This window comes from Schistocerca gregaria, chromosome 3 (assembly GCF_023897955.1).
Source record: "Schistocerca gregaria isolate iqSchGreg1 chromosome 3, iqSchGreg1.2, whole genome shotgun sequence".
NCBI classification, from domain to species: Eukaryota; Metazoa; Arthropoda; class Insecta; order Orthoptera; family Acrididae; genus Schistocerca; species Schistocerca gregaria.
Window position 1 is genome coordinate 245,699,410 of NC_064922.1, and position 72,089 is coordinate 245,771,498.

Genomic DNA, 72,089 nt, shown 5'->3' on the forward strand with positions numbered 1-72,089 from the left:
TCAAATGCCTAAGCTTACTGTATGACACTTGCAAAACGGCGGAAGCAAATTTGTAAATCTAATATACAACGACGAACAGGGGATTTTTCTTTCTCATATATGTAACGACGAACAGTGTCTTTCTGAATATCGTCCAAACTCGTCACTTGTTTCTTCTCTGTTCGCTCTTTTCTGCATCCTTGTTCTATCCGTCTCATCAAAATTTATACTGTATATTCTTTCCTTATCGTTACACCAGAGATTTTGCTGACTTTCAGAGCTGTTGCAGTCCTATTTACAAACACGAAATAAGGGCTCACTTTTGACTTTTTCTGAATGTAGTGCCCCAGCGAACATACGAATTCGCGGGCTTGGCCGTACAGCACTTACGCTTCTTCCGTTTGACTTCGTATATTGAGCTTGTATCAACCGTTGCATTGGATACGGATTCAGAAGAAATAGAAATGAGTAAAGGCTAAACACCAAACACAAAACTAACTGCGAACTAGACATCTAGCTCGACGAAATAAGGCGACAGCATCAATTATACATAAAAAACATTGTTAAGTTTCACACAAGCCCGCGTTAGCTTTGCTGCGTGGCAACGTGGCTCGTGCTACCTCTCATGGCTGGCTTTCTGCGGTTGCTAGGCAACCAAATTACGCTGCTGAGCTGTCAGTATCTATGACTCGTGTTCGAGACTATATCTGGTTAATTGGCTACGGCACGTGAGTATGTAGCGCATCTGCCTCTGGTCATGCCCTGTCTCGCATCGTTCGGTCGCCAAAATAACACGGCTGTCTCTGGCTATAGCCTATCTGCCGAAAGTACAGCTCTGGTCGATAAATCGAGTCTGGCGCATCTGCTTCGCACAGCTATCACTGCTAATACCGTAACGCGATGTTGTATTCGTCACTATGGCAACGCCTTAGTTTTCCCGTAGTTCTATATACAACACTTAATAACGCGCAACAGCAGTGAACACATGGTGTGTCGTGGGGCGATCACTCTGTTTTAAATAATTGAAAAGCCACGAGCGCTTCAATTTTCCCCCCTGTTCCTGTGCCCTTCGGTTTGCTTCTGACCTGGCATTCCTTAATTCTGTGTGCCTATGCCGGTTTTCTAGTTGATTCGTACCTTGCTCATAGTGAATGTATAGATGGTGAGATACTTTATAGCAAGTTAATACGTTCTTTTTTAGCTCTTGCAATATCTAAGATCATAGTGCCTAGACACGTAAAGCCCATCATGCAGGTTTCAATCGCTCGTCACACTGTACCTATGTCGTGTTATGAACAGCTTTCTGTGTGCATATTCCAGACGTCCTTATATGAATAAAGGTAAATTATAATATGTAGTTTTGTAAGGCGCTAATGGATAATGTCTGTGCCTGAGATGGTTTTACTTTGTAATTGACGTACTCTATAGTGATTATAGTATGTTGAGGAAATGTATGCGCAAATATGGGCTTTGCATGGGTATGTGACAATCAGTTATAGTAAAGTGCTTTAGTAGTAATGAGTGGTTATACCTTGGGACTGTGTGTGCGTTACTTGGACACCGCTATCTGGTGGCCAGTTGTGAACCGCTAGAATCACAGCAGGTAAGCCAGCGCGGAATGAGGTAGTGATGATGGCGACCGGTGTTAGTCGCGCAATGGTGGTTTCATCTGGTAACTTGAGTTTTATATTTTATGGAAAGAACGACCATGAGAGCAGTTTTTTTTATTTTTTATTCGTTGTGACAATTATTTTTATCAGATGGTCTGCCTCATGCGCCATGATGCTCATATCGTTTTATAAATGTTAATCCACGTTTCAGGTATGTGGTTCTGTAATAATTGTAACGTATATAGTTACACCTTCAGTGTTGAAACCGCCGGCCGATGGGGCGAAGCGGCTCTAGGCGCTTCAGTCTGGAACCGCGCGACCACTACGGTCGCAGGTTTGAATCCTGACTCGGGCATGGATGTGTGTGATGTCCTTAGGTTGGTTAGGTTTAAGTAGTTCTAAGTTATAGGGGACTGATGACCTCAGAAGTTAAGTACCATAGTCCTCAGATCCATTTGAACCATTTTTTTCTCGTCCTACGACCACAATCGCGCCAGAAACCTTTGCACACCAATCACCAGAGTACAAATCTCACATCTCCCCACCGCACTTTTATACCTTGTATACGCGATACTATGTGTACATTGCTATCCCATGACTTTTGTCACGGCAGTGTATGTACAGGGTGTTTCAAAAATGACCGGTATATTTGAAACGGCAATAAAAACTAAACGAGCAGCGATAGAAATACACCGTTTGTTGCAATATGCTTGGGACAACAGTACATTTTCAGGCGGACAAACTTTCGAAATTACAGTAGTTACAATTTTCAACAACAGATGGCGCTGCAAGTGATGTGAAAGATATAGAAGACAACGCAGTCTGTGGGTGCGCCATTCTGTACGTCGTGTTTCTGCTGTAAGCGTGTGCTGTTCACAACGTGCAAGTGTGCTGTGGACAACATGGTTTATTCCTTAGAACAGAGGATTTTTCTGATGTTGGAATTCCACCGCCTAGAACACAGTGTTGTTGCAACAAGACGAAGTTTTCAACGGAGGTTTAATGTAACCAAAGGACCGAAAAGCGATACAATAAAGGATCTGTTTGAAAAATTTCATCGTCCCTGCATCCTCAAAAAGTACTGGTCTGGGCCGCCATTTCTTCCAAAGGAATCATTGGCCCATTTTTCAGATCGGAAACGATTACTGCATCACGCTATCTGGACATTCTTCGTGAATTTGTGGCGGTACAAACTGCCTTAGACGGCACTGCGAACACCTCGTGGTTTATGCAAGATGGTGCCCGGCCACATCGCACGGCCGACGTCTTTAATTTCCTGAATGAATATTTCGATGATCGTGTGATTGCTTTGGGCTATCCGAAACATACAGGAGGCGGCGTGGATTGGCCTCCCTATTCGCAAGACATGAACCCCTGTGACTTCTTTCTGTGGGGACACTTGAAAGACCAGGTGTACCGCCAGAATCCAGAAACAATTGAACAGCTGAAGCAGTACGTCTCATCTGCATCTGAAGCCATTCCGCCAGACATGTTGTCAAAGGTTTCGGTTAATTTCATTCAGAGACTACGCCATATTATTGCTACGCATGGTGGATATGTGGAAAATATCGTACTATAGAGTTTCCCAGACCGCAGCGCCATCTGTTGTTGACAATTGTACCTACTGTAATTTCGAAAGTTTGTCTGCCTGAAAATGTACTGTTGTCCCAAGCATATTGCAACAAACGGTGTATTTCTATCGCTGCTCGTTTAGTTTGTATTGCCGTTTCAAATATACCGGTCATTTTTGAAACACCCTGTGCAAGGTTGGCCGGTGAGCTGAAGTGCAGTACTTACAAAGACAGCGAGTGTTTACGACGTGTTAGATGTGTTACGTTTTACTGCCACCCTGCGCAGGGGGTACCATAAAACAGTCTCCCTGAGGAATCAATGCACTGACAGATTCCTTTTAGGTTTCCCTGCTCTTTACTGCTTCACGCACTGAAACAATTCGCAGTAATATATCTGCTCGCTAAAAACGTACAAGGAGGACGTTTTGAATGAAACAATCATTGTAGGTGTGAATACAGGCTCTCCCGGCGTTTACTGCTGATGAAAACTTCTCGGGCTTCCATCCGGGTAGCTGCGTCGAAAATCTTCGTCAGAAGAAGCCCGAGAAGATTTGATCAACCATTGTAGGGTTTGGCAGCCATACAAATTAATACAAAATTTAATAATCACTGATGGATACCTGTCTGAAATTCTGTACTACAATACCTAGTCAGCACTTTAATAACTTCTTTTGTTTTCTAAAGAGGTGGCAACATACATAATTTTGAAATGAATGGTTTATGAAAATCGTCTCACACTGAGCAGAAGGACTGAAATTGGAAAGAAGAAACAAGGAGGCTGAGGGTGTAGCCTGGTGTCCACAGTGAAAGTCCCACACGTCATCTTCATAGATTTCTCAAAATAACGATAGCGGAATTCAGCTTAAGAAATTTAATGAAACCACAAAAACTTAAATTTAGAAACCAGACAGGAACTGGAGCATTGTCCTTTCCAAATGCGAGTCCAGTCCTTTAACCTCTGTGCCAGATAGTTTTCCCTGCCGGCCATTGTGACCGAGCGGTTCTAGGGGCTTCAGTCGGGATCTGCGCTGAAGCTACAGTCGCAGGTTCGAATCCTGCCTTGGGCATTGATGTGTCTGATGTCTTTAGGTTAGTTAGGTTTAAGTAGTTCTAAGTCTAGGGGACTGATGACCTCAGATGGTAAGTCCCATAGTGCTTAGAGCTAGTTGAACCAGTTGAACTTAATTTTCACTTGGTAAAGCGAACGGTGTAGTACTCTGAAGCATTGGTCAACTGCAAGACGTACGTCATTGGCTTGCTGAATGTGAATATTTCATCTACTGGCATACCACTTTCTTCTACAATCACTTTATTACAGGCTACCTTTAAGAAGTATCCATTTTAGTGTCGTAAACCAAAGAATGATTACATTGACACTCAGTGAACGGACGTTTTCATAACTGAATTACTAGGCGTGACAACTAAAATGTAATAGATAAAAGATATTAGATGTGCTAGCAGAAAGGAATTTGATTATAATTTGAATGTGGTAGCGACCAGGAGTTTTAGAAAAGTGCAGGCTCATAACGGAATCGAATAGTCTTCATTCAGCTGAAGTGAGTGGGAGATAAGACAAGCATGAATCTTCACATAGCTTGACGGATATCGCTGAAGATGGCAAATAATAGACGTGTGCTCGGTACGTACAGGCATGGGGCGATCACTTGAGTGTGCCCATATGCTCATAGCTGACTTCTAAATATAAGAAGGGTAAAAGAACTCCGTCCGAACAGGTCTTGGAAGGCCCAACGGTACCGACCGGCCGCCGTGTCATCCTCCCGGCCCAGTGGTGTCACTGGATGCGGATATGGAGGGGCATGTGGTCAGCACACCGCTCTCCCGGCCGTTGATATTTTTCGTGACCGGAGCCTCTACTTCTCCGTCAAGTCACAAGGGCTGAGTGCACCCCGCTTGCCAACAGCCCACGGCAGACCGGATGTTCACCCATCCAAATGCTAGCCCAGCCCGACAGTGCTTAACTGCAATGATCTGACGGGAACCGATGAGGGTAAAAGAACGGACCCGCAAAATTATAGAGCAATCTCATTAACATCGGAAGGCTGCAGAATTCTTGAACGTATTCTGAGTTCGAATATCATAAATTTCCTTGAGATCGAAATGCCTCTGTTCACGTATAAGCACCGTTGTAGATGCATCGCTCGTGCGAAACTCAGCCTGACATTTTCTTACCTGATACACTGCGAACTATGGATGAAGAGCAACAGGCAGATTCCATATTTGAAGATTCCCGAAAGGCACTACGTGGTGCCACTGTAGTCTAATAACAAAGGTAAGAGCATATGGAGTAGGTTCCCAGATATGTGAGTCACTCGAAGACTTCTGAAGTAAACCCAGTATGTTGTCCTCGACGGCGAGCGTCTCGTCAAAACTGCCCCAGAGAAGTGCGATAGCACCGGTGTTACATTTTGTATATAGAATTGCTCTGACGGATAGGGTGGGCGGCAATCTGCGGTTGTTTGCTGATTATGCTGTAGTGAATGAAGATAGTGACTGTTCCGAAAGAACAGGTACCAATGATGATCATGCAGCTTCTCTAGATAGAAATGATAATTAATCTAAACCCTCAGATACCAACAGGTGTTGTTGAATACCTCAATAGGGACAGGTGAAAATGTGTACCCCGACTGGGACTCGAACCCGGGACTCCTGCTTACATGGCAGACGCTCTATCCATCTGAGCCACCGAGGACACAGAGGATAGTGGTATTTATCCCTTGCACGCTTCCCGTGGAACCGGAATTCACAACTGTCCACAATCTACATTCGTAATGTTCCTAATGGATATCTGTCCATTACTCATTACTCGCGCCAACTGAGGTGACGATTCCCTTAAGAGTTCTGGCAAAGTGTGCGCATTCGCACAGAAGAAGGTCAATGGCCGGGTAGCCATTTTTAGCTGTCCCCATTGAGGTATATCAACAATACATGTTGGCAGCTGAGGGTTTCGATTAATTAGCCTTTCTTTCTAGAGAAGCTGCATGGTCGTCATTATTATCTTTTCATTTTCAGTCGAGCGCGTGGACCTGCCGTTGTTTCAACAAACTCTGACAATAAGAAATTTTACTTGCTCGCTAAAGCAATAGTCGTTTACTGCAAGACACGTTACTTTCGTGTAATTAAATGCGAAATAATAACTTGACACCATTCAGATGCTGTTTCGGACACTCGGAACAGTTTCCAAAAGTGTTAGCCCTTCGAAAGTATTAAATGAAACACTAAATGAAGGTTTTTAGCGAATGTACGAGGCTTGTGTGTCAGGCCATCCAGTAGCGACCTCTTAGTTACGAGCACACCAACAGTGAAACTGGCATCCATGTCTCCGGACATGCTTACCCCCCTTGAGGCACACCAGACATATTAATTTGGAAGTGAATCAAAGTATACTACATCTAACAGAGGTAACTGACTCATTAGGTACTGCTCTACGTTACCTTCCTTGATGTGTTATTAAAAGAATAAATTCTTATGAAGAAATGAAAGCCGGCCGCGGTGGTCCTAGGCGCGCAGTCCGGAACCGTTGGACTGCTACGGTCGCAGGTTCGAATCCTGCCTCGGGCATAGATGTGTGTGATGTCCTTAGGTTAGTTAGGTTTAAGTAGTTCTAAGTTCTAGGAGACTGCTGACCACAGCAGTTGAGTCCCATAGTGCTCAGAGCCATTTTTTGAAGAAATGAAATAAATTCTGACATCGCCGCAATTGGGCTCTTAAAGGAAATTCAACGGTGACAAGTGAGATTTTATGCGGACTGGGGCTCTAACCCGAATTTCTCTCTTTACACGAGAGGTCGAATTAAATGCTTGGGCTATCCGAGCAACTTGCTGCACACCGCTTATGTTGCGCCCTCTCTGTACACTCTCACTGCTCGCAACCTCGCGCAGATTGCCGCGAGAGTTCTGGAGCAACAGTTTATCAGCCTGGAAATGATCTTAAATGCTGTCAAGGCATATATGTTTATACATCTGTGGTGCATGTTCTTCCGGATATCCCCGAAAGAACTAACACCGCACATATACATTGAGGCGACAGAAGCCTTGGGATGGCGATATGCACATGTAGAGATGACGCTAGTATGCCGTACACAAGGTATAACAGGGAAGCACATTGGCGGACATGTCATTTGACTCAAGTAATTCATGTGAATAGGTTTCCTACCTAATTACAGCCACGCGACGCGAAATGATTGTTGGAGGTAGACGCATGGGACATTCCATTTCGGAGATCGTTAGAGAATTCAAGATTTTGAGATCCGTCAATAGCGTGTCGAGAATACCACATTCCAGGCATCATCTTTTACGACGGACAACGAAATGACCGACGGACTTCTCTTAACGACCGGGAGCAGCGGCGTTCGTATCGAGCTGTCAGTTCTAACACAGAAGAGACACTGCGTAAAATAAGCAAAGAAATCAATGTGGGTGTACGGCGAATGTATCCGTTAGGACAGTGCGGCGAAATTTGGCATTACTGGGCTAGGGCAGCAGACTACCGACGCGAATAACTTTGCTGACATCTCTACACATTCCGTAGCGGCTCTCCTGGGCTTTCGGTTGGGTGCTAGACGACTGAAAAACGATATCCTAGTGAGACAAGTCTCGATGTAAGTTGGTAAGAGCTGATGCTATGGTTAGAGTGTGGCGCAGACCCAACGAGGCCATGGAGCCAGTTGTCAACAAGTCACTGTGCAAGCTAGTGGTGGTGGCTTCATAATGCTGTAGGCTGCATTTTTTTTTATTTTATTTTATTTTTTTTCCTCTACTGGACACTGTTTGCTGCCATTCATGGTCTTCATGTTAGCAAACAACGATGGAATCTTTATGACTGATAATGAGCCATTTTAAAGGGGAACAATTGTTCGCAATTGGTTTAAAGAACGTTTTCGACAATACCATCGAATGATTTGGCCACCCACACCGTCCGGAATAAATCCCATCGAATAATTTTGGGATTTAATCGACAGATAAGTTCGTGCACAAAACCTGCACTGGTACCACTTTGCAATTACGGCCGTCTGTAGAGGCACCATTTAAGCCGGGCTAGAGGATATCCGACACTATAATAGAAGATATCCCATAACTTTTGTCAATTCAGTGTATAAGTAGTTCCTAACCTCATGGGTTAAGGAACTATAGGGATGGTTCAGATGGCTCTGAGCGCTATGTGACCTACCATCTGAGGTCATCAGTCCCCTAGACTTAGAACTACTTAAACTTAACTAACCTAAGGACAACACACGTCCATGGCCGAGGCAGGATTCGAACCTGCGACCGCAGCAGCAGCGCGGTTCCGGACTCAAGCGCCTAGAACCGCTCCGCCACAACGTTCGGCGAACCATAGGGACTATTTTACGATGCTCGCGATATATGGAGGTTTGGCATAGCAGACCAGTATGGGATTCGTTTTAGACGTAGCCGTTCCGCGTACTTTACAAGCTCTTGGAAAGTCTGCGAAAATTGTTCTGGAAAATTCCATTTACTCCCTGATTTTCCCACGCAAATGACCCACCTATATAGCTTCTGGCCACGTTAGCTATCGAGCCTTGTAACCGGTGGCGACGTGTGTCCTTCTATACATGGTGACCTAGCGTCCGCCTGTTTAACTTCACTTCATGTGCTCCCTCTTAATGAGTACTGTAATTTCAGCCATCACTGAGTTATGAAATAATTAATTAAATGGGCTTACCTTAGAGGTGGCATAATTTCTTCCATTTAAATGTGAAGCCATTTACATTGCTGTTATTGCCAGAAATTGTTATTGGACCTTACATCAATTAGAAAGGAGGAGAAGTAGACATTTATACAATGCGTAGTTGCTCCGTTACAACACCTTTTGTATCAGTGCGCCGGCTGCGGTGGCCGAGTGTTTCTAGGCGCTTCAGTCCGGAACCGCGCTGCTGCTACGGTCGCAGGTTCTAACAGTGCTCAGAGCCATTGGAAACCTTTTAGTATCAGCGACAGCGGCTTAGGTATGCTTCGGGCGTCAGTCTCGATCATGTTCAGAGTGTCGTGGAAGATGTTGTAAACTGACCCATGACTGATTTTAACTTCCGCCACAACCGACCGATTAAGCTATGCCGTTCTCCAAGCACGATTCCACCCCTCTTGTTATTCCCAGTTCTTCACAGACAGATGGTCAGCCACTTCGTTGTTTGTCATTCTGGTTTACCTTACCACACTGGAAGTATCTGCGCCACCTACTCACTTCACTCCACCACGTGGTGGGTCATTGTTGCCACACACAGTAACCAACTCTACATGGACTGTCTTTCCCCTTAAAGGGCAGCAAAGCAATTATCTCACGATACTTGAGCTGATCAGTATTCTGTGTACTTCGGCAGTACGGCGCGGAAATTCCATATTGTACCAGTACACGTAGGTCATCCTTTAAGCAAATAGAAATTTAGTACGTAATTCCACTTTTTGTAGGTGATAATTGAAACTATAGCTACCTCTCGGATTCTGTCCTTCGATGTAAGTAACGCAACACTATATTTCTGGAGGAGCTTTCTTTTGTTCAGGATTCCAAGACACTATGCTGTTCCTAACTCTCTTGGCAACAAAATCCTAGCATTCAACATAATCTTCGTTCAATGCGACGGCCATACGCCACGTTAATGGGAGGGCCTGCATACCCGTAAGGTACCACTTTAATGGTAGACATCGGAACCAACGTCTTGCTGCATCAATAACCTCCCGAACAACCACGTACTGCTTCCCATGAGTGCATTCTTCATTGGGACATACACATGCAAGTCGGGAGGTGCGAGATCCGGGCTGTAGGGTGACTGAGCAAAAACACTTCGGGTGCGCAGACGTGGGTGAGGATCTGCGTTGTCATGAAAAAGTAGAAGTTCATTTGGATTTTTGTGGCGCTGAAGTCGTTTCTTCAATTTTCTTAGGGTAGCGTAATACACTTAAGAGTTGATCGTTGCACCATGAGAGAGGACATCTAATATAATAACCCGTTCAAAATCCCAGAAGACCATCGCGATGACTTTACCGGCTGAGAATCCGACTTTGAATCTTTCCTTCGGGAGAGATGTGGCTTGACGCATCTCTATGATGATGATGATGATGATGTATAGTTTTGTGGATGCTCAATTGCGCGGTCATCAGCGCCCATAAGAAGTCCCTATTTTTACACAGTCCAATTTCTTTACTCAGTCCAATTTAGCCACATTCAAGAATGATGGTGATGAAATGATGACAGCACAGGAACCCAGTCCCCGGGCAGAAGAAATCCCCAACCTGTGTGGGAATAGAGCCCGCCTGTCTATGGATTGCACTTTTGTTTCCGGTTCGAACTGATGAACCCATGTTTCATCTCCTGTGACGATCTTAAACAAAAAATTGTTACGATCAGCCTCGCAACGTTCAAGAAATTTCGTACAGATGTCCTCAGTTGTTCCTAATGATAAATCGTAAGGTGACGAGGAAACCAAGGAGCACACACTTGAGTACCCCAACTGTTGGACGATTGTGTCAGCACTACCAGCAGAGACGTTCAACAGAGATGTTAAGTTATGCAGCGAAGTTGTTTGTTTGTGACCCGTCGATCACATCGAAATAGTGTCCACAGGTTCCAACGTCGCAGGAGTCACAGCTGTGCGCGGATGGCCGGCGCACAGGAGACCGGACAGGTTTGCGCGTACTTATGATGATGGCAGACGCTTCGCCCAACGACTCACCATGCTTTTGTTCACTGCCAAGTTAAAAAATGGTTCTGAGCACTATGGGACTTACCAGCTGAGGTCATCAGTCCCCTAGAACTTAGAACTACATAAACCTAACTAACCTAAGGACATCACACACATCCATGCCCGAGGCAGGATTCGAAACTGCGACCGTAGCGGTCGCGCAGTTCCAGACTGAAGCGCCTAGAACCGCTCGGCCACTGCCAAGTCTCCGTAGACATTCTGCAAGCGCCTTTGAATATCTGTGACGCTCTGGTTTTCCGCTTGACAGCTCTCTGCTTGGAACCCACCTCCATCACAGACACCATTTTTAGGTGTCTCCACCTGTCAGAGATTCGTGAAACTGTAAGGGCTGAACCAGGTATATTCCACGATGTTTCACAACAAATTCCGCATTTTTTCAAGCAAAATCGGCCGAGAAGAAATGTGTAGCATTAGTTATTGGTCGCCCCTAGTAAAAGGGAGATATGTCACGGGTCCGTTACAGCAGCAGGCAGCCACCTGAAGCGCTCTCGAGTTGCCGGAGCCGAAAAATTCGCTGGCCTCTCCTGGCAGTCGGCGGGTCGCATCAGTGTCGGTGCGCTGGGCTGAGAAATACGAGCGCCCAGAATAAACACGGGGCGGCAGGTGGCTGGGACGCGGGGCGCAGGGCGTGGCGAGGCCCTCAAAGGGCGGCACGGCGGGCCGCGGGACGCGTTAGCGGCCGAGGCACAAAGTGCCCGCTGCCACACGCCCGCTATTTCTGACGGCCGCCACGCGCTCGACACGCTACAACGGCGCCGCGGGCTCACAACTCCTCGAGTGCCGTCGCCCGTCACTTCACTCGTACTACATTAACGTGTGGCACGCCGAAACTACACTGAAACTCTGGGCTAGCCGTAGCCACAATAGGCTATTAGCGCAATACCCCGTCGCCGCTGCCCTGGGAAGCGTGTCCTATACTTCATGTCCTATCTCATTTCTGACAAGGGAACCTCCCCATCGCACCTCCCTCGGATTTAGTTATAAGTTGGCACAGTGGATAGGCCTTGAAAAACTGAACACAGATCAATCGAGAAAACAGGAAGAAGTTGTGTGGAACTATGAAAAAAATAAGCAAATTATACAAACTGAGTAGTCCATGTGCACGATAGGCAACATCTAAGAGACTGCCTGCTCAGAAGCGCCGTGGTCCCGTGGTTAGCGTGAGCAACTGCGGAACAAGGGTTCCTTGGATCAAGTCTTCCCTCGAGTGAAAAGTTTCCTTTTTTTATTTTCGCAAAGTTATGATCTGTCCGTTCGTTCATTGACGTCTCTGTTCACTGTAATAAGTTTAGTGTCTGTGTTTCGCGACCGCACCGCAAAACCGTGCGATTAGTAGACGAAAGGACGTGCATCGCCAATGGGAACCGAAAACATTTGATGGCAAGGTCATGGGTCAACCGATTCCTCCACAGGAAAACACGTCTGATATATTCTATACGACACTGGTGACGGCATGTGCGTCACATGACAGGAATATGTTATCGACCCACCTGACTTGTACCCTTGGCGAATGGGCAAAAAGATTCTTCTACCTTGCCCGATTTAGGTTTTCTTGTGGATGTGATAATCACGCCCAAATAGTGATGAAAACATAAGAGTTTGTCACATAAACTGCAACAAATGAATGCAACAGTTTCACAGTCGCACAGTTTTCCCTGTGCTCTATCAAAACATAAGTTTTCAACTTTTTCAAATTTTTCCGTGTGTAGACCGTCAAATCCTGCATAAGTCCAAGCAAATCTGAACATGTCCTGGAATTTTGGAGAGCGAAGTTGATTTGTGTGAGTGCCTGAGCTTTGATAATTATCTGAAAATAAAAAATTAAACTTTTCGCTCCAGAGAAGACCTGAACCAAGCTGCACACGGTAATCACGGAACCACGGCGCTCTTGGGTTCATACTCACCTTGATGTTGCCTATCTTCCACTTTTTGCTTATTTTTTCATAGTTCCACACAACTTCATCCTGTTTTCTCGATTGCTCTGTGTTCAGTTTTTTAAGGCCTATCCACTGTACCAACTTCTACATCTACATGACTACTCTGCAATTTACATTTAAGTGCTTGGCAGAGGGTTCATCGAACCACAATCATACTATCTCTCTACTATTCCACTCCCTAACAGCGCGTGGGTAAAACGAACACCTAAACCTTTCTGTTCGAGCTCTGATTTCTCTTATTTTATTTTGATGATCATTCCTACCTATGTAGGTTGGACTCAACAAAATATTTTCGCATTCGGAAGAGAAAGTTGGTGACTGAAATTTCGTAAAAAGATCTCGCCGCGACGAAAATCTGCCACATTCTCTCCCCTATTACGTGATAATACAAAACGAGGTGCCCTTTTTTGCACCCTTTCGATGTCCTCCGTCAATCCCACGTGGTAAGGATCCCACACCGTGCAGCAATATTCTAACAGAGGGCGAACGAGTGTAGTGTAAGCTGTCTCTTTAGTGAACTTGTTGCATCTTCTAAGTGTCCTGCCAATGAAACGCAACCTTTGGCTCGCCTTCCCCACAATATTATCTACGTGGTCTTTCCAACTGAAGTTGTTCGTAATTTTAACACCCAGGTACTTAGTCGAATTGACAGCCTTGAGAATTGTACTATTTATCGAGTAATCGAATTCCAACGGATTTCTTTTGGAACTCATGTGGATCACCTCACACTTTTCGTTATTTAGCGTCAACAGCCACCTGCCACACCATACAGCAATCTTTTCTAAATCGCTTTGCAACTGATACTGGTTTTCGGATGACCTTACTAGACGGTAAATTACAGCATCATCTGCGAACAACCTAAGAGAACTGCTCAGATTGTCACCCAGGTCATTTATATAGATCAGGAACAGCAGAGGTCCCAGGACGCTTCCCTGGGGAACACCTGATATCACTTCAGTTTTACAACTAAATTTGAGGGGGGCGATTGGGAGGTTCCCTTGTGAGAATCCTAATGTACCAATGTCTGAACAGGACCAGCTAATTAATAAACGATAGCTGCACGATTGTGCACGGTACCGAAGAAATATGAGCAAGTACAGGTAACGCTGGTGTCGCTTTGAGCCGTGTGCGGCTCGCGTCCATGCTGTTTGTTCTTTGGCATTTTGTAACATCGAGTGCCGTCTTGTTTCTTCCTTACTTACTCGCCTAACGAAGTTGCTGGCTTGCCTCCTTGGGTGGCACCAACAGCACTTATCGATACTAGTACTGTCGTACTATCCTTGGTGTGACCGCTAGTATTTCAGGGTTACGGTGGTGTGTGTGGTAGTCAGTCGGTTGGGACGGAGCAACGAGGAAGTCTCCTTGGCGCAAGGCCAGGCAGAGACCGCTGGTGGTGTGCACCTGCTGTTGGATCGTGAGCCGCTAGCGACAAAGTTCGTTGCTCACCGAACCTGAACGCTGAAGTTCAGTGATTAGCTAACCTGTTGTGAAGCCTCAACTATTGTGACATCTCTTCGTTCATTTGCGGGTTGTTGCTCTCTGGGCCGCTCAGGCTAGCAGAAACGTGTGATGTTTGGGGTCTGCGAAATCTTGCAGCCGTCTTCTTATATTGTGATTAAATATTAAATTGACAGTGAAGTGCACCAGCGGTGTTTTCTGCCCTGTGGCCGTTAATGCCCCAGTTACCTGCCCTGGTCGTTAGTTTACTTTTCCGGCAGTGTGTCTCTCCTCATCGTGTTGATGCTGTCTGGCATGGCGTGTAGCTCTACAGCCTTTTATGTTGTTTGGTGCGTATTTGCTCAGAGTGGTTGTTGTTCCTTGGCTGTTGTTAAACGCCAGTTCCTGAAGACGTAGTGCTGTTCGTATCCCCGTCCTTGGCCGATATTTTGCATCGTTGTGCCGTTGGTTGGACGGAAGGGAATTGGTTAAATTGTTGGTCGGTCCTTGGGCCGTCCCTAGCTTGGGTTGCATCAGATTGTTTAACTTCACCTCCTGGCTGCCTGTCTCACCTCACCTTACGTTTGAGCTACATTCCAGACCGACACTTGGAGCGCTTCTGAGCACCACTTGTTCTGTTTGTTGTTGATTGGGATTATCATTTTAGTCTGAAACATTGTGCGAGGCCTACGGCCGTGTATTAATTAAGTTCCTTTTAAATTTTATGTAAAGGCCCTCAGCCGTGTTAATTTGAAAGCTTGAAGATTAATTTTTTTAAAAAAAAGAATTTTTTTCCTTTACAATTGGTTCTATCTGAAATTGTTTGTAATCCAGGCCCTAAGCAGTTAGTTGTTCGATGTGTTATGTGTGGCCTTCAGCAGAGGATTTACGTGAACTCCTTTTAATAAGGCCTTCAGTGGTGTGTATTCATTAAGTAAAATTTTTATAAGAAGGAAGGGGTTTATTATAAACTGTTTATCTGACTTGTTGTTTAGGCCTTCAGCCGTTGTTTCAAATTTATCTGTGGCATTCAGCCGTGCAATAAGTTAATATTTCTTTAATCAGGCTTTCGGCGGTTCTGTTGTAAGTTTAAAAAGAAATTTCTTGGTTGGAAGAATTGTTTATTAATGTCTTTTAATTATGGTTGTCCTTCATACGTGTAGTGTAGGGCTTCAGCCGTTAATTGTCTTCAACTGCATGTTTTTTCTTTAAAGGAGAAAAGAATTTTTACCTTCTATTTTTAATTGCTTTTGATTTATAAGCTAGGCCTTCAGCTGTTCTTGTTTTTGGTGTGGTTTTGTGCCTTCAGCCCAGAAAGCATCTCAAGTTCTTTAAGTATGCCTTCAGCCGTATTGTTTATTTGTGATCTTTTAAAGCAATGTGTAAATGAGTGGTTCTTAGAAAAATGAAGTTGTGTATTTGTGCAACTCACAGTAACTGTTTACGAACGCATCCAAAATCATAACCTTATCCTGTGCGCTCTCTGAGTGCCTATCAACCTGGATTCACGCTTACACGAAGTATTAAACGGCAGCGTATTGGTGGAGCTTCTATTTGCACTCAGCTGATCCGTGTGAAAAGATGTTCGACGTGTTTGTAGTCGCAGAATGGGAATTAACAGACTTTGAACACTGGCTGGTAGTTGGAGCTAGACACACGGGACATTCCATCTCGGAATTCGACATTCCGAGATCCACAGTATCCAGAGTGTGCCGATAATACCAGATTTCGGGCATTACCCTTTACCAAGGACAATGCAGTGGCCGACGGCCTTCACGTAAACATTTGGAGAGTGGTAAGTGCTAACAAACAAGCAACGTAGCGTGAAATAACCGCAGAAATCAGTATGGGACCTACGACTAACGTATCCGTTTGGACACTGCGGCGAAATTTGGCATTAAGGGGAAGTTTACTATCTTTTGGTTCAACAAATCGATCTCTTTTAAATTGCATTTTTGGATTCATAAAAGTGCTTAGAATCCACCCCTGATACGGTTTTCCGAATACGGAACGGAAATGTTTGTTATTCGCGGTTGAACAAAAGAAACAACTGCCTGAAATCAGCCTTTTTGACGCACCATTTTTTTTCTTTCCGAGGACGAGTTATTTTATCGGTGCTTGGGACGAAACACCCAATATTCAGATGAAAGTTTGAACGCGTGTATTTGGAAGTTAGCCCCCAAACATTCGCATTCTGGTGCGAAGACTGTGGAGATTGCGACTTTCCTGGCAGTGAGCGGCTTCAACGAAGGGTATTCAGCAATTCCACGACAGCGATGGACATCAGCCTGGGACTCTATTCGACGCAGTTCGCCAAGCAGTCGGACGACCACCGGATTCAAGCGACCGAAAACCGCTGATCACCGGTCGTACGAGCGGCTCTGCAGCAGCGCAGGATGGCCCAGATCGATCAGAACGCCCTCTATGAGGAAGAGGAAGGACTATTTTATGGACCCGGAATAGCATATTGAACCCAAGTTGCCTAATATTGCATTTATATGTAGTCAAAACTTCAAACGCGTTTTACTCGAAATGACGTTTTTTTTTTTTTATCAAGCTGTATAGTTACTTCAAATCTACTGAATCTATTGGCATGATTCTTTGATTCCGATGAAGCTAACTCAATTTTGTAGGAGCTGTACCACTTTTATTCCGATTCATCAACTATAAATATTTTTAGTTGGCCGACGAAGTCGAAAAATCGATGAAAAAACCCTATTTTCTTCAAATGGCCGCCATTTTGTTTCCTATGGTACAAATAACTTAAGCGAGGTACAACTCCTAAAGAATCTTATATATTTCGATAACGTCAACTCAATTTTGATTTCAGACGAGCCGGCTGACCTGTATCAAACCGCGCGTGGAGGTCTAAATAAAAATTTTGTTTCGTTCCGATGGCACTTCCGCCTTTGCTCTTCAACATTACCAGTCGAAAACAATCCAGTTTGAGGAGGAAATATCAGTAAATATTTTGACCAAATTTTACATTGATATCTATAACACATCTCGAGAAAACAATTCTCAAAGAACAGGTTTTTTTCGTGCCAAAGATAGGGGACCTCCCATTAATCGTCTGTGGCAACAGACGACCGACGCGAGTGCCTTTGCTTCCAGTACGACATCGCTTGCACCACCGCTTGCAGTTGAAGTGTAGAAGACTGGAAAACCATTTTCTGGTCAGATGAGTCCCGATGTCAGTTGGTAAAAGCTGCTAGTAGGATTCGAGTGTGGTGCAGACCCGATGAAACCATGGACCCAGGTTGACAACAGAGTCACGAGGAAACCTAACGCCCACGTCCACTCGTACACTGAACAAGGAAGTAAGTAAGCTGTCTAACGTGAGGCGATGTGTCCAAAGACGTACGCAAGATTGGACCTGCTGGCTGAGATTTTTTTCTTTATTGTTATTTTAATCACCTTATACAAGGCGGGCTGTCAGCAGCATATTACGCTGCTCTTCAGCCGTGAGTGGTACGATAATATGACATTAGGTGGCACAGATAAAACAATAAAAATGGCATAGACACGAAAAACAATAAACATGAAGCCGTTCACGCTGGACGAGAAAAAACACTAACACTTGTTGACACGGACGACCGCGACGGCACACGTGAACAGTGGTGGCGTGACGGCGAAAGAACACTAAACACAAAACGAAGGCACGCATACGAGACACTGATGGCGATGATCGCCGGCGCGCGAATGTCCACTGAGCGTGTGCGAGTCCGTGGACCTGCCAAGAGAGGAGGAGGAGGGGGGTGAGGGAGAGGGGAGAGCAGAGATTCCATGGGCAGGGGGGAGGGGGGAAGGAAGGAAGGAGGAGGGGAAGCCCGGGGGAAGAGGGATGGAGGAAGGGGATGGGGGGAAAAGGAGAGAGAAGGGAGAGAGGGTGCCTAAAGGAAAAGACACAGTGAGGGGGGGGATCAAAGGTGATAAGAGGGGTAGATGGAGGGGAGGAGGACATCATCAGGGAGGGGGAGCTAGCGGAAGCCACCTTGGGAGAGCGTAAGGAGTGTGGAGACATGGAGACCGGGTGGGACGTGGGAATACAGGCACGGCAGTGGGTGGGGGTGGTAGAGGATGGGCGACACAAGCTGGTGAGGAGGATCGAGTTGATGGGTGGTGTACAGGATGCATATCCTTTCAAGGAAAAGGAGGAGGTGGGGGAACGGAATGAGGTCGTACAGGATGCGGGTGGGGGAGGAGAGACGGATGCGATAGGCGAGGTGGAGAGCATGGCGTTCAAGGATTTGAAGGGATTTATAAAAGGTAGTGGGTGCGTAGATCCAGGCCGGATGGGCGTAACAAAGGATAGGGCGGATGAGGGATTTATAGGTGTGGAGTATGGTGGAGGGGTCCTGACCCCACGTACGGCCGGAAGGGAGCTTGAGGAGATGTAGTCGGAAGCGTGCCTTCGCTTGGATTGTCCGGAGGTGGGGGGTCAAGGAGAGGCGACCGTGGAGGGTGACGCCAAGGTACTTAAGGGTGGGGATGAGGGCGATAGGACGGCCATACATGGTGAGATAGAAATCAAGCAGGCGGAAGGAAGGGGTGGTTTTGCCTACAATGATCGCCTGGGTTTTGGAGGGATTGACCTTGAGCAACCAGTGGTTCCACCAAGCGGTGAACCAGTCAAGCTGGCTGAGCGAGAGGCAGGCGCTTAAATACTCTATCGAGGGCACCGCAATTGGCCGCTGGAACCACGTGTTCCACTGTGGCTCTCTCACACTAAATGGAGGCCAAGAGGCACCCGCCGCCACAACTTACGACGCGATGGTGCAGAGACGTCCGTCAAGGATTCAAATTCCACGGTACCAGATGTTCTGTATTAAAAGAGTGCGAATAGTTTCGCATGCCAGAATGCTAGTTTTCTTGTTTTTTTCTTTTTGGTGAAGAGGGCAAAGTGAGGATTGACGCACCTAGATCCCCACCATTTCGTCAGAGTATTTTAAAGAGGATCGCATCCACCTTTTTTGCCTCGAAGGGAGCACTTTTCCACTAGTCGTAATTTTTGCCTAAAACTGAAATGACTGAAAGTATACACTGATAGAAGTAAAAACTTACCAGTAAACATGAGTCTTCCAATGAGCCGTCTGCGAGACCATGGTAAATCTGTCGCTAGAAACCGCCCCTGCCTTTAGTATAAAACAGCCGGACGCCGTGGCCGAGCTGTTTTACGCGATTCAGTTCGTAATCGCCCAAGTTCGAATCCTGCCTCGGGCATGGATGTGTGTGATGTCCTTAGGTTAGTTAGGTTTAAGTAGTTCTACATCTAGGGGACTGATGTTAAGTCCCGTAGTTCTTAGAGCCATTTGAACCATTTTTTAGTATAAAACATAGTCCGTGTTAGTATTTTAAATGAAAACATTTAGGTTAAGGCTGAATCTAAATGCGCTCAAATTTTATCTATGCCCTTGCTTGACTTGAAATAAAATACTCCTTCAGCTGGTAAAATGTAACAACTTACTGTACAGCCGTGTCTGTTAAAGATATTCGCTGTGCCTATCTCATATTTACGTGGAATACTGTAATCATCTATGCAGTGGTTTAAGAATCCTTCCTGGAACCCCAGGACCATCTCATAAATCTTAACAAGATCGCGAAATTCGCTGCTCCAGTTCTTCAGTTGTGACAGCGGGAGTGTTGTACATATTTTTAGATAATCCCATACAGAAGGATTCAGAGGATTCAGATCTTCAGCGATCATGGAACGTACAGCCATCTTAGCAACAAAATGTGCCAGTATCCGATCATCTGTGTACCATATTCCGCAACTACAGGCTTTGGTGAAATTTGAGCCCAAGTGTATGATACTCGTTTGCGACCTATGTTTACAGGAACGATTCCGCTGCAATTACCGTATACGTTCATCGGTGTCATGTTGCACTATTATTGCACCCTAAAACATGAGGGAAGTCGAATCGGTGACTATTACCTTGCGTAGTCGATGAATAAGAAGCTAAGAAGAATGTGTCGCCATATAGTGGGGTGAGCAATGTTTTTAACAAGCTGACAGGTTCAGATCGTGTGCCATACAGAGATTCTGCTAACATCCGCGAGTGACGAAGGGTTCGAGTACATCTCTCAGATTTATTGGGATGTCTAAAAGATTTTTTATTTCCACAAACGTATTGTGTTTTCACTGTCAATGACTGCAACAAAAACCTGTTATATTTAGAACCTAAAAAGAGATTGATTAAGATCAATTGTAGGAGGGCTTTCGTGCTGTTAGAGCACTGAAACTATAAATCTCGTGAATCTTATGCAGATAGCTTAGTAGAAATAAAGTGCCCAGTGGATCTTCAGAAAATTTTGGGATTCCTGCAACCGGCCATCGCAAACTCTCTGCTTACTTTTTTGCGTCGGCGCTGATTCCCATAATAGCCGACACAACAGAAAACGGCTTTCATCTTGTGGTTTATTGTTGTTACACATAGTTGCACACCAAATTACAATGTTTTATTTTATATTTTTCGTAATTTCTGAAATATTTAAGGTAAAAATGTTTATTTGAGGTCTTAACTACTAAAAGAAAAAGTGTTTTGTAACGTATATTGAAAATTTGGTTAATCGAATTTAAAAAGAAGAAAGAGTTTTCTGCGACCTTCATAACGACACTTTCAGGAATTTTTCGTCTCTATGTATGGAACAAGTGATCAGCCAAGTCTTATTGACTCAAGTTTCGGTGCTGGGATGCAACATTTCTTCTAGTTGGTATGTTCTCAACCTATCCAGAGGTGTCAGAACTTTCCACATGAGAAAACTTTATCAGCTCATTAGATAAGTACAATATAAAATTTACTAACAACAACCTGTTAACTTTTGGTACTCCTTCCTTTGTACAAGACCTTTAGTACGTAATCCAACAATTAATAATAGCTAAATCAGTACAATGGTTAAGCAATTTAACTGGACAATTTTTTTGTTCTGGTATTGAAGTTGCATTCTTTTTTCTCGAGCAGTTGACCGCCACTTACAAGTACCTTCTGGCTCATTTGCAACACAATTGAATAACAGAAAGAGAGAGCGAAATCACAATCTTCCAGCAAGCGAAGTTCAAAAATGGTTCAAATGGCTCTGAGCACTATGGGACTTGACATCTGTGGTCATCCGTCCGCTAGAACTTAGAACTACTTAAACCTGACTAACCTAAGGACATCACACACATCCATGCCCGAGGCAGGATTCGAACCTCCGACCGTAGCAGTCGCGCGGCTCCGCACTGAGCGCCTAGAACCACGAGACCACCGCGGCCGGCGCAAGCGTTGATAACTGAAAAAAGTTACTTTAATTAAGGACTTAGTTTATAACAAAGAGTTTCATGTAGCTGAAGCATTGTACAATCGTAAGATTTTCCTCGTTCAAAATAAGAAGGTTCTATTTACGCCATATAGGAAATAAAGAGAAAGCTTTTAGGATGGAACCTGATGGATGAGAATGTGTACTTCGAATTTCGAAGCCGGCCGCGGTGGCCGAGCGGTTCTAGGCTCTTCAGTCCGGAACCGTGCGACTGCTGCGGTCGCAGGTTCGAATCCTGCCTCGGGCATGGATGTGTGTGATGTCCTTAGGTTTGTTAAGTTTAAGTAATTCTAAGTTCTAGGGGACTGATGACCTCAGATGTTAAATCACATAGTGCTCAGAGCCATTTGGACCATACGAATTTCGACGTGTACTGTAGGCAACATAAAAAATAAATCTCCCATAAACATATGCAAATAAAAATATGACTCTCTTCCCGTACTGAAAGCAACAAGTAAACTAAAAGTAAGGTGCAGAATAAGGTATTATTTCGAAATACCTTCAGAGTGCTAGCTGTGGTCAGCCGTTCTGCTGGGTCGTATCTTCAAAACATGGTGGGTGGCAGTGCAAAAGGAGTATGATGCTATCTAGGACCAGAAAATGAAATTACGCAACCCACACGAACGTCGCATACAGGACTTGAATTGGTAAAAAACCAACTATTAATTCTACGAAGTGAAAACTCGAAGTATATATACATGTACACATGGAATGAAGAGGTTAATGAGTAAATCGCTAATACTGTCAGGAATTGTCCTGATTGTCAACTGAGTTTTTATAGGTGAGAAGTAAGACAGTGTTACAATCCCTCATGCCGTGTTAACCTGCCCAGCAGTCTTCCAGTAGTCGCCTAAGCAGCGGTGAGTCTGAGCAGGTGGAAGCCTTTTACGCAAGAGCCTACAGCTGCAGTCAATCAATCAGGCGGGCGCGCTGTACGAATAAACACGAGCCTCCAAGGGCCGCGAGCGGAGAGTCGGTAAGTTGGGATCTGACCGCCGTCTGCAGCGGCCACCGGTCTGCCACTCGCCTTATCCGACTTTGTAGCTCCGTGTCTCGGAAGGTTCTCGCGTGTCCGCGGTCTACATCGAGCCAGGGCGAAGAGTCTAGCTCTGCCTGCAAGCTGGGCGTCAAACAGCACACGGTAAGTGCGTACACGGTCAGTGAACTCCCCCCATTACCAGGTTTTTCAGCCATCCACCTGTTACAGTCTAAGGTCAAAAGGCACTGCTCTCTTATTGTTCTATAGCTAGCCAAGCCAACATTCCTCAGTTGTCAGAGAAACGCGTAAAGAATACTGTTTAATCTATCAATAGACTACTACAGTAGTGCCCAAAGATAGTAAACGGTCATAAACAATGGCCCCAGTTATGAATGTAGCAGCTGATTATGAACAGTGAAGATGACTGTAAGGCTTACTAATGAGGCAGAAGGAGTAAAGTGTCTTTTACACACTTTCTTCTAGTACAGAATCTTGATATGTGTACTAGATGGGGATGGTCATGCTTATTTATCAACTTGAAAAAATGAAGTTACGTAATTAATTTTTTGTTGCTTGTAGGCACATGCCTTTAGCCCTGTTACAGGCGAGAGCTTCATCGTGTGCCAGAACTACAGACACTTATCTGCAAACAAAAAATCCAATGGCTCTGAGCACTATGGGACTTAACATCTAAGGTCATCAGTCCCCTAGAACTTAGAACTACTTAAACCTAACTAACCTAAGGACATCACAGACACCCATTCCCGAGGCAGGATTCGAATCTGCGACAGTAGTGGTCACGCGATTCCAGACTGAAGCGCCTAGAACCGCTCGCCCACACCGGCTGGCACCTGCAAATACACGAAATTTATTACATAACGTAATTGTTTGTCGAGGTGGTAAAAAAACCTTATTGCCAAATTAGGTATTCGGTGAGTATGCAGACTGTAGATAATTGTAAGAGCACTTAATATACGTACAGAAAGATGGAAGAGAAAGTATCCGCCACATTCTTGTCTCTTATCCACCTCTGCGCTCTTGTGAAATTGTTTGACAAGGTTTCTGCTAAGACAATAAATTCCTCGATACACTTTACGCGGGTCTAAAGGGTGTATAAAAACCACAAACGGCTCTTACTATGATCTGAAGAATGGAAAATTCTCAAATTTGATACTCCACACTGCTGAAACAACGTATTTCCAGAATAATTTCTCTGTCTTTATCTCGTTCTACTGGGACTGTTGTTTTCATGAATTGGCAAATTTATTATTAGCTTTGTGGCCGCATCATCTTCCTGTCGTCATTGTCTTCAGGCAATGAGATAAGTCGTTTTCGTCACCTTTGAATTACATAAGCTTTGTTCGCTGCCTCATCCTATAGACTATCGACCAGCCTATCATTTGCCTAAACGACCTTAGAAAACCGCCTGAAAAGTGCATGAAAACAGGCCAGTGTATTAGACGGTCTTTAACCCCACGTTAGATTCGACGCGGATTTAGCTCGTCTTGACCTTGTAATTTATCGCACCACACGTTAAGTTACGCTAATAAAGCAAGTCAGTTTAAAGAATTCCACCTGAAAAATGACAGGTTTGCTGTCCTGAAAATCACACCACAACCTGTCCGTGCATTATAGTGCAAGTGGTACATAACTTGATATATTTTCTTTATTTTGGTATGACCTTCCTTTGGTTTACATTTTTAAAAGTTATATCCTGCAAGTTCAGCTAAGACTGACGTATGTGACTGTTAGTGCCTTTTTATATGTCTTGTAAGGGACTATCAAAACGTTTCCGCTCTAAGACCACACTAACCCGTTGCCTACATGTCGTAGGTTACATACCCACGTCGGAGGCGCTCTGGGTTGCATATACAGCACAACGTACTCAAACGGAAAATTTTTGATCAGCCCTTACGTATACACTATCTACTGGTAGCTTTCGCCGTGGGCGCATGCAGTGACACTAACAAGCAGTGCGTCATTGCCATCTATGCTTGAGCAGCAGTTCAACCGAAACGTTGCAGGCACACTCCACCAGTGCCTGCAAGAGGCTGCTCTGCTCCGGGACATAGCATGGATGTCCGAAAACGTAATGCAGAATTCACCACTAGATGTCGAAAGAGGTGGACCTGTCATTATAAAAGGAGTGGAAAGTATTGTCAGCGGAGAACCACTAGCAGCAGAAAGGTTTGGTGGCTTCGAACGTGGACTAGTCGTTTATGTTACCTGAGTAAAAAATTCATCAGGGACGTTCCAACCATTCTAAAGCTGTCTAGGTCAACTACTGGTGATGTGGTTGTGAAGGGGGTATGCAAAAAGAAGTCACCGCTAAAAAAAGACCACGCATATTTCATGTACTGACGTGCAGGGACCCGCAGCTAGTGGTCAAGTGCTTAGCGCTGCTGCTTCTGGATCAGAGGTCCCGGCCTCCATTCCTCGAAAGGTTGGCGATTTTCTCCTCCCAGGGACTGGATGTTAGTGATGTCCTCATCATTTCTTCATTCACGAACTGCTGAGACTAGAAAGGGCAAAGATTGGGAATTTCTACGGGGGCTGATAAGCACGCCGTTGAGTGCCCCACAAACCAAAAGCATCGTCATCATCGGAAGAACAGGAGACGTCGAGCATCGCATGAAATCAGTGGAAGGGCTCACTCATGAGTTCCAGAGTGCTACCAGCAGTCAAACTAGCACAATTACTGTGGCTACACAGTTAAAAGAGTGTGCTACAATGGTCGAGCAAGTCCTGGTAACCACACGGTTCTCTAGTCGATGCTACGGGGCACCTCAGGCGGTGTACAGACTGACGCCATTGGAAGGTAGATGGCTATAAATGAGCGATTTGGAGTGATGAATCTCGGTATGCCCTGTGGGAACCCGATAGATTGGTCTGAGTTTGTAGAATGCCTGGAGCACGTTACCGGCCATCATGTGCAGTGCCAACAATGAAGTACAAAGGAGGGGTGTTTTTCGTGCTATCGCATGCTTATCGAATCGCCATACTTCAAGAAAAATAAAAATAGACTTTGCCGTCGTTGCATCAGAACTTAATGGAAGCACTTTAGCAAGAGGTTAAGAGGTTAAGTATCAATACAAGTTTATATTAGTCGAAAGTCTGGTGTCTCTGGAAGGAATCTTGACACTTTTGCCAGGCACTGGAAATACCGAATATGATGACATCTAAAGAAGGACGAAGTACTGTTCAGCCATCGTTCAATTATCTAATGCCGTACCTCTTACTCTAGTCTGAGCATTCTACTAATTAAAATACACTAATGGCAATTAAAATTGCTACACCAAGAAGAAATGCAAATGATAAACGAGTACTTATTGGACGAATATATTATACTAGAACTGACATGTGATTGCATTTATAGACAATTTGGGTGCATAGATCCTGAGAAAACAGTACCCAGAACAACCACCTCTGGTCATAATAACGGCCTTGATACGTCTGGGCACTGAGTCAAACAGAGCTTGGATGGAGTGTACAGGAGTAGCTGGCCATGCAGCTTCAACACGATACCACAGTTCATCAAGAGTAGTGACTGGCGTATTGTGACGAGCCAGTTGGCCCGCCACAATTGACCAGACGATTGCCGTTGGTGAGAGATCTGGAGAATGTGCTGGCCAGGACAGCGGTCGAACATTTTCTGTGTCCAGAAAGGCCCGTACAGGATCTGCAACATGCGGTCGTGCATTATCCTGCTGAAATGTAGAGTCTCACAGGGATCGAATGAAGGATAGAGCCACGGGTCATAACACATCTGAAATGTAACGTCCACTGTTCAAAGTGCCGTCAATGCTAACAAGATGTGACCGAGACGTGTAACCAATGGCACCCCATACCTTCACGCCGGGTGATACGCCATTATGGCGATGACAAATACACGCTTCCAATATGCTTTCACCGCGATGTCGCCAAACACGGATGGGACCATCATGATACTGTAAACAGAACCTGGATTCATCCGAAAAATGACGTTTTGGCATTGGTGCACCCAGGTTCGTCGTTGAGTACACCTTCGCAGGTGCTCCTGTCTATGATGCAGCGGCAAGGGTAACCCATGGTCTCAGAGCTGGTAGTCCATGCTGCTGCAAACGTCCTCGAACTGTTCGTGCAGTTGGTTGTCGTCTTGCAAACGTCCCCATCTGTTGACTCAGGGATCGAGACGTGGCTGCACAATCCGTTACAGCCATGTGGATAAGATGCCTGTCATCTCGATTGCTAATGATACGAGGACCTTGGGATCCAGCACGGCGTTCCGTATTACCCTCCGAATCCCACCGACTTCATATTCTGGTAACAGTCATTGGATCTCGACCAACGCGAGCACCAATGTCGCGATACGATAAACCGCAATCGCGATAGGCTACAATGCGACTTTCGTCAATGTCGGAAACGTGATGGTACGCATTTCTCCTCCTTACACGAGGCATCACAACAACGCTCCACCAGGCAAGGCCAGTCAACTGATGTTTGTGTATGAGAAATCGGTTGGAAACTTTCCTCATGTCAGCACGTTGTATGTGTCCCCACCTGCTCCAAACTTGTATGAATGCTCTGAAAACCTAATCATTTGCATATCACAGCATCTTCTTCCCGTCGGTTAAATTTCGCGTCTGTAACATGTGATTGTGGTGTAGCAATTTTAATGGCCAGTAGTGTACACTGCTGGAATAGAAATGAGAAATTCGACATCGATTTTGATTTGATGACGGAATATTCCACGTGCGGGATAGCAGATGTACTGATATGAAACTTCCTGGCAGATTAAAACTGTGTGCCCGACCGAGACTCGAACTCGGGACCTTTGCCTTTCGCGGGCAAGTGCTCTACCGTCTGAGCTTCCGAAGCACGACTCACGCCCGGTACTCACAGCTTTACTTCTACCAGTATCTCGTCTCCTACCTTCCAGACTTTACAAAAGCTCTCCTGCGAACCATGCAGAACTATCTCTCCTGAAAGAAAGGATATTGCGGAGACATGGCTTAGCCACAGCCTGGGGGACGTTTCTAGAATGAGATTTTCACTCTGCAGCGGAGTGTGCGCTGATATGAAACTTCCTAGCAGATTAAAACTGTGTGCCCGACCGAGACTCGAACTCGGGACCTTTGCCTTTCGCGGGCAAGTGCTATACCATCTGTTTTTTTATTGCCTGTTTTCTTTGTTTTCTTATTTTGAATTAAAGAGTGTTCAGTTATGAGTAGGTGGAGACAAGGCGGGCAGGGGTCGAAACCCGAGGCCTGGCCGCAAAGCCTCCCCCGCCCCGCCCCTGAATCACTTCCTCAAACAAGCTTTGTTATTTATTTTTGTTTTATTTGTTATTTTTTATTATGTTTTTTTTCTTCACCAGGAACAGGGTAAATGAACAAAAGATCTTTATTGGTACAAACTTAAATACAACAAAAATGCCATCCTTCCGGCGAAAATAACACAAGACATGATACTCGTACAAGGTGAGCAAGTTTTTTTATGAATAAGGTGTAGGGGAAAAAAACTTATAATACTGATGGAAGCTAAGAGGTGTAAAGCAATATACAGTGGAGTGAGGGAAAAACCAGTGTTTTCTGGTGTAGTGCATAAAAGAAAGGAGGCGCGTGTCCATGCGCCTACTCCACTGTGGGTTACAATGTAGAAAGCAGCGCGAGAGGTCTCAGATGTCAGCAGGGGGGGGCGGGAGTGCTGTCGGCGTGTGGCACCATCCAACTGAGCGGGGGTGACGTAAAGATCGCGTGTAGGTAATTAGCGAAGAAGGCGCGGTAGCTGTTCGACTTCACTGTGGGCGGTTTGTAAGTACTGCCAGAAATCAAGGCGTGATTTGTCGCCATTATTATACATGTGGGTGATGGTCCATCCCTTGACCCATACAATCGCATGATTTTTGGTGGCGAGGAAATAACTATTCTCAGGATGGATAAAAGTCCATGGGTCAATCGAGTCCGGCGGAACACGGAGGTAACAGGCAACGAACTGTCGGGCAAGTTTCCAGACGTCACTGGTGGCAGCACAAGTCAGTTGATGGACATCGTCATCCTTGAGGTGGCAAATGGAGCAGAGTGGAGAGTCCTTTAGTCCGATGGCGTGGAGACGATGATTTGTGGCGAATTTTTCATTTGCGACTTGGTACCATGTTGCCCGGACGTTGGAGGAAGAAAAGGCTGATGGATGTGACGCCAAACCGTGGGCCACCGCGTGGACGGATGTCGCAGTTCGATATTGTTGCTGGATATGGAACGAAGGAGTGGGGTGTAAAAATCTGTAGGTCGAGGAGAACACGTGGTCGGTAAGTGTGTGTGAGCATAATTGAAGTCGACGATGAAATCAGAAATTTGCCTCAAATGGTGCTTGATGTGTCCGACTGGTACTGGTGGTGTTATGGGTTATGGTCGCGGGCACAAGAATTTCCAGCAAGCTCCGCGTAGGGGAGGTGCCCCCGTGCCACTGCTTGTGCATGGTGGACATGTACAAAGACGCCGCGCGGAGTCGCACATTGACAAGACCGAAGCCCCCCGCTCGCGGGGGAAGGGTGAGCGCGTCGTAGCGGACCTTAAAGAGCCTACCGGCCGTAAGGAAGTATCCGAAGGCAGCCTGGAGGCTGCGTCCAATAGTTGATGGCAGCGGGAGGAACCGTGCAATGTGGACCATTCTGGACGCCACATGTTGATTGAGGTATTGGACACGTTGTAAAGAATCGAGTCGTCGGAGAAGATTTTGTCGCACGGTCGTGCGGATAGTTTGGAGAGCACGCCGAAAATTGATGGCAGCGGAGCGGCGCACGGTGGAGGTGAAAATGATACCAAGGTATCGTAGTTTTTGTACACACGGGAGAGGTGCTAAGTCGTCGCGTGAGAGGCCGAGTCCAATGGGCATCGCCGCGGATTTAGCCACATTCATGTTACTGCCCGCTGCAATGCCGTACGTTGATATCAAATCAAGTACCGTGTGTGTTTCACTCCGTGAGCGGATCAAGAGATGGCGGTCGTCCGCATACGCACGACATCGAAAACTGTGCTGTCGCAAAGTGAGACCAGAAAGGTGGCTCGTCAGACTCCCGATGAGTGGCTCCCGGCTGATGGCATAGAGTAGGGTCGAAAGTGGGCAGCCTTGACGTACGGAACGTCGGATCGCCACTGATCCCGCCACACGGCCATTAACCTGAATCAGCGATTCGGTGGTGCCGTACAGGCGCCGGATTACGTCGATAAAGACTGGTGGAAAACCCATGCGATTCATCACGGAGAACAGAAAAGGATGCCGCACTTTGTCGAATGCGCTGTCGAAATCAATGGCAACCACTGCGGCGCGGAGTCTGCACGCCGCTGCCAGTGCAATTAAATCGCGACATTCTCCGGTGGCCGTTTGTATATTAACTGAGCCGACAGGAGTTGTCTGTTCCTGGGATAGAATGCTAGGCAGGACCTTGCGGCATCGCGTTGCCAGGAGGCGTGTAAAAATTTTACAGTCTGCGTTAAGCAGAGTCAGGGGACGGTAATGTGCTGTCGTCACACCTGGTGTCGGTTTGTGGATGGGTATAATAATTCCAGTGACGAAGGACGGCGGTACGGCGTTCCCCATCGTCAGCAGTTCATGAAACATCGTTGTCCATCGTGACGCCATTAGTGTGAAGAAAGCGCGACAAAATTCTATCGGCAATCCGTCGACACCAGGTGACTTATTCAGAGCACCGTTTTTGATTGCATCGTGGATTTCGTCACGCGTAATGGGCTCCATCAGCTCATCCCCTTCGTCGCTGGTGAGGGTGCGATTTACGTGTGGTAACACAGACTCCTCAGCGTGATTGTTGGTAGTCTCCTCCTGGTACATTGTGCGGTAGTGGTCGACAAAGGCACTGACGATTTCGGCCTGGCAAGTGGCGTGCTGGCCGCGACAGGTTGTGATCTCGAGTTGTTGTCGACGATGATTCCTATCGGAGGCGATATGATGCATGGTCGGATGTTCCTGTTCCGCCGAATCTTGATATCGGGTTCGCACCATAGGCCCCTGCAGTCGATGGCGTGTCAAAGTTACAATTTGCGCCTTAATCATGCTGCGTTCCCTCTGGGTGTCGGGTGTGGGAGGTTATGCGTCCAGGTCGCGGAGAACGGCGTAGAAATAGTCGGTAGTGTGTCGGCGCCACATAGCAACTTCCTTTCCATACTGAATCAAAGTACGTCGAATGACAGGTTCGGCACGTTCCAGCCACCAGGTCAAGGTCGTGCAGTATTGAGGTAAGCGACGTTCACAGGTGGGCCATGTCTCGGTAACACATTGAAGACATTCGGGTCATGAAGATGGGAGGTGTTTAGCTTCCACGGTGCACGACTGCGCCAGACCACTTGCTTGGGGAAGAGAATGTTGCAGATGTAGGCACAGTGGCCCGAAAAGGCTAAGGGCCAAAGTTCTGCACCTTGGACTGCAGGTGTGAGTTCCCGAGAGACGTAAATTCTGTCCAGGCGGCTCGCGGAGTGACTCGTCTGGAAAGTATGTCCAGGGGCGTCGCCGTGCTGAACTTCCCAAGTGTCGCGGAGCAACAGATCTCGGACGACAAGACGCAGTTCTTGACAAGTGTTATAGTGGGGCACTTGATCTTTAGGGTGCAAGACACAATTAAAATCACCCCCAAGCAAGTAATGGTCGCAGCGCCCAAGAAACAAAGGAGCGATTTCTTCTGAATGGAAGAGGGCCCTGTCGCGTCTGCGGGTGGAGCCTGACGGAGCGTAAATGTTGACGATACGCGTCCCTATGACGGTGACGGCCATGCCTCTGGCAGATGGAAGGTATGTGATATCGGTCACTGGAATGCCTTCTCTGGCGTAGATGGCTACGCCTCGTCCCAGGTGGTCACCAGGAGAAGGATAAGTGTTATACCCCGCAACGTCTGGAAGTGTGGCCAAGTGTACTTCCTGTAGTATCGACGCCCGACGCCCATAACATCTCTCGCAGCAGTTGAAGTTTCACGGGTGAGCTAATGGTGTTAGTGTTGATCGTCGCTATTCGGTAGGTTTGGAGCCGTCCCCCGCCGTGGAGGGGAACTCCACCGGCGGAGGATGAAGAGGGGCGAGGCAACGGCGAGTCGTGCCATGCGCCACCTGACGGCGTTATCAGCGGCGTAACGATGCTTCCGTCTGGGGTAACTCTGTCCCCAGCGTGTGGTCCGGGTCCTCATCGACGTCCTCACTCCAGACCATTGAGGGCGCTGTCGTTGTGATGGTCGTAGGCTCCACTTCGGTAGGGGCGGAGGACGTCTCGGCGGCAGTCGCATCGGTGGAGTCCCTTGGTTCAGGAGCACATGAGCGAGCCAGTAGAGTTGGCATCGAAACATCCACAGTCGGCGTCATGTTGTCGTCATTCGTATCGTCATGTAGGTTCTCCGAGGCCTCGTCGGGTCGGACGGCCTCTGGAGCATCAGGGGGAGATGATCCGTCTCGTTCCGAGACCGTACGGCGCCTCCTCTTGCGCCTCTTAGGTGAACGTTGTTTGCGGGTTCGACCTCCGTGTCGGAAGATGGAAGGGAGTTGCGTCGCTCTGAGAAGAAGGCCGTCGCGGGAACGTCAAATGAAAGGGCGTCCATAAGTTCAGGCGGGTGGGTGTAGCGCTGTTGGTAGTAGCGCCGTAGTAGCGTCTGGCTTTGAGCGCGACGTGTCGGCCCCGGCGGTATCCATAGCAGCTGGAAGGGTCACCGGTACGTGGTCCGATGAGCGGCGGCCGGTGGGAGGAGAAGAGAGCGCCGATTGGTAGGTGATCGGTAAAATCGTCGTCGGAGCCGGAGGTGCCACGCTAGCGTCTGGCAATTGGGTGATCCGTCGCTGAAGATACTCAGATCTGAGGTGGCTTTCTTTTCCGCACCCGGAACAGGTCTTGGGTTGGCTGTCGTATATGACAACCGCGCGGCACCCGCTAATTTGCAGGTAAGATGGCATGTGGCGATGGAGATCGATGGTGATCTGCCGTACACCGTTAAGAACGGGGTACGTTTGGAACTGCGCCCAATTTTCGGCAGTGTGGCCATGTACAGTGCCATAGGGGCGGAAAGCCGCGATAACGTCTTCCGCCGGTAGCTCGAACGGGAGTTCGAAAACTTGTATGGTGCGCATTCCTAAGCCGGCATGGTCGACAGTGACCGCTCCGACATTGCCGTCGGCGTGGCAAAAGCGTAATCCATGGTTGGTGTCACGAAGTATTCTTTCACATACAACGTCATTAACGACTTTCACGTACACAATACTGCTTAATATGGACAAATGGATGCCCAAGATGTCGGAAGCTGGGATCTTAGCAACGTCACGTAGGAAGCGTTCCACTTCCAAGGCCTTTGGTCGTGCGTATTCGTTGCAGAAGTTGAATCGTGAAGTTGATTTTCGAAAACGTTTGGCCATGGCTCTAGTGCACGTAAGCGACACGTATGTGACGGCCGCTGAAATGTAAACAACAGCGAGCGCGCGCGCTCCGCAGGCAGAAACAACAACACGTCCGCTCTGCACGGCGGCGAAAGCTGGACTGTCCATCTGAGCTACCGAAGCACGGCTCACACCCGGTACTCACAGCTTTACTTTTGCCAGTATGTCTCCTACCTTCCGAACTTTACAGAAGCTCTCCTGCGAACCATGCAGAACTAGCACTCCTGAAAGAAAGGGTACTGCGGAGATATGGCTTAGCCACAGCCTGGGGGATGTTTCCAGAATGAGCTTTTCACTCTGCAGCGGAGTATGCGCTGATATGAAACTTCCTGGCAGATTAAAACTGTGCGCCCGTCCGAGACTCGAACTCGGGACCTGGCCTTTCGCGGGCAAGTGCTCTACCATATGATCTAAGCCATATCCTTTCTTTCAGGAGTGCTAGTTCTGCATGGTTCGCAGGAGAGTTTCTGTAAGGTTTGGAAGGTAGGAGACGAGATACTGGCAGAAGTAAAGCTGTGAGTACCGGGAGTGAGTCGAGCTTCGGTAGCTCAGATGGTAGAGCACTTGCCCGCGAAAGGCAAAGGTCCCGAGTTCGAGTCTCGGTCGGGCATACAGTTTTAATCTGCCAGGAAGTTTCCTATCAGCGCACACTCCGCTGCAGAGTGAAAATCGCATTCTGGAGATGTACTGATGATGGTTTCGACGTTGTCGGCGAACAGATAGCATAGTGGCATTGCTACCAGAGCGCCATCTGTGTCTACCCTTTAATACGGAATGCTCACAGCCAAAATGCTCGGTATCATACGGTGCTCGAGGCTCACTTCGTTCTCGTAGATCGTCTACGTGTTTAGCACTTCGCCAGTCGAAATGCCCTTACGTGGAAGAGGAGGCAGGCTCGCTGCCACGCTTGCATACTTGTTGTAAGCCATCGGGGACGGTCGCAGCCGCTGACAGCAATCGGGGAAACGCACTTTGCCCCAGTGCTTCAAGTGTCAGCGCATGGGCCATGTTGTGGTGGCTTGCTTGAACCCGTTTGCGTGTTTTAAGTGCGCCCTGGCACACGACACGTGCAACTGTACCAAGCCCAGAGGCGTAGCTGCCCAACACGTGAATTGTGGCGGTGCTCACGCCGCTAATTCCCGCAGCTGCAGATACCTCACAGGATTCCGCAGGCAGAGGCCCACCTCACGCCTGTGTAGGTCCCTGACGCTGGGAGGGTCGTCGCGCCTCCGCCCTCACGCGGGGACGGCGACGCGTTGGGCGCCTTCCACGCTACTTTCGCGGCCGAGAGGGGCGCCATGCAGGCGGAGCTCATTGCTCGATCCTGTCGTGCGTCTGTGCTACGTCGACGTCCAGAACCTCGTCCACGAGTGTGAGAATGTCCACGTGGCCACTGCTACCAGCATCGTTGCACATCTCCGAAAGGAACATCCCGCCAGTCGGAATGCCACAGTCTGATCCCCCTTCAAACACGCTCAGATGGCTGTAGGAAGCACGAATGCAACTACGTGGCATGGTTGCCTGCTCGCTTCACACGTTTGCACCACACTGAGCCTTCCGGCTGGCTGGCAGGCACATGTCGTCGAGGCGCCCACGGCGACGCTTCCTCTTTCTGAGGCGGTGTCTCCGCACATTCTGCTTGACGCACTGCCCCTCCCCGACGAGAGCAGCCTTCAACCAGTATTGCGTCTTTCCGCGACGGGTCCTACCCCCTTGCAGATAATCCGTATCATTTTACCCCTCCCGGCCAGACTAAGCCCCTTCCTCCACGCGAGCCGTATGATCCAGTCAGGCATCATCTGATCTTGCGCTCCTTAGTGTCGAGGAAGGACCTGAAGCTCATTAATAGTCGCCCTGTCTTCACGCCCTGTGACTGGGAACACATTTTTGCTGTCTCATCCAGGTGCGTGTCAGCAGGGGAGTCCCGTTCGGGTCCGTGCGAACTAGAGATGGGTCGTTCGCGAACTAACGGTCCAAAGGAGCGGTTCACCAAGATGAATGGAACGAGTGGCGATCAAATTCTAAGGAACAGTCTTTCATATTTCACTTCGGTCGCGGTTCCCGGGAACAGGAAACGGTCGGTCCCGTTCCCGCAACGGCACGTCGGCCGGTCTCGTTCCAGCTTGTTTCGGTCTCGCTCGGCCGGCCTTCTCCTCCTTCGCGTGGCCACTCGTCGCAGTTCCACTGCCGACTGCTCATAGTTAGTTCAGTATCGGGTTGTTGTTGTTCGTTTCGTTCGCTTCGCGGTTCCATTCTAGATCTGTTTCAAACCTTTATTGAACTCTGAACTTCTGGTTCTTTTCATATTCCATTCAGCGACGACGACCGGTAATTAAAATGTATTTTATAATTACGTAAATTACATAAAAATTACGTGGTATGTAATACATACACCTTTTCAGGTAAGAAAAAGGCGTATCAGCTTACTTCACTATTTCGATAAACAGCAGAAGAAATACTTGTAAAAACGTAAGATTTTTTGTTGTTACTCGCGCAAAGGACGTCAACACGGCACATATGAGTGACTATTTTCCGTCTTTTTTTTTTATCCAAGGCAAAACAGCATGTTCGTTGTTATGGAAGGCAGATCGACTTACAACCGAATAAAGCCCGTGCCTCGTACTCGAATGTATGGTGTCACATTTTGTAAAGAGAATACGATAACTACCACAATATTATTCCAGTGGTATAGTGGTCCAAGGTGGCGCACGCAAAATCGGCCCCGAGTATTAGACAGCTCATTGTCGCTTACCAGTCGTCATCTATTGTTTCGATGTTGTTTGCATTAGCTTATTTGTTATTTCTTCACTGCCTATTTATTACATGTTTATCTATTGTGCTCGTAGCGGCCAATAAATCGTGAGTAATTGGCGAGCAGTTTGTACTCTGGGCCGGTTTTTCGTGCACCACCTTACATTATTTCACTGCGAACAGCCACATAACGCTACAGTTGGCTAAACGAGATGTTCTGCAGCATCATGAAAATCACAAGTGTGTGAGAATTCTGTTATGAATAAAACTCTGTACTCCAGGGGGGAGGGGGAGGGGGGAGGGGGGAGGCAAGAGCCCCCTCTTGGCGCCTTCAATCTTCAGTCACCTATGCTATTTTCAATTTTTCATAAGAACCATATACCAAGCACAATGAACGGTGAACGAGTAATAATAAGCAGTTGCCAAAACAGAGTGATCGCCAGTGAACACGTTCCCAAGGATGAACGAAGTTGCCCATCTCCAGTACGAACCACCTCAGCACGACCCACCCCCACTACCAGGTTCCGACCTTCTCCCCGAGACTATGTGCGCATTCCTCCGTCACCAGCCGTACATCAACTTAGACGAATACGGCCTGCCTAGTCAATCCTATCAGTGAGGTTCCTCCCCACTCTCACCTCTTTTAGGCCCTACAGGCACAGCACGCCAGTGCTTATGCTGCCCCCCACCTATGCCTTGGGTCGGCATGTTAGTCAGCCAGCCAGCCAGCCAGCCAGAAAGCTCAGTGTGCTGCAAATGTGTGAAGCGAGCAGGCAACCATGCCACGTAGTCGCATTCGTGCTTCCTACAGACATCTGAACGTGTTTGAAGGGGATCAGATTGTGGTCTTCCAAATGTCGGGATGTTCCTTTCGGAGATGTGCAGCGATGCTATTAGCAGTGGTCACGTGAACATTCTCACACCCTTGGTCGAGGTTCTGGACGTCGACGTAGCACAGATGCACGACAGGATCGAGGTAATTTTAAGAGCAGCAGTGGCAGATCGCACAGCTACCACAGTACAGATAAGAGGGCCTGTGAGCCCAAACGTGTCAACACGAGCTGTTGCCAACCGGTTATTTGCATTGGGACGTTGGACACGCACATCCTTGCCCGTCTTCCACTCACGCCACAGCATCGACGAGCGCGCTCCACTGCTGCCGTCAGAGGATCACTTGGAAGATGGAATGATGCGCCGTGGTCTTCAACTATGAAAGCAGATTCTGCCTGCACGCAAGCGATAGTCGTTCACGAATGGCAGATTGTATCGTAGATTGCCATCGTCCAATACACAACTGCCCCACCTCAGCCCTTACGGTCTGGGTTGAGATAAGCTGCGATGCGAGCAGAATGTTCTTAGACCTGCTCTTTGTTGTTCATGCAACAGGAGGGTGTGTGTTGTTCCAACAAGATAATGCTCGCCCACACGCTGCCCACGACATTCAGTGTGGTCTCCCAGAAGTGCAACAAGTTTATTCGCCAACACAATCTGCAGACTTTCCTCCAATCGAGCAAATGTGGGATATGATAGGACAAAAAGTAACTCGTGTAGTGCCAACTAGTTAGGCAATAACTCTTGCAGAACTACCTGAACGGGACGAGCAAGGGTGGCGTAACACGACAGTAATCTGTACGATTGAGTGGATGCCACAACAGCGCCTGCATTGCCCCTCATGGAAGCTATACCACATTCTAATATGGGTACCTCAGAACCGTTTGTGCTATTGATTTGTAAATACAATCATTTCAAAATACTCCATGTGCACTGTAGTGACAATAAATATTAAGTAATCTTATAATTAAATGTTTCCCTGAGACATTTAAGTCTCTTTTTACACTACTGGTCATTAAAATTGCTACAACACGAAGATGACGTGCTACAGACGCGAAATTTAACCGACAGGGAGAAGATGCTGTGATATACAAATCATTAGCTTTTCAGAGCATTCACACAAGGTTGGCGCTGGTGGCGACACCTACAACGTCCTGACATGAGGAAAGTTTCCAACCGATTTCTTATACTCAAACAGCAGCTGACCGGCGTTGCCTGGTGAAGCGTTGTTGTTATGCCTCGTATAAGGAGGAAAAATGGGTACCATCAAGTTTCCGACTTTGCTAAAGGTCGGATTGTAGCCTATCTCGATTGCGGTTTACCTTATGGCGACATTGCAGCTCGCGTTGGTCGAGATCGAATGACTGTTAACAGAATATGGACTCGGATGGTTCAAGAGCGTAATACGGAATGCCATGCTGGATCCCAACGGCCTCGTATCACTAGCAGTCGAGATGACAGGCATCTTATCCGCATGGCTGTAAGGGATCGTGCAGCCTCGTCTCGATCCCTGAGTCAACAGATGGGGACGTTTGCAAGACAACAACCATCTGAACGAACAGTTCGACGACGTTTCCGGCGGCATGGACTATCAGGTCGGAGACCATGGCTGCGGCTACCCTTGACGCTGCATCACAGACAGCAGCACCTGCGATGGTGTACTCAACGACGAACCTGGGTGCAAGAACGGCAAAATATAATTTTTTCGGATGATTCCACGTTCTGTTTACAGCATCATGATGGTTGCATCCGTGTTTGGCGACATAGCGGTGAACGCACATTGGAAGCGTGTATTTGTCATTGCCATACTGGCGTAGCACCCGGCCTGATGGTATGGGGTGCCATTGGCCACACTTCTCGGTCATCTCTTGTTCCCATTGACGGTACTTTGAACAGTGGATGTTACATTTCAGATGTGTTACGACCCGTCGCTCTACCCTTCATTCGATTCCTGAGAAACTTTACATATCAGCAGGATAATGCACGACCTCGTGTTACAGGTCCTGTACGGGCCTTTTTGGACACAGAAAATGTTCTACTGCTGCCCTGGACAGCACATTCTCCAGATCTATCACCAACTGAAACCGTCTGGTCAATGATGGCCGAGCAACTCGCTCGTCACAATACGCCAGTCACTACTCTTAATGAACTGTGGTATCGTGTTGAAGCTGCATGGGCAGCTGTACCTATACACGGCATGAAAGCTCTGTTTGACTCAATGTCCTGAAGTATCAAGGCCGTTATTACGGCCAGAGGTGGTTGTTCTGGGTACCTATTTCTCAGTGAAAATGTAATCACATATCAGTTCTAGTATAATGTCCAATGAATACCTGTTTATCATCTACATTTCTTCTTGGTGTAGCAATATTAATGGCCAGTATTGTATTACCTACGATAATGATCGAAGCAGACGAAATGGTTTAAAATTTGTACTACGGCCGGGACTCGAACCCGGGTCTTCTTGCTTGGCAGAAATGCAAACCATTACAGTGCCACAGCACGATGGTCAACTTTGCTGCACAAACACTATATAAGGAGAAATCTATTGATGTTTGTGTTGATGAGGGCACTCAGCTTAGGTAGTTCGTGCAACAGTGTTTACCATCCTGATATGGTAGCGTAAGGGTTAGCATTTATGCCTAGAAAGCAAGAAGATCCGGGTTCGAGTCCTGGCTGTAGCACAAATTTTAATTCATTTCATCTGCTTCGATCATAATCTTAAGTCAGTTGAAATATAGTGTGTTAATATTTCCGGCAGCGTACAGTAGAACAGTGTTAGCCTGTTTATTACTAACCTTTATTTAAAGCATATGGGGCCGACCGAGGGTTATAAGGGACTCTCTTATTGTTTGGTGATGCATAATAAGAACACACCAGGGAAGGTATCGCTCTCCTTAATAAGAGTGCTCTGACCCTCTTAAATGACTCAGCGCGTTGAATGTGACGTCAGGCTGGCTGGTGACGTCGGAGCCAGAAAAAGTATACAGCGGAGTAGAATCAGACGCCCTGCTGACCACCTGGCCGTGTTTTCCTTGGCGGGCGTCTCACGCTCTCTGGAGGCGCACCTCGGCAGTCGATTCCAAATAACCTCATTATGCAATACTACCGATGGTCAAATTCCGAGCATTCAAGCGCTACTTGACGTACGAATATATAGTCAAGAATGTTTCGGCCCCAATGCGATTTACTACAACTGAAATTCGCTCCAAGCAAGATAACACCCTTTCCATCTTCACGTACGTACTGTGTCAATCAATAAATTTCTTCTGGATTTGAGGCCGCATTGTCACCTGTAAAATTCCGACGTTTCGGAGACTGTTGCAAGGCGCTTTCCTCAGGGTGTATTGCTAACTGCTTAATGAGCACTAGTTAGGATAGTTATATACTATGGAGGAGTGCTGTCATTGGACGTGAGGGTGAGGAGGAAGGGTTTTAAGAGTTCATTTATTGGTCTTTGCATTGCGTGTTCTCATTGGCGGAAATGGGCGTTTTCAATTGGAGTGTCCTTTACTGCTTGCCATTGGTGGAAATCGGCGAATTGGAGACTGAGCGGCGACTGCAGCGTAGCGTTGTTTACTAACTGCCTAGTATCGACTAGGGCGCGTCAGCATTCTGTATACCCTCCAACGCTGTGGCCCACCGCGCGCCTGTTGCTTTGCGAGAGCTGTCGTTCCTCAAAGCTGGCAGCCAAGACGCTGTAAGTCGGCACCCGTCTTCGTTATTCATATTGCCGGGTCGCTTGGCTGTTTCTATAGCCTTTCTAATCTTCCTCCTCAAACAAACGGCTGTTTCACCAGTACGCGGGCCTCTCGAAATTTGATCTTCACCCTGCACTGCTCATGATGTTCTGACACCGCTGATTTGTTGTATTGTTTGAGGCGGACATATCTCTCCTGTTCAGATAACCTTGTGCTTATAGGACGCCCAGTCTCACCTACATACACCAGTCCACATTCGCACCCCATTTCATAAACTCCGGCGGCATGAAACTAGTCAATTGTATCTTTCGCCGAGCCCAGAATGTCTTATTTTGTTTTTTCTACGAAAAATTAGCTTAATGCCTGCCCGACGGAAAATTTTGCCCACACGTTCAGTAACCCTTTGTACGTGTGGTAGCACGATGGTGTTCTGTGCTTCGTTCTGCATTTCCCTGTTGCCTTCTTCTTTCAGCGTCATGGTTTTGAGTATCATCCTCATGTCGTAGCCATTAGCTCCAAAAATGGCCTTGAGGTTTTGTAGTTCAGCTAACATGTTGTGTTCATCACTGATCCTATACTCTCTCTTAGTTAAAAGTTTGCAGGACCAAATTCTTTTGCGTAGGATGGTGATGGGAGGATGCATGCCGGTACCTGTCCGCGTTGCTGGGCTTCCTATAAACTGCGTGTCCAAGCTTCCCCTCTGGCTTACGGTAAACTTCCACGTCGAGAAAAGGCAATACTCCGTTCTTTTCTGTCTCCACGGTAAAGTGAATTTTGCTGTGCTGCTGGTTGAAATGTTCGTGAAAGTTCTGAAGCTCTTCTTCTCCGTGTGGCCAGATAACAAAGGTGTCATCAACATATCGCAGCCACCATTCTGGGCCTATTGGTGCGAACTGGAGTGCTGTTTCTTCGAACGCTTACATAAAATTTTCTGCTGCGGCCGGCGAAAGAGGGGAACCCATAGCTACACCGTCCGTCTGCTCATAAAAATCCCCTTTCAAACAGTGGCGCACTAGCTCGCGGATATCCGGTGCCATGCGTTTCTCTAAGATGTTCATGGTGTGAACCCCTAATACCCTTCCTCCTCACCCTCACATTCAATGACAGCACTCCTCCATAGTATATAAGTATCCAAACTAGTGACAACGACCGCGGCAGCCTACGTTTACACTTACGTACTTTGTGGTTGGTTTCAAGTTATAGAAACATACCCTTGATCGGCGTGAAATTTCCTACCTGCACTATAGTAAGCAACAGAATTTCAAATCTCTAAATCAATTAATGTTCCCTTCTCGATGTTCCTGAACTAAGAAACAGATTAGTTACAGTCGGTGGACTGCACACGGTCCAAGCTGTATTCCAACATGGAAGTAGTCGAGAGAGAAAATTGACTGTGTACTGCAGGCTCGTGCGCTGAACTGGCGTCTCCCTATGACATCCATACCGTAGATCTGAATCATTTATGATTAATTAGTGAAATAATATGCATAGAACTGCAACGTAAACTCACCAGCAGTGGGGCAATGAAAACATTTATTGGTCTTTCAATTGTTGCCTCCAAATAACTCCATCTACAATATTGGCACAATTCTTCATTCGCCATCTTACAACTCGATTTCACACTTCAATGTACAACTTAGCACAGATAATACGTCTCCAGACAAAACTCAACTGAAACTTGTCTCAAGCCCGAAGAAGACTATCTGAAAATCCTATATCGAGAGTTAACCATAGACTAAAGGCAAAGAATAAATATCGCATGGACTACGGTTGGAAGTTTCATTATCCGTCTACTCGGCAAGTAACTTTACACTAGTATTTCATTACTATGAATGTTAGTTTTGTATCAGTATGTACGGCAGTAGAGTTTGGTCTCGAAAGGAAGAAGAGGATAATATTGGCATAAATTAGGAGAAAGGATGAGTACTCATCAGTAGGCCATCATTCTGATTTACTTAAGGTGTCTATGATACAGGACATTGTTCATATTACAATGAAATTTTCACTATACAGTGGAGTGTGCGCTGATATTAAATTTCCTGGCAGATCATAACTGTGTGTCGGACCGAGATTCGAACTCGGGACCTTTGTCTTTCTCGTGCAAGTGCTCTACCAACTGAGCTACCCAAGCACGACTCACACCCAGTCCTCACAGCTTTAATTCCGCCAGTATCTCGTCTCCTACCTTCCAAACTTCACAGAAGCTCTCCTGGGAACCTTCCAGAACTAGCACTCCTAGACAAAGGATTTTGCGGAGACATGGTTTAGCCACAGCCTGGGTTATGTTTCTAGAATGAAATTTTCTCTCTACAGCGCAGTGTGCGCTGATATGAAACTTCCTGGCAGATTAAAACTGAAGTTTCATTGTACATATTTCTTTGAAGCTATAAAGGTATCGTTTCAGATAACGACTGAAACAAGAAACAATCCTCTGTATTTAGAGCAAGAAATTAAAGCACCGTTTGAAGCGTTGAAGCTAAAATAGTTGAAAAAATCTTTGCTCCACCTGCAATTGGTGGAGTGCGTCTGTCTGTGGGCATTGATTCAAGGTGAACACTGAATGAAAAAATAACCCTTAAGAAACTGAAGAAAATGTAAAAAAGCGTTTACTGTAAAATAAAAACAAAACGATAGCCAAATGACTATGTTCGAACGTGCACATCTTTGCATATCCCCGAAAATGCACATGGATAAATTTTAATACCATGGTGATCCTAGACCATAGATTAGATCGGGCACCCTCCTTTCACCGCCGTGTTCATGTTTGTAACCAGCAACTAAAACACGTGGAGCAGGGCAAAAGCGAGTGTCTGTCGTTAAGCACTGTGCCAAGTGGAGCAGTAAGTTAGAGTTTTCTCTGATCTGTAGTAACAATAAAGCATTAATCTTAAAACTTACCGACTTGTTGTATTAGTATTACACATTTAGTCGCACAGAAAACCTATTTTCTCCGGTGCAGCCTTGGTGGGACACGTGGCAGTTCGAGGGTGGCGTTTTGCTGATACGGCACTGCGTCACCCACCTGGGAACAAAGCCATTGCTTGCTGTTGGCTACGCAAGGCTTCATTATACATAGTGTGGTTACGCTGCCCCTACTGATGTTTTGTTTAACCCGCAATGCTATATTTGGCCTTCAAAAACCACGTGCAAGATTTTCATATTCTCTCGCTCGGTAAAACTATTAACAACTAAACTAAAACTAAACTCCTCCCGAACAGGCCATGAAGGCCCAACGGTACCGACCGGCCGCCGTGTCATCCTCAGTCGTTACTGGATGCACATATGGAGGGGCATGTGGTCAGCACACTGCTCTCCCGGCCGTGTGTCAGGCGTAAACTATTAGTCCTACAAAAAACTGACCTTTCCTGTAGGAAATTTAATTTAGCTAGGTTTTATACTGGGATACGTTTTTGCTGGAGAACGTGGTTTTCGAGTTATACAAGAAAAACTTACAAAAATGACCTCGAGCCCCATACTCATCCCTCATCAGTCAGGCTTGCTAGTTTGTTGTTCGTGGCATGCAGTCCTACCACTGTACAAAAGTTTTCGATCACACGAATTAATCTCGATATTCGACCTTTTTTGTCACTGTTGATTGTATTGCTACGCCACTAGCGTTCTCGGATATTTCGTTAACATTATTAATTTGAACGTGCCTGTGATGGCAATGAAAGAAAAACGACTTTTGCAAACATTACACTAAAATTAATTACGCTGACAATTCGATGCAGACCTTACCCTTACAAGCTTTGTAGTTTCGTAGTCAGAGAGTCTGACGAATACAACGATGTAATTGTTTATTTTACCCATTTAAAATTCACAAAACTGTTAGGTAAAATTTACACAGACGTCAGTTTTACAATTTGCAAGTTCTTGAGTAGGCCGGTGGCGTAATAAGGCCAGTGAACGGAGACTAAAAACGGTAGAATGTAGGAAATAAATCATGCACTCGCAAATTTTTGTGTAATGATCGGAACTAGTGCCATGAACAACATATTAGGTTTGTGAGGACTGACAGTACGTCTGGAGGTCACTTCTTTGCGTTTTGCTTGAATAACTCGAAAATGACAGCGAAAATGTATCCGAATACAAAATCAAAGTTACATTTCCTACAAAAAGGTTCCGTTCATTTTTCCTGTAGGACTAACGACAGCCGCAGCTGAATCACTTTGTACAAGCGGGACTACAATTTCCTTAGCTTTGACTGGCGGGAACACTGAAGCCTCAAGTTCCCTTATGTTCCCAGGAACTCCGGCTTCCTTACTGCTATCGTCAGTGTGCTAGCGGGGGCTAAAGTGGACAGTAGTGTCGGGGGGCGCTTTCACCAGTTGCGATAAGAATCACGTGAAGTGTTCTAGCAGAGTGTGATTCTTTTCTCCCAGCGTATTTGATAGTCACATCCACGGGTGTACTGCCGGTCTACAGTGTACAACGGGCACAATATTTCGGCCAACATACATGTCGCCACCATCAGGTGAACTGACGGACTGAGCTCCTACGAACGTGCCGGCACGGAGATCCGTACGCTATGACTGCTCAGAGGGAACTGGGTTCGGTCGCGACGGCGGCCGATTAAAATACCCTCCGCCCGCGGCGCGCTCCCTCCGCTGTCCGCGCCCGGCGCCACGGTCGCGCGGTGGAACAGATTGCGACGGCGTCTGAGATGACGTCGCAGTGGTAGCTCTGTCCGCCGTGGTCGTCACAACTATGCGTTTGCTCGATTTACTCTTGATCAACCCAATCGCTGGTTCCCAAGTCTTGCTAAGATTATAGCCACAGTCGCGGTTTGTTAGGTCGTCATTGGTGTGAATTTCGATGGCCTCTCTAACAACGCTGTCCCAGTATCTCGACGTCTGTACCAGAATCCTCGTGCGTTCATACTCCATAGCGTGTTCTAGGAGAGTTTGGGGGCGACAGCCATAGTGATCGGTGGTGCGTGGCTAGCCACGGTGTACAAATTGATAATTGTTCTAAAATAGTATGAATTATTCATCAATGAGATATCGGGCTGAAGGACAAAAGTAAACGAGTGTGATGACAGTAATCATTTGTCATGTAAAATCATCCACATCTACATTTACATAGATACTCTGCAAATCACATATAAGTGCCTGGCAGAGCGCTCATCGAACCACCTTCACAATTCTCTATTACTCCAACCTCATATAGCGCGCGGGAAGAATGAACACCTAATCTTTCCGTACGAGCTCTGATTCCCCTTATTTTATCTTGGTGATCGTTCCTGCCTATGTAAGTCGGTGTCAACAAAATATTTTCGCATTCGGAGGAGAATGGCTCTGAGTACTATGGGACTTAACATCTTAGGTCATCAGTCCCCTAGAACATAAAACTACTTAAACCTAACTAACCTAAGGACATCACACACATCCATGCCCGAGGCAGGATTCGAGCCTGCGACCGTAGCAGTCCCGCGGTTCCGAACTGAAGCGCCTAGAAACCGCACGGCCACCGCGGCCGGCTCGGAGGAGAAAGGTGGTGATTGGAATTTCGTGAGGAGATTCCGTCAAAACGAAAAACGACTTTGTTTTAATGCTGTCCATCCCAAATGCTGTATCATTTCTGTGACACTCTCTCCTATATTTCGCGATAATACAAAACGTGCTGCCTTTCTTTGAACTTTTTCGATGCACTCAGTCAGTCCTACCTAGTAAGGATCCCACACCGCGGAACAATATTCTAAAAGTGGACGGACAAGCGTAGTGTAGGCAGTCTCCTTAGTAGGTCTGTTACATTTTCTAAGTGCCCTGCCAATAAAACGAACTCTTTGGTTATCCTTTCCCACAACATTTTCTGTGTGTTCATTCCAATTTAAATTGTTCGTAATTGTAATACCTGCGTACTTGGTTGGATTTATGGCTTTTAGATTAGACTGATTTATCGTGTAACCGAAGTTTATCGCGTTCCTTTTAGCACTCATGTGGATGACCTCACACTTTTCGTTATTTAAGATCAACTGCCACTTTTCGCACCATTCCGATATTTCTGCTAAATCGTTTTGCAGTTTGTTTTTATCTTCTGATGACTTTATTAGTCGATAAACGACAGCGTCTTCTGCAAACAACCGAAGTCGGCTGCTCAGATTGTCTTCCAAATCATTTATACAGATAAGGAACAGCAAAGGGCCTATAACACTACTTTGGGGAACGCCAGAAATCATTTCTGCATTCCATAAGAATGCAATTTCACTACGAACCGCTTGTCTGGTACAGTGTTAAAAGCCTTCTGGAAATCCAGAAATACGGAATCTATCTAAAATCCCTTGTCAATAGCACTCAACATTTCATGTGAATAAAGAGCTAGTTGTGTTTCACAGAAACGATGTTTTCTAAACCCATGTTGACAGTGTGTCAATAGATCGTTTTCTTCCAGGTAAGTCATAATGTTCGAACACAATAAATGTTGTAAAATCCTGCTGCATATCGACGTTAACGACATGGGCCTGTAATTTAGTGGATTACTAATGCTAATGCATCAGCATATTCCGAAAGGAACCTAATTGGTATACAGTCTGGACCAGAAGACTTGCTTTTATTAAGTGATTTAAGTTGCTTCACTACTCCGAGGATATTTACTTCTACGTTACTCATGTTGGCAGCTGTTCTCGATTCGAATTCTGGAACATTTACTTCGTCTTCTTTTGTGAAGGCATTTCGTAAGGCTGTGTTTAGTAACTCTACTTTGGGATCACTGTCTTCGCTGGTATCTCTATTGCTATCGTACTGAGAAGGCATTGATTGTTTCTTACCGCTAACATACTTCACATACGACCAGAATCGCTTTGGATTTTCTGCCAAGTTTCGAGACAAAAGTTTGGTTGTGTAAACTTTTATAAACATCTCGAATTGAAGTCAACGCTAAATTTTGAACCTCTGTAAAAGATCGCAAATCTTCGAGATTTTGCATCTGTGTAAATTCGGTGTGTTTGTTTCGTTGTTTCTGCAACAGTGTTGTACCTCGCTTTGTCTACCAAGGAGGATCAGCTCCGTCCTTGGTTAATTTATTTGGTATAAATCTCTCAATTGCTGCCGATACTATTTCTTTGAAATTAAGCCGCATCTGGTCTACATTTATATTATTAATTTGGAATGAATGGATATTGATATTGTCTCTTAGGAAGGCGTCAAGTGAATTTTTATCTGCTTTTTTGAATAGGTATATCACGTCATTAATCGTATCGTGATCCGACGCAAGTGTTGTACGGTTTTGGATTAGTACACCAACAACTGGTAGATAAGACTTTAGTCAAAGAGAGCAGAAATAATTTTATTTTAATACAGTGCTGTGGCAAAACTTAGAGACCGTAGTAAAACACGGCTTCCCTTAAAATACGTTACGTGCTCTTTATAGAAGATTAGGTGTTCACCTTCCAACAGTTTTAACTTATTATCAGGCCACGAACAGGTGCTATCATCCGTTGCGATAGGCAAATTTTTGGAAGATACCAGTGTATTCTCTAGAGAAACTTCGCGAGGTGTGACGGATTTGCATGTCTCCAACCATAATCATCACCTGCACCATTTTCCGTTTATAATCAGACGTCTAGGCACGTAACTTATTACCACAAACAGCGTTTCCCAAAATCAATTTTTCTTTCAATGCGAATCATTTCGTTCTCCGCTTCGAAGAGAGTTAAAGAAGAAATATTAGTTTGGCAGGAAGCATTTAGTTTTCTGAAGATTCTTCAACTATACATGTGTCCAGTTATATTACACCTTTATAAGAAATTACATCCGTTTCCACTAATAGTTTCAGGTTTCACGCAAAACAAACGTTTACGTTTTATGACTTTTGCTTAATCCGGTACATTTACCGAAACAGTACCAGTATATGAAGAAGAATATATTACAAAAAGTTGGTTACAGAGAAAACTCCTGTAGTGAATTGTATCTTAACATTCTACTGTCCCCAAATCTTCATCATTCATCGAGTTTTACCTCTGAGAACCAACACGATCCTAACTTTTAAAACATGTGTACGCAAAGTGTTTTGTATTTTTAGTACATTTGTACCTGTATAAAGAAATATTATTTGTTTACCGTATCTTTTAGTGCCACCAAAAACCGTATAAAATTTCAACACTGAAATAAAGAAACTATACTTAAGATAAAGATAACAGTATTCCCTAAGCACCCTAAAAATGAACGCTGCCGCTAGTAAGCTGAAAGATGTTGGATTCAACACACTGATGTCATACATGGCCTATATCATGTACTGTCTAAGGTACTGCCGCACCCAGCACATAGGAGGGTCTTGGATCCCCTTTGGTATGCTACACAAATGTCTTTGAGATGTTTTCAACATATGCGTCGCTTACGTTTCAAGCACCACTTCCTTGTTGTTTAATCTCTTTAAAAGACATGAGAACGTTCTCCGAAGCCTGAGGGCTCCTCAGTATCGACTGATCCATCTTCCTGAACACAAAGTAACTGTCGGGCGCCTTCCTTATTTCAGCTGTAAATTGGGGAATATAGCTTCAAGATCTTGTATCTCAGACTAGCAGTTAAATTTTGGAATAATGTCGCTGACGTGCACGTCAGTTCGGCGCAATTTCTCGTGTTGAAAACCCCCGTAAAGTGCCAATGTCTACGAGATCTAAGACTGAAATGACTATTTATGGTATGCTGACAGATTGAAAGAATTGTCCCATTTATGACAAAAGGCACAATGCGAGCTCCTGATCTACGCTTGAATGAACTTTTGCGTCTACCACCATTACAGAGATGGCTGTAAGTTCCAATTTTCTGTGGTCGAAAGAAAATCACAGAAACGACTTCTTATTAAAAATTTCGAGAAATGTGAGCGGTCCAAATGCTTATGAGTAACATGCACAATTGATATCGTACAAGAAAGTCCGTCCACTGTTCGTTGAAAATTAATATCTGCTCAATTTGATATGACTTATGTGATCAGAAGTATCTGAACAGATATTAGTGGACATTAACGTGAGATCTGTCCTCATTCGCTTTTATGGCGTCTTGATCTCTTCTGGGGACTTTCAATCAGGTATAGGTGTCTGAACGTCTGTAGAGCAATGACAGCCAATTCAACTTTTACTGCCGGAATCAGAGAAAGAAATACTGTTCGATGCCGGAGTCTGGAGTAAAGTCGATGTTCTATCTCATCCTAAAGATATTCCATTAGCCAGAGTTTGAAAATACCGCTTCAGATGAAAAGTTCTTTTATTACCTCGCGACACTTGAAGGTGGGCTTATAATAAAAGAACTTTACAACAGAAGCTGTATTTTCAACCTCTGGTACAATGCTCAGTTGCGGATGTTCCGCCAACAGGATTGTTTATGTTCGATGTAGGTTCAGGTCAGGACTCTACCAGGCTGTTCTATTTCAGGGATGTTATTGTCCACAAACCTTCGCCTCACAGGTGTTGCTTTATGACAGAGTGCGTTGTCATGGTTATACAGCGATCGTCTCCGGACTGTTCATCTGCTATAAGCAGAAGGCAATGCTGTAAAATGTGTTCATATCCTTCTGCATTTGGCACTTACTTAAGCGTTGTGAGGGAGCCGTACACTGAACACGAAAATCACCGCTCTGCCGCAACCCTATCTCCGCCATTTTGTTACTACAGCTGGTAAAGATGGACAGTGACAGTGACAACTCAATACATAGAACTTGACAATGAAGAAGATTTTCTTCACTAAATCTCCTCTACTCAAAATTTCATAGATAATTAGTTCACACAATAGCTCACTCAAAATATTCTACCTGACTGTCCTTTCAACAGCTAAACATGACTACTTCATTCAACTAGCGTTCCAACCATCCATAATACAACAAATCTTGACTGTAAGTACAAGCAAGAAACAGGACAGAGATTCTATTTTACACGTAAATCAAACAGTTGTTGTCAGATATATCCAGTGGAAATGCTTGGAATTGTTCTTTAAATGAATTAACATTTAAATATTATAAAAGTTTGCATAAATTTTACAAAATAAATATGTTTATCCCTATATATTACATAATTAATTTTTGATATGCGAATGTTAAATTTGCATTCAGCCGGTCGAAGTGGCGAGCGGTTCTAGGCGCTACAGTCTGCAACCGCGTGACGGCTACGGACGCAGGTTCGAATCCTGCCTCGGGCATGGATGTGTGTGATGTCCTTAAGTTAGTTAGGTTTAAGTAGTTTTACGTTCTAGGGGACTGATGACCTCAGAAGTTAAGTTCAAATGGTTCAAATGGCTCTGAGCACTATGGGACTTAACATCTGAGGTCAGCAGAAGTTAAGTCCTATAGTGCTCAGAGCAATTTTTTTTCTTCATTTTTTTTTTTTTTCCTTCGGTGAAACGATAGTTCAAAAACAATACAAGGTGTATCAGAAGATGTGGCTAATGTTGAGGCATATATGAACGATCATTCGAAAGAAAAAAGTGTTGTGAATATGTACTATAAGATATATACCATATGAGCTATGAGCAGTTCTTCATTTTCGATACTGTGAAATAAATCTCTTCTACTGCAGGCCCTTTCGTTCTAATATTGCGAGGGGCATGCTTTGGCCAGTAAACATAGACTGTAAAGTACATACTTTCAGAGCTGTGAGGACTCGTTCAATAGAAGAGATGTGTTTCACAGTTGGGAAGCTGAGCAAGTGCTCATAGTTATTAAGCTATCCACTTTAAGGCCCATGTTTACTGAACTTTTTTTCCTGTACACACTACATCCTCCGAAATATGGAAAGGAAATTTGTAGTAAGGACTATGGGACCAAACTGCTGATGTCATCGGACCCTTGGCTTACGCACTACTTATTCTAACTTAAACCAACTTACGCTAAGGACAACACACAGAACCATGCTCGAGGGAGGACTCGAACCTACGACGGGGCGCCTGCGTGAACCGTGATAAGACGCCTCAGAACACACGGCTCCCCCGCAGGGCAAAAATATTGAAAGCAGAGAACTTTCAGTACAAGAGACTAGTTTCGGAGTAAGGAAGATAAAGAGCCCATACCTCTTAAAGAATGCGTTTTTGAGGCTACGTTTAAAACGCTTTTTGTTACAAATGATTGATCCTGTCCACTGCCTGAATAGTGATAATTCCTCGTTGGACACCGTGTGTGAAGACAAAGTTTTATATATATTTGCAATTTGAATTGTATGAAGATATTGTTACCCACTGGTATCGCAGGTTTCGTATTATGTATTACGGTTCATTACACCACAACGTGTCCGCCCCTGGTAGCTCAGCCGGCACGGTAGCTCAGCGTGTTCGCTCAGAGGGCTGCGTGCTCTCTGTAATTAAAAAACTGAGTCAATGAATCAACGATCAACTTGAACGGGTGTCCCGTGACGTCCGCCCAGACCAAAAGCAACGAAATATATCGAGAAAAAAAATAGTCAGTGCGACGGCGTATCATACCTAACGGCCCGGGTTCGGTTCCCGGCTGGGTCGGAGATTTTTTCCACTCAGGGGTTGGGTGTTGTGTTGTTCTTATCATCATCATTTCATCTCCATCGACACGCAGCTCGAAAGACTTGCACCAGACGAACGGTCTACCCGACGGGAGGCATTAGCCACACGGCATTTCCATTTTACATCACAACGTATCGATTGCATATTCGCATAGTAGTAGTGGAACCTCGGCCAAACAGTGCACAACTGTCACTGAACCATAAAAGGGCTCTACAGTCGCAGGTTCGAATCCTGCCTCGGGCATGGATGTGTGTGACGTCCTTAGGTTAATTAGGTTTAAGTAGTTCTAAGTTCTAGGGGACTGACGACCTCAGAAGTTAAGTCCCATAGTCCTCAGAGCCATTTGAACCATTTGATAAAGGGCTGTCTCGATACGCCATGATCCTACGGCAGTCGAATGCCGACACATACTGAGAGACGTTTTTCATAAACATACAACATTCAGATGCGACTTCCAAATGAGAAAACCATTCCACTATTTTTCGTTGTGCACTGATGTGACTAAAGATATAGAATAACAATATGCACACAAACAGATAGTCGTAGTATCACTTACACAAGCTATAAAAGGGCAGTGCACTGGCGGAGTTATCGTTTGTACTCAGGAGATTCATGTGAAAAGGTCTCCGACGTATGGTCGCACGATGGGAATTAACAGACTTGCAACTCGAAATTATTAGTGGAGCTAGGAACATGAGACATTCCATATCGCAAATCGTTTGGGAATTCAATATTCTGAGATCCGCAGTGTCGAGAATAACACGTTTCAGGCATTCTCTCGCCACGGACTAGGAAATGGCCGACGGGTTTCTCTTAACGTCCGAGAGCAGCGGCGTTTGTCAGTGCTAACAGACAAGCGCGAAATAATCGCAGAAATCAATGTGGGGCGTACGATGAATGTATCCTTTAGGAACGAGCGGTGAAATTTGACGTTAGTGGCCTATGACCTACGCGAGTGCCTTTGCTAACAGCACAACGTCCCCTGCAGCGCCTCTCCTGGGTCCTAGAGCGTATCGGTTGGACCCTAAAAACTGAATCGATCGTTGACTGGAAATCCTTCTGTTCAGCCACCTGGAGACCATTGGTAGCCATTCATGGACTTCATGTTCCCAAACAAACGTTACCATTTCTATGATGAGAATGCGCCATGTCACCGGCCACAGCTGTTGACGTTTGGTTTGAAGAACATTCTGGACAGTTCGGGCGAATGATTTGGCCACCCAGATCCCCCGACACGAATCGCATCGAATATTTATGGGACATAATCGAAAGGTCAGTTCCTGCACAAAATCCTACACTGACAACATTTTCGCGATTAAGGACAACAACGGAGGCAGTATTGCTCAATATTTCTTCAGCGGACTTCGACCAGTTGAGTTGCTGAGCTGCGTCAGGCGAAAAGAGGTTCGACCGATATTAGGAGGTATACAATGACTTTTGTCACCTCCGTGTACACAGAATGATATAGCATTAATCCTACCAGCTTGGGGTGGCTGCGCTGAGATGCTCTTCATTTGCATTTGCAAGAGTACAGTACACTTCATGCCAATTTTAGGTTTGTTTCACTTCGCCTTCATGCTGTTGAAATTTTAATAGACACCACTGCATCTCAATTGTTCAAATGTTCAAATTTGTGTGAAATCTTATGGGGCCTAACTGCTATGGTCATCAGTCCCTAAGCTTACACACTACTTAACCTAAATGATCCTAAGGACAAACACCTACACCCATGCCCGAGGGAGGACTCGAACTTCCGCCGGGACCAGCCGCACAGTCCATGACTGCAGCGCCCTAGACCGCTCGGCTAATCCTGCGCGGCGCACCTCAATTTTCCTTCTATTTGTGCCACACCAATAAATGTTGACCAAATTTTCATATTTGTACAAAGACGATGTTTGACCCTCGTTCCTCTAAGAGGCGTCACTGCTGTTTAACTTGCAGCGAAACTCGTCCAAAATACTAGCTGCATGTTTGAAGGGAGATCGCAAGCTCAGCAACAATATTATGTGGTACTGGTCACCCGCCACTGCCACCTCGACCAAACCTATGGTTGCGGCGGTGGCAACGTTCTGCCGAAACTTCTGCTGCGGCCGAGCCCTATAACGCGTCTGGCCGAATTTTGATTAAAACTTTGCGGCCTCGGACGCGGGCAAGTTTCCCGCTCGTAACTACGGCCGCCGGAACATGCGTGTCGGAGAGGCCACGTGCTTTGCGGCGCGCCGCTGCCCTCTCCTAATTAAGTCCGCCACAACCCGATGCCTGTGCCGCCACAGCATCCGAATAATTAATCCTAAGAACCCCACCGCACTCTGCCATAACTGAACTTAGACGAGGCTGCAGAATATTCCAGTCTTTCGCAGCATTTTTTCGGACAGGTATTCTGCCAGCGGAAGGCTGCGCTTTTTCGCTGTTTGCCCTCATTATCCTTGCAAATTTCTGATGTAAAGCTTCTGTGCTTTGCGGAAGTGCAGCAGAAAAGCCGCTCTGACGTAAACGTAGGAGGCGTGGGAACGAAAGGCTGACGAACCCGGGCGAAGGGTATCCAGCAATTTTTAGGTCCAGCAGTTTACATCCACTGTGCCAAATGTATGACTTCGAGAGACATGGGGTAATTCTGGGCGTAATAACGAATAAATACTCTGGCAAGGAAATTGTGTGACCTCCAACGATTATGGCCTTACGAAAATGTACTTAGTATCTAACACGCTCGACCCAAAAAGAGCGGTATGTGCCATTCGTATACAAAACTGCTTGTCTTAATACGAAAGGTGTTAAAATTATCACCTATTTAAGATCCAACAGTAGAATTTCGGTAACACGGTGAAATAAAATATTGGCATAATACGTCCAAAAACTCACATATTTCAACGCCGTGACTCATTAGGAGGGGCGTTCAATAAGTAATGGAAATTTTTTTTTCTGAAAGCAGGTTGGTTTTATTCAGGGTTCCAATACACCACACTCTACTACTCTTTATGGCTACAAAACCCTATTTTTCAACTAGTCTTCGTTCAATACGATGGCCTTATGCCCGCATAGTACCACTCTACCAGCATTACCAACAGACGCTTAGTTCAGCAGCGAAATGTTTCATTGTAATTCCTCGATCATCTCGAATGAGAGTGTCCGCACGTTCTAACATTGCAACAATAGAAGCTGTGTGCCGCCGGTCGGTAAGCAGGTGTTCGGAATAGTTTGCAGGACCTTGTAGCGATGATTACAGACGACTTGCACGTCAACTCACCGTGCTCTTGTTGACTGCCATGTCTCCGTAGTCATTCTGCGGGCGCCTTGGAAGATCTGCGATGCTCTTGTTTTCCATCAAAACAAACTCAGTGACAGCTCTCTGTTTGGAAAGCATCTCCGCTACAGACGCCATTTTGAAGATTACCTATATCAGTGCCACCTATGAGATCTTCATGAGGCTACAGGGGCTGAAACCTGAATATTCCACGATGTCCCACAATAGATTTCTCATTTTTTCAAACGAAATTGGCCAAGACAAAAAATGTGTCCTAGTACATATTAAACTCCCCTCGTAGTCTATTTCCTTCTACTTCAAATAATTTTTCTATCTGAACAACAGACTTTTTCTACTGACGTCGTTGTTTTCCCCTGTTGCCCTACTATTCAGTCTCCAACGTGCAAATGTGGGATTTTACTGAAGTGTTCAAAGCAAAATTTAACAAAAAAATACTCATATCTGCCAGAAAGCCACTTTTTCATATTCTTCATCGCCTCTGCATTGAGGGAGTCCAATATCAAAACCCTATAGTAATTACATTTTCAAACTATGACATTGGTATGCCAATGACATAAGGAACATCTTTTACTGAGCATATTGTAGCATAGCCTAGTACTTCGGTGCATAAATTTGCTTTAAAGCACAGAGTGAAGTATGATGATGAAACGATTGTGTAATTTTGCGTGTGTTGTGCAACAACTTACTTTCAACATTTCAAAACTGTGCCTCATGCTACTACAGCTATATACTCTTCACTAAACCAGGGTAAGTTTTTACTAGTACAAGTAGAACGAGCCACAGTCGAATTACGCTAGAAGACAGCAGCTGTGTTTTGGATGCGTGTGACTCATGAGTTACTACTGTTTTTGGGATGAGCGATTTATATTGAAAACACAGTTTCGTGCGTTTCTGATCATTCATATTCACCAACTTCCCGTTGGAATCAGCTTCCAAGTATTGAGTTTGCAATATTCCGCGTGCGTCAACTTACAAGTAACCCCTTGAGTGCGAGGAGGCGAAAGTCCAATAGCATAGTTGAACTGCTTAGTCAACACAACAGTGTTACAGTGCTTGAGCTGTTGTTACACAGCAGATCAATGGCAGCGGTTAGAAAAGCAAACGTTGTACTGTATTTACAACAACCGTTGTCGAAGTTGAGATGTCGTCAGAAAAGAAACCAAGGAATTTCGCAGAGAAGTATAGATAAAATATTGGCGTTTCTACAAGATGAGTCAGTTGGATATATGGCGTCGTATGCGCTCGAATGTTCGGACAATGTACATGAGGAGTACAATGATAACGATGTGTGCTTAACAAGTGGAAGTGATACTGAAATAGGTGTCAAACCATGTACGAGCAGGTCATCTTTCTTGTCGGACTGGGGGCCATAAATCTCCTCGTCAGTGAAACGTAGTAAAGGACCGTTGTTGTCGAGGAGCGGGTACTAAACATAACTACGTACATGGAAGGTCATTGACAGTGTAGTTAAAAACAGAATTATGAACAGATTTCGAATAAGTCCTCGGCAATATGACCGTATAGTGAATAAGAAAACTTCGTATATTCAAGAGAGTACATGGCGCACTGGCTATAAAAATTAGTGTTGTTGTGTTGGAGGGATGCTCGATACATTTTACAGTATATGCATGATAATGACATACTACGTGATGCTCATCACATTGCACGCTGCATAGATTACAGTGATTTCAAGGGAAGCAATGGATGTTGCATAACTTCAAATAGTGCTATAGGATTGGAAGACGTAAGATAGTGAAATTTCAAACAACGCGTCAACTTGACGATACAAAGAAAATTGAGGAATCAATCGGAATAAAAAAACTTATTTCATCGTTTAGTAAGGAATTTGTTTTCAACTGCGACAAATCGGGTTTTGAAGAGGAAATGCATATGGAAGGAACCCTGGAAATTAGAGGTACTAACATAAACGCCTTAAAACATTCGTATACAGTTATGCCGACTATTAAAATGGATGGATGGTAAATTCGATAGAAAGTTATTTGCTATGGTGCGGGACGTTGCAGATGCTCTGAGCCATACGATTCTTTCTCCTGTGCGTGCTCATGCAAGGGCAGTATCGAGTACTTACGTCACAACAACAAGTATGAGAAAAATGGCGTAAGAAATGCACAACTGTGACATGAGCACTGCATTTGACCAATAGCTGATCAGAATATCTTGCTTTTGCTTGATTTCTGACTTGCGTATAAAAATCGTACTCCTTTGGAGCAAAATATCCTTCCTGAAAAGTTAATGACATTGCAGTTCGTACCACCCGGAACCACTGGACAAATTCAGCCTGTGAATATTTCTTTTTACTGTGCCTATAAAACATATTATCGCACCATCTGCAGTTACGCCTTAAAGGATAGCCAGTTTCGCGATAAGCTCCACGGCAGATTGTTTCGAATCCGGTTGCATGCCATCACATTCCATCAGTTCTCATCACCTCATTACACCTTCCTTAGGAGTGGATACCTAGCTGGGCATTCTGCACGGTTTTTGACACCCAAGGAGCTCGACCTGCATCTTGTTAGTGCTACCCTCTGTCGTCATTGTGGCGCGCCATTTCTCATTCCGTGTTCATGTTGCAAGTTAATGGTTTATTTTTAGCATCTCTCGAACGTCGTCGATGTCAATTTTGTCAGTGTAATACAACTTTGATCATTGCTCTTTCTGGAGTCATTTTCCGTCGCACTCCTTATGCGCACGGGGAGTCGTTAGCAACTAATTTCTTTCCTGATATAATTGTTAACACAACAGTTTCGAACTAGAGATTGAACTGGCGACGTCGCACTAGAGGGGTTCCTTGTTAGAAATCTTTGCCGGAGTCAGAGGCTATCCAGACTCCGACACACCTCTTAAGATGCGATGTTGATACACTTAACAGAATGCAAATACGCTATCTGAAATTTTCCCCTATCATGGGATCCTAAGGTGGGGAATCGCTATAAACTGTGTTTCAAAAACAACTGACAATGGAAATGAGACGAAGAGAACACTACCTACTGTAAATGAAATTCAAATCAAAATAAACTGGTAATTTATTACATAACTTCGACTTCGTACACAAGAAAAGCAACAGATTGACAGCACGATAGACTACTAATCAGCACTAATATGATGTCCAGGGAAATGTAATGGATTCAAACTACACACTCCCTCAAAGACGTGGATAAAACCCCAGAAATGTGAATTTTAATGTGCCGGTTGTCCGAACTGAAAAGAAAGGAATCTATCTTCGTAACCGGACTCTAACGGCACTGTGGCATCGGTGTACTCGTGCAAAATGGTAAACTCCAACCTAACAGGCCGGTGTTGCACAATATGCTCACAAATCTCTTATCGTCTCGAAGGACATTAAGGTCTGGGTTACCGCGACATGTGGACGAGTCCAGAATGTTCGGATTGCTCTGAGTCCTGGGCACGACGTCCCAGCGCAAAACATCAGAATGATCAGCAATCGAATACGCGAAGTCTCCTCTACGACGACCGATCCAAGAGACCGGTAATGCGTCCCTGCACCCGACTTCCCCATTTGCAGCGGCACGACAGCGGAAACCAATCAGGCAAAATGTTATGTACTTCTGTCCAATGGCGTGACACAACAGTGTTAAATAGTTTCCCGCCACAGAATATATCCAGCATAGAGCCAATCAGGGCATACTCTTTTCTAAAAGATTCTTTCGAAAATTCCAGTCTGTCGTCAAGTGGCGATAGTGGAACCAGAGCGTTGTTTATACAACTCAGAAGTTCCAACACGCCAAGCAAACGCGGCTGGAACTCCACCGAGCGGCACACTGAACTCGCGTTTGGGAGAATGACGATCGAAGTCCTTGTCCAGTCATCTATATTTAAGATTTTCTGCCATTTTTCTAAATGGATTCAGAAAAATGCCGGGGTCGTTCAGCTGAAAGAGAACAGCTGATTTCTTTCCCCAGCCCGAACTTCTGCGCACTGTTTCTACTGACCTCGACGTCGACAGGTCATTATAACCTGATCTTCCTTCCTTACTTTTTACGTCTTCTTCTACATTAATTTGATGTGCCGAAATAAAACGCCGGAATGAAGTAACAAGAACAAAAAATTAGTATTTCACTTACTTACAAAGCAAAACTCAGACCTATATATTGAAAAAATTTGATAAATGAATTTTAGTCCCTGTTCTCCTGAATCTAACAAAAAGATAAGTAGAGATTGACGTTTTATATAAAAACCACACAATGTATTATTTTTATTTTGCAAGATAGTGAGCATTCAAAAAATAGTTCAAATGGCTCTGAGCACTATGGGACTTACCTTCTGAGGTCATCAGTCCCCTAGAACTTAGAACTACTTAAAACTAATTAACCTAAGGACATCACACACATCCATGCCTGAGGCAGGATTCGAACCTGCGACCGTAGCAGCAGCGCGGTTCCAGACTGAACCGCCTAGAATCGCTCGACCGCAGCGGACGGCTTTCAAAATGGCGTCTGTAACGGAAGTTCCATCCAAGCAGAAATATGTCATCGAGTTTCTTTTGGCAAAAAACCCAGAGCATCGCAGATATTCACAGGCCCTTGCAGAATGTGTACGAGGACATGGCAGTGAACAGAAACACAGTGAGTCGTTGGGAGAGCCTCTTTCATCATCGCAACAAGGTTGCGCAAAGCTGCCACCTCTCCCACATGCCGGCCAATCGCACACAGCTGACTCCTACAACGTTGGAACGTGCGGACGCTCTCATTCCAGATGATCGATGCCGGACGCTGTAGCTGAGCGGTTCTAGGTTTCAGTCTGGAACTGCGCTGCTGCTACGGTCGCAGGTTCGAATCCTGCCTCGGGAATGGATGTCACTGATGTCCTTAGGTTCGTTAGGTTTAAGTAGTTCTAAGTCTAAGGGACTGATGACCTCAGATGTTAAGTCCCATAGTGCTCAGAGTCATTTGAACCATTTTGATCCAGATGGTTACCGGATCACAGTCGAATACCTCGTTGCAAAAATGGTTCAAATGGCTCTGAGCACTATGGCACTTAACATCTTAGGTCATCAGTCCCCTAGAACTTAGAACTACTTAAGCCTAACTAACCTAAGGACATCACACACATCCATGCCCAAGGCAGGATTCGAACCTGCGACCGTAGCAGTCCCGCGGTTCCGGACTGCAGCGCCTAGGACCGCACGGCCACCATGGCCGGCTACTTCGTTGCACAACTGGACATCCTTGTTGGTAGTGCTGACACACTACTCCACTTATTGGTGTACTCAAAGGTGAGATCCGCTTGGTTCTTCGCCGCCTGACAGACCGCAAAAGTCATCGAAGGACCATCTGTGCTGACCTGCTTGCACCTTACCAGGCTGATCGTGACAACGTTTTGTCGAACGTTGTCACATGCTTCGATGTCCATTAGTTAAATGATACCTCGCGGGCATACCAGCCCTCTCAGTAATGTGGTGTGTTGGAATTCTGAATAAAACCAACCTGATTTCGGAAAGACGTGTTGCATTACTTATTGAACATCCCCCGCGGTAACAAATGCAGTATTCGAGCTACGGGAATGCTTTTAGCTGCGATGAGGTGGATAAAGACGACTCAGGTAAAAGCCCCGAAAATGTTCTCTGACGAAACCGCGCAACAGGACTTGTTTCTAATCAGGTAGATGTGAATATTTATTTGAGTAAATAAACAAAGTCAAGTTGTAGCCCTTATCATTATTACGTGAATTTACATGACAAGGTGGCGGTAGAAATGTTGACGGCTTTCCTTAACGTTGTTTACGTGCTGTAGTAAGGAGCTCGCTTAAATTAATTTTATATTGTGCTGCAAAGTAGATTAAATTTTGGGAGCTTTGTTAAAACTTTTAATGCAGATCTTACTATCGGAAATTAAGTTCTAAACAATGGTAAGTCACTGTAAAAAATGTTAAGTGAAATCATTTTCAAGTAAAAAAAGTTAAGGATCCATTGACCAATTTTTTTAAGAATAAAACTGTGGGCAGAACCCACCACTTAAAAATATGACGTTACCGTAAATCACATTGCATGTACTTGTAATACCTTACGTATAACCTTTTATTGAAACCTCAATATGAAATTCTCAAACAGTCAGCTTTTCCATTACCATTGATTACATCTGATGTCTTGTGTTATAGAAAAAGCAACTAGAATTTTAAGTGTAAAACTGGATGTACATAAGATTTTATGCATACGTTTTGTGATGTTTGGTATGTGGGGCGCTCAACTGCTCGGTCATCAGCGAACGTACAAAGTCCCAACTTTAACACAGTCCAATTTTTCACGCAGTCCAATGGAGCCACTGTCACGAATGATGATGATGATGATCATGAAATGATGAGGAGAACACAAACGCCCAGTGCCCGGGCACAGAAAATCACCAACCCGGCCAGGAATCGAACCCGGGACCCCGTGATTCAGAGGCAAGCAACGCTAACCACTAGACCACGAGTTGCGCACCCATACGTTAGGGAAGAGAAAATGAATATTGAAATTAACTATCTCACTTTTGCAGTTGTCTTTGCTACACTTTCTCAAGATGTGAAATCTGCTGTGACACAAATTAATCTGTTAAATGAATGGCTAGTGGGACCGTCTAAGTATTTTTGAAAAAGAAACATTAAAAATGTACTGAAATTTCTGAAAACAGATATGGACAAAATAGAGAAACATAGAAAGTATGAATGGTTCAAATGGCTCTGAGCACTATGGGATTTAACATCTCTGGTCATCAGTCCCGTAGAACTTAGAACTGCTTAAACCTAACTAACCTAAGGACAGCACACAACACCCAGTCATCACGAGGCAGAGAAAATCCCTGATCCCGCCGGGAATCGAACCCGGGAACCCGGGCGTGGGAAGCGAGAACGCTACCGCAAGCCCACGAGCTGCGGACAAGTTTGAATGTCTTGGGGAGATAATCCAAGAAGTTGGTTTGGAAAAGTCGCTATACAGAAAAGGGTGAATAAAATTGGAGGAGCATATGGTGTAATCAAAGAATTTTGCAATATAAAAATGCCTACTTAAAAGTGCAAAACTAAGAAATTGTAATAACGTACAGTACCAGAATATCAGTCCGAAAGCGAATGTCTAGCGAAACTATAATTAAGATAAATCGTAACTAGTATAAATGCAATTTATTAGAAAATTATTTGGTTCGCAAAAACTGTGGAAGGATGGAAATAACGACATTATTATGAATTTGATCGTAACTTAGGAAACATACCAGAAGTGATGATAAAAATTGAAACGTCCCCTTAGAAAAAATATACAAGACTGTGCTTAAACTGACACACAATCCTTTTTAGCGCAACGCAATCTGACTTTCAAAAATCCCTACAAAAGAATGGCCCTAACTAACATTAACCTATACGTTTCACAAATCACTTACCTCACAAAAATCTTCGTTACTCGAACTACTGCAATACAGCGAGCACCACTACTGCCAGCTAAATAAAAGATTCAAACTACGGTAGGCACTAACTACTGATAGGTATAGTTAGCAAATGAAAGATTTTAATACAGAACAAACAATGTATTTACCTCAATAGTGTTCAAAGTCATAATGTATATAGCAGTTCATGACATCCAGTCTTACAAATTTCAAAACTCCGCCATCTCTCTCCCCACATCCACCACTGCTGGGGGCTCACCTCCACCTGCGCAACGCTACGCGCTGTTCACATCCAGCTGCCGCTGCCCAACACTACAGTGGCGGACAACAATGCAAACCACCCACAGACTGCACACAGCACAGCAAGTGATTTTCATACAGAGCGCTACGTGGCAGCGGCGTTACCAATATAAGAACCTAAACAGCCTACTTACAAAATAAGAATGCTACGTTTTAAACATTTGTATGGAATGCAAGACTGTAGATTAACCAACAAGATCTTCAGGTATTTGTGGGATAAAAAGTCAATAACAAGTAATATCCACAAAGGAAAAAGGATTTAGAAAAAAATAATATGAAAGCTGAAGAAACAACTGAAAGAGATGTGATAAAGGAAAAGGTATTGAATAAAGAAGCATTCCAAGTTTAAGAACACTGAAAAAACTAGTCTGAAGTGGTGAAAAGGCAAGAAACAAAAACAATCAACTATAAGAAAAGAAAAGAGCAACGAATAAGGAATTGTCACGCGGTGCTTTGTAGGGCTATTGATAAAAGATCTACATATCGAAATTTTTTCAAAGAAGTATCGATATATGTCGGTGTACATTTCGATATTTAAATCGCAACATGAAGTGCCGTTCTTTTTAATTTATATTATTTTTTTGTAATTTTCGATAAATATTTGAAATTGTTCTTTTGAAACTATAGTAGAACGTAATTTTACTTTCACTGTGTGAAGGACTGTTACTATGTTTTGAGCTTTCATGACGTCGTCATTTAGACAGAAATATAAAGTAGTGCATACGTGCTATTCTAGTTGTTATGTAGTATTTATTGACATCAAAACAGCTTTACAAAAGCGATATGTGAAAATGACCTGTCTTAAAATTAAAATCTTGTTGGGGCACCAGCTTCAAATTGCAATGTATCCATTCATTATTGAAAAAGCTTCAAATCATGTATTTGGCAACCAATGGCGGTGCGGTTATATAGAGAAGATTCCAAAATATAAAACAAAACAAAGATTAATAAGGTAAGCCTCAATGTGATGCAATTTCACAAACCCTGAACTTCAGCAAATTTTAATTCATCCCCACACTAGAACCAGATTGCGTTAAATCAGTTGCGCTCATAGAAAGCGTTCTGTTTTGTCCCTTCACTGACTCGTTCACACTCATCACCCTCTGATCTATATACTGTACATTTCAGATTCGGTATCGTGTTCACTGTTGCGTTCAGTATCACTTCCGTTGGTAGTTTCCTCATCGCTGTCTTTGTTATCTTCCACCTCATGTAACCACTGCGTGACAATAGCCTCAAAACCTGGTTCTGAAACACCCACTCCGTCCTTGTTAACCATGCCGAGTGATATTTCTGTAAGTATAGCAAAATACGCATTGTTTAAAATTATCTAAGTTGGTAACGTAAAGTGCGTGATAGGGTCGCGTTATACCCCCAGCAATTTGTTCTCCTGACGAGATCAAATTAACATCAGTTCGCAACAATAACAACTTGCTACAAACGCTCATAACGAACTGAACGAAAGGTACTGAGAAGCAGAAGCGCACAGTACGGAAAATTCCGGCGTCGTGCGCACTGGAATGTTGGAGAGGGTACCCGCATACCCCACAACACCGATCGAGGGTTGATCTTGCTTCTTACTTCCTCCTGTAGTTTTTGTTTTGTCTCCTGACTATCATTTTCAGACGGACTATGTACTTGATTGTATTTGTGTTGAAACCCAACCACGTGCATCCAAGAGACTCGCATGCGTAGAAGCAGACAGCGGGAGCCACGGTGTCGGTGCTGTCGCGTCTATAATTCCGAGGGCTGGCAGTGGGCGGGGCTACACAGCGGTCAGCATCTGTCACGTCGCTACAGTTACTGTCAGACGCAGATGGCTGCCTTGTGCTTGGTCTGCCGACCAAACTGTAACCGCCTGCTGCCGGACGCACACCCGATGGTCCAATCGCAGCGTAATTGCTGTTGTTGCCGGCACTGCAACGTTCGCAGAACTGTCTTCTACCTGCTCACGCCTTGCTTGTCCGCTTACAACGTCTGCTACATTTGCTAATGCTATAGAAATAAAGGCTAGGATTTAGCCCTTAACATCCCAGATGGGGTATCACGGACTACTAGAGTTTATTGTTTCTCTGTTTATACTGCATATTGGTGGGGCAGGAGCTTACAGCATTGTGCAGTTGCTCTTTCCTGAAGCTGCCGTGGTTTCCTTTGTAAGTAGGCGCTTGAATATGACGTGGACCTACAGTATACTATTACTTGCTCTTAGACCCGCCCGGTTGGCCGTGCGGTCTAACGCACGCGGGATTAGCCGAGCGGTCCCGGGCGCTGCAGTCATGGACTCTGCGGCTGGTCCCGGGGGAGGTTCGAGTCCTCCCATGGGCATGGGTGTGTGTGTGTTTGCCCTTAGGATAATTTAAGTTAAGTAGTGTGTAAGCTTAGGGACTGATGACCTTAGCAGTTATGTCCCATAAGGTTTCACACACATTTGAACATCTAACGCACGGCTTTCCGGGCGGGAAGGAGCGCGTGGTCCCCGGCACGAATCCGCCCGGCGGATCTGTCGAGGTCCGGTGAACCGGCCAGTCTGTGGATGGTTTTTAGGTGGTTTTCCATCTGCCTCAGTGAATGCTGGTTGGTTCCCCTTATTCAGCCTCAGTTACACTATGTCGGCGATTGCTGCGCAAAAAATGGTTCAAATGGCTCTGAGCACTATGGGACTTAACATCTGAGGTCATGTCCCCTAGGACTTACAACTACTTAAACCTAACTAACCTAAGGACATCACACACATACATGCCCGAGGCAGGATTCGAACCTGCGACCGTAGCGGTCGCGCGGTTCCAGACTGTAGCGCCCAGAGCCGCTCGGCAACAGATTGCTGCGCGAACAAGTTCTCCACTTACATATACACTGCCATTACTCTACCACGCAAACATAGGGGTTACATTCGTCTGGTGTGAGACGTTTCCTGGGGGGAGAGGGGGGGTCCACCGGAGGCCGAACCGCACAATAGCCCTGGGTTCGGTGTGGGGCGTCGGAGGGGTGAAGTGGACTGCGGTAGTCGTCGTGGGGTTGTGGACCACTGCGGCTGCGGCGGGGACGGAGCCTCTCCGTCATCTCTAGGTCCCCGGTTACCATACAATACAGTACATACAATTACTTGTTTTTTCGTGCTAGCGGTCTGAGACCGTACTTTGGACTCTGTGTTATGGTCTCAGTAGCCAGGTCTGTGTATACTGTTCGTGTTTAGCAGACCCTGACTTTGGGGATACTGTTTTCAAATGTATTGAGGACAATTAAGGAAGTGATGATAGATCAGATTGTGACAACGAAATTGAAAGTGAACATAGTGCACAATAGGAACAGTGCGAAAGTGAAGACAAATTTATTTTGCCACCTGTGGATGAATTCCTTTAATGAAAAAACTAATAAAAACAGATGAAGACAGAAGTGTGGAAACTAAATCTTTAGCAAGAAGTTCTGCCAGAAATACATTAGATCGAAACAAATATCGCTGCTCGTCGAAACCTCTTCTAATGATATCCAATGGCATTATTTTTCCCCATGTTGGGTGAATGCGTTTGTCCTCCACAATTCCTACTAAGTCAATACTCAGATGAAGCGCTTTAATTTTTGAAGATGCTCCTAAAATTGTTGGTGACCTCACAGATAAAAAGCGAGGAAACAAAGATTACATTCGCCCATGAACTTCATATATGCTTTACCGTGTTCTGGGTGTAGCAGAAGTAAGAGTAGAAGTCGTAGAACGATTGGAAAAACTCAAAACATGCCCCACCTGTTACCCAAAAAAGAGAGAAAGACTTATTTGTCAGAAGCAATCTAACTTGAAACCTCTACCAAAATTTCCAGTGAATGCAACAGAAACCTCTGTGAAAGAAAATAAGCACCTAAAAATAACTTATTTTTTAATGTTTTATGGCAATTTCTTATGTTTTTATTATTATGTATGTAATAAACAATAAAAATACAGAAATAAGTAAAATTTGGAGCACAGGGTATTTGGGTTTTCATAGCATTAACATTATCATGTCAGATTATGTTCATTTTGAGTGGTTTTCTGTTTAAATTCGTTTTTTCGTAAAAATAAAATTTAAAATTGATCTTACTTTTCTTTTTTGGGCTGTTTTAAAGTAACATTTTACATATAATCTGAACTGTTCCACTGAAACTGTCCAATCCAATTTTTATGGCTATTTAAATACAGCGGTCACTCAGACCGCAGCTGGACAGTGTGTGACCAAAAAAAAGACTAAGGAAGCTAATTATTAAGGCCGTTTGAGACAGAGCACTACAAGGTGTAATTGAGGCAAAGAGTTTCGATATGGCAACACTGTGTAGTCTGAGGGAGGTGATAACTGTTACTGAGCTTAGAACCGTTAGCACAGAATAGACAGTATACAGAAAGGAAAGGGAGGGGGGCGGCTCCTTCTTTTGGGGAGAGGGGTGAGGAGGGGAATGACTTACGGGCCGTGTCCATTCAGACATCTTAATAATAATGTCAGTTGTGGCGATACGAAAATAAAGACAGCACAACACCCTGTGCCCGAGCGGAAGTAATTATCCGACCCTGTCGGAAATCGAACTCGGGGCCCCTCACTTACCAAACCGCCCTACCGAGGTGGACAGGGCGACTCATACTATTTGTATGAATTCAAGCTAGATGCTGTATTGAAACCGATGAAACATAAACGATTTCTCACAACTTGTTTCATTAGCGTTGCCTCTCATAAAAGTTTTCATTCAATCTTTTGGATTAGTTCCGTTTCGTAAGGACGTACACTGCGAGCCATAGTAGTAACCACGTGGAGAACCTTGCACCAACTGTGCGCTGTGCATGGCAGTTGAAGCTAGACGCATGGGACATTCATATCGGAAATCGTTAGGTAATACAGTATTCCGAGATCCACAGAGTGTGCAGACGAAACCAAATTTCAGGTAATACATCTCATCGTGGACAACGTAGTGAAGCCCCCCCCCCCCCTCCCTTTCTTTTCTGTAAACTGTGTATTTTGTGCTAACGGTTCTATGCTCAGTGACAGTTATCCCCTCTCTCAGGCTACACAGTGTTGCCATATCGAAACTCCTTGTCCTCAATTACAAATAGTACCGTCAGTCTTCACTTAACGACTGAGAGGAGCGGCTTTTACGTAGAGTTGTCAGTGCTAACAGAAGAATAACACTGCGTGAAGTAACTGCAGAAATCAGTGTAGCACGCACTGCGACCGTATCTGCAAGGACAGTGAGGCGAAATTTGGCGTCAATGGGCTATGGCAGGAGAGGACTAACAGCAGTGCCTTTGCTAACAGCGCGACATCGGCTGCAGCCCCTGTCCTGGGCTCCGGTCCATATCGGTTGGACCCTAAACGACCGGAAAGCTGTGGCGTGGTCAGATGAATCCCGTTATCAGTTCGTAAGATCTGATGGTAGGGCCCGAGATTGGCGCAGACCCCATAAAGATATGGACCCAAGTTGTCAATAAGACACTGTGCAAGGTGGTGTTGGCTCCAAAATGGTGTGGGCTGTGCTTACATGGAATGCACTGGGTCGTCTGGTTCAACTAAATCGATCGTTGACTGGAAATGGTTAAGTTCTGCTACTTGGAGAGCATTTGCAGCCATTCACGTTCCGAAACAAGTATGGAATATTTATGGATGACAATGCGCCATGCCACCCTGCTACAGTTGTTCGCGATTGGTTTGGAGATGGAATTGTTGCTGGGCCATAGTTGCTTGAAGAATATTCTAGACAATTTGAACAAGTGGTATGGCCACCCAGATCTCCGAACATGAATCCCTTAGAACATTTATGGGACATAATCGAGATTGCAGTTTGCGCACAAAATCCTGCACTGGCAATACTTTCGGAAGTATGGACGGCTATACGGGCAGCATGGCTCAGTATTTCTACAGGGTGCTTTCAGTGACTCGATGAGTCCATGCCACGTCGAGTTGTTGGACTACGCCGGCCAAAAGGAGATCCAACACGCTACTCGGATTGTTGTTCAAATGAGTGTGAAATCTTACGGGACTTAACTGCTAAGGTCATCAGTCCCCAAGCTTACACACTCCTTAACCTAAATTATCCTAAGGACAAACACACACACCCATGCCCGCTGGAGGACTCGAACCTCCGCTGGGACCAGCCGCACAGTCCATCACTGCAGCGCCAGGGAATGCTCGGTTAATCGCGCGCGACTGCTAGGATTTTTCTCATGATTTTTGTCACCTCCGTGTGATCCGATTACTGCAAGCAGTAATATACTTACCCACACCTTGCATTTCAGACTAATTTTTATGGGCTACTTTGGATATAAGAGTATTTTCAAAATCAGCTTTTATGTTATGATGGGTCCCACTGCTGCTATAAATGTAATAAAATTATCTCCTTTATATGAGTATTCAAAACCATTTGCTTCACAGTTTTAATTTATGTTGTATCAATTGTAAATGTATGTATTATGGGTTCTGACCCAGTGCTTGTGCGATAGTGTATAACCAGAATGAGATGTATTTTTTGGGACAAAGCTTTTATACTTTAAAGCGAACACTGTTTCCTTATACTCAAGTTCTATTTGTATCATATGAGGAAATGTTTTCTATAAATAATAGGTGTGGTAGTGGAGATTTCTTCTTGGCTAGCGTATTTCTTACACTTGCTTCTCGAGCCACCAGATCACTAATTCTTCATAATTTGTAACAGTAATTATTACTGATGAGTGCGCTAACGATCTCTGCATCCACAATGTAGCGGGTGATCAAAAAGTCAGTATAAATTTGAAAACTTAATAAACCACGGAATAATGTAGATAGAGAGGTAAAAATTGACGCACATGTTTGGAACGACATGGGGTCTTATTAGAAAAAAAAAAAAAACGACGTATTGCTAGACGGGTGAAAGATCTCTTGCGCACGTCGTTTGGTGATGATCATGTGCTCAGCTGCCACTTTCGTCATGCTTGGCCTCCCAGGTCCCCAGACCTCAGTCCCTGCGATTATTAGCTTTGGGGTTACCTGAAGTCGCAAGTGTATCGTGATCGACCGACATCTCTAGAAATGCTGAAAGACCACATCCGACGCCAGTGCCTCACCATAACATCGGACATGCTTTACAGTGCTGTTCACAACATTATTCCTTGACTACAAGTATTGTTGAGATATGATGGTGGACGTATAGAGCATTTCCTGTAAAGAACACCATCTTTGCTTTGTCTTACTTTGTTATGCTAATTATTGCTATTCTGATCAGATGAAGCGCCATCTGTCGGATATTTTTGAACGTTTATATCTTTTAGGTTCTCATAAAACTCCATGTCATTACAAGCATGTGTGTCAGTTTGTACCTCTCTATCTACATTATTCCGTGATTTATTCAGTTTTCAAATTTATACTGACTTTTTGATCACCCGGTACTTTTATATGATTCTGCTTTTCATAATTACCATTACGTTTTGTAATTAAGCCTCAGAAACAGTTAGAATGTAGTAACATGTCCAAACGGGACGAATGAAATGTGCGTATCATCATGTCGTTAAATACGATAAAAATTGTCAGTCTGCAGCCTAAAAAATTTTTCATAAAGAGTATTGTGTTTCATGACATTTTGATCTGTTAAATCGTGGCATATATTATACAATCACCACTATTTATATATTTCACTTCACGAAAAATTTTACGTAAATTAAGAACTTTGCACCTCTGACTTCCCACGCCAGATGGCGGTTACTCTTCTATAACAAATTCTGTTATATCTGATGTCATGTTATTTGTATATTTTTCTTTTTTAATAGTCCTGTAATCTGATACCTTATAATTTGCCTGTTGATTTTTATTCTTGCATGTTTTCTTAAGTTGTTTTGAAAATAGCACGCCAGTTAATGTTGATACGGGTTTTTAATCTACAATTTTAAATTTGAAATTTTCAGTTAATGAATTACAAGTGCACATTTGGTATTTTGTGGTAATGTCTTGCTAAATAAAGTAATATTAAGTCTTCACGTGACACATGTCACACAGAGAGCGTTCCAAGCCCCTGTCACACCGAGGTCTGCTGTATAGGTGAATGTAAACAGCGGCTTCAGTTACTGTGATCGTTTCATAGCTTCTATTACTGCTAATAACTAGACACCAGTGCCTACGAGCTTTAATTTGTACGCTAAAGGTATGTTCCTAGCAACAGTTGGTTTATACTCAGGTGTATTTGTGGTCTTTTGTTTCTTATTCACTGATCGCTACGTGAAATGTTTAACTTCCAGTACTGAAGATGATCATTGTGTGATCGAAAATCGTGCTTGCTGTCAATAAATCATCAAAATTACGGCCAATGCTGACCTTCCTTCTAATTTGATTTATCATATGGTCGTTGTGTACACAGCACTCTATGGAGTCGCCAATTAATTGCTTGTTTAGTCAAACTAATGAGAGCATTTACCGATACCCCACGTCCGAGATGAGAAGCATGATGGGCAAAAAAGCCTTACTTGGGCTGGTCAGTAGATCGAACGAACCGTCATTAATTTGGCTCCCAGATACAGTCCAGAATTGCCACAGCGTTGTAAACGCTTGTCTATCAGCGGCCACACCGCTATTTCTAAATGCAGATTCCAGAAGGTTGCCGGTAGCCGAGTGGGAATGCCGTTCCTTACGGCATGCATATTTCACAGTCGGAATAAGAAAGTAGTTGCATGAATTATTTAATACCTCATTACGCCGAAGAAAGACGAGCATTGTGCACAACAACCTTCAACCGAATCGTTAAGAATTCATCGGCGATGCCTTATTGTTGCTACAGAGATGTTCCGCGATTCATTGGACCGAACAACGAAGTGTGGAGAACCGCTTACATCACGAACAGAACACAACGCTCACAAGTTTGTAACTGACAGTTAATGGTCTTCGCAAATTACTGGCGTACAAGGCAACAGTTTCTCTTACTTTCGGAAGTCTTACTTAAAGTTGCTGAGATATTTTACTCGTAATTTAGTACTGCTTACTAATATAAACACTATCAGTAAGTTATAATTAACTCATCGTATCCCTCTTTATCAATCTGTATTAAAATTGCGTCTCTGGTCACTAAGTCTTAACAACACTAAACGGCTGCTCAGAACTTCGATGCATCTTCTCTATTTTACATGAAACGCTATACATTTTCAACTGAATCATTCCTACCTGAAAATGACGGAGAATAACGAACTGTGCCCATTCACTACCGCCACATTCTAATTTATCGCCATTCGTTACGGACATACGGTTCAGCACTGGGTGATGTACAACGTATGCAATACTTTTTATTGCAGATTTTTTGTTTCAGTTTTTGACACTCCACGCATCTCGCTTCATCTGACAAAGAAACTTCTTGTAATTAATGTCACTGGTAATTCTGAAAAGTGACCATATCTGCAGTAATAGTTATAATGTGCACGTTTGTTTATTCGTCGGGTTTCATTGCTAGATACTTGATATGTTTTAAAATCAGTTTGGTATGATAGAG